The sequence below is a fragment of the Manis pentadactyla genome, chromosome Y (assembly GCF_030020395.1).
Source record: "Manis pentadactyla isolate mManPen7 chromosome Y, mManPen7.hap1, whole genome shotgun sequence".
In the NCBI taxonomy this organism is placed as follows: domain Eukaryota; kingdom Metazoa; phylum Chordata; class Mammalia; order Pholidota; family Manidae; genus Manis; species Manis pentadactyla.
The window spans coordinates 30085202-30157290 of NC_080039.1; the positions used below are offsets into that span (position 1 = coordinate 30085202).

The window sequence follows — 72089 nt, forward strand, 5'->3', positions numbered from 1 at the left end:
ATAGAATTCGTGCCTCATATCAAATTTACCGAGTATCATAATTCTTCCAAGTGGTAAAGATACCTCAAGACAAATGCTGGGCATGGAAGCTACAGGGCATAAATATGCAAAGAAGTAAAAAGCTAACCTTTTCTAACAATAAGGCTTCTCTCTCACTTACCAACTTTACATTTCCCTGTATGGCCCCGGAACATGACTGGTTAGCCAGAGACGGGTAAGATTCCTCAAGGGAGGAACAACCTAAGACAGGCACAGTCGCAGGGGGGCCATCAGGTGAGAAATTGGGGATCAACAGAGGTGAGGCTTAGAACCTCACCCCCCCGTTCTGAGAGAAATCTTCTGCATACGTGGATGTTTTATTGCCCTGGTCTAGCTTGGATTAACACATAGTCTACAGGCACACACCTGATCATCTACATGTGCTCTCTTACAACACTAAACTATGTTTTCTACCTTTATCTTGTATCTACCTACCACTTCAGCATTTTATTAAAAATAATAATAATAAAGAGAGAAATGTGGTATCCACATATAAATCAAGTATAAAAACCAAATGAGTATTCATATTTGAACTGACTGTTTAGAGTTCATAATGCATGAGCAAAACCAAAAGTTTCTGTGATGACTGCCCTTGTACTGTTCACTATGTAACTTATTCATTATGTAAGAATTTGTTCTACATGTAAAAACTTGTTTGTTATGCCTCAGAAGATTGGAGACTGACGAAAATTAGGCTTGGGGTGGAATAATGATTGTGCATTGAGCATTGACTCCCCTATACAGAATCTTATTGTCGTTAACAACCATTTGATCAATAAATATGAGAGATGCCCTCACAAAAAAAAAAAAAAAAAAAAAAAAAGAAGGACAGACTTCCAATGGTAAAATAAATTAGTAACCGGGATGTAATGTATAGCATAAGGAATATAGTCAAGATATTGTAACAGCCTGGTAGGGTGATAGCTGGAACCTAGAATTATGTATATAAATGTTCTACCACTGTGTTGTACACTTGAAACTCATGTAATGTAATACTGTGTGTCAACTACCCTTCAATAAAAAATAATTATTAAAAAAAATAAATAAATAAATAAAAGATGATCACTAAAAAAAAAAAGAAGAATCTGATACCAAAAAAAAAAAAAAAACTGACTAGGCTCTGCCACCCCTCCCCCACTCCTCTCAGACACCCCGTCCCCCACCTCCTTGCTTTCTCTACTGCAGCCACTTTGGCCTCCTTGCTGTTCCTTGACATGCCAGGCATGCCCTTGCTCTACGACCTGTGCCCTGGTGAACGTCCTTCCTCTGCGGGCCAGCTGGCTCACTCCTCCCCTCCTTCAAAGCCTGCCCAAATCTCCCCTTCTAGGAAGCAATCTCAGCCATCTATCCCACCCTCTCTCTCCAATCTGCTTCCCACCTCCACATTCTAGATCTTTCTTATGCATATCTACCTTTTTCCCCATAGCCCTGGCACACTCTTCCACCAGATACCCGCTGGCTCACTCCCTCACCTGATGTATGGCATGGGAGGCAATAAATATTTGATGAGTGAATGAATTTCTGTTACCCAAAATGAAGTATACCAGTGAAACTTTCAAGAGCTTGAAAATATTTATTAGCTTTCCTTTGGGTTTTTACAAAAAAACACAGGGCCAGTTCTTCACAAATTTATGAAATTGAGAAGATTTACCTTCCTTGCCTTCCCAACTTGTGTTTCAACATTGTGCACCTTCTCTTTTACACATGATCCTGTGTTTACTGAACACTGGTGTAAGCCAATTAGAATGAAGACAGTAGAACAGTAAATGGAAATGTTCTGTTCCTTCACTGTCCAGTGTATCAGCCACTAGCCACATGTGGTCACTGAGCACTTGAAATGTGGCTAGTACAATTGAGGAACTGAATTTTTAATTTGAATTAATTTAAACAGCCATGGGTGGTGAGTGGCTACCATATTTTAAAGTGCACCTTCATACTTAACACTTAGAGTCTCTTTAAGGAAAAGTACGTCTTTTTACAATGTGCCTTTACAAATATCTCATTTGTCATTATACGAATGAATAAGAAAACCAGTCAGTAGTCTCTCTTTATTTAGAATTCAGAAAAGTATTGGAGAAAGAAGTGACTTACTGAGAGTCAAATTTTGGGTCAAATGCAATGTTTTAAGTTAACTCCAGCATGGCCCTGTCTGGGATCAAGGGAGTCTGGACACAGGTTTCCTCTTGTCTTTTTTCCATATTTCACTGCCAAGATCAGAGCTGACAATAATAATAAGATCCCTTCCCTAAGCACTGAGGCCAACACTGAACATGCACTGTTGTTATCCATAATCCCTTAATGTCCTCACAATAACCCTGTGAGGCTGGAGAAATTATTATTGCCCGTGTGACATGGCAGAGAAACAGGCCCAAGAGAGGGCTTCCTGCCCAAGATGCTCAGTGTGGTATGGAGCCTGTAGGGTGCAGCCTCTCCCAGGGCTCAGATCCCAAATATCTCTAAGATAAATTGAAATAAATCACAAAAGCCTGAATGCTTTAAGACTGAGTAAAGCTGAGTTAGAAGCTCCTTACTAAATTCCTCAGCATGCTAACAACAGGCAGGGCTCTGTTCACAGGCTAGCAGACTGCAGACCATTAGGCCCTCAGCCTGCAATACGACAGCTAAGAACTTGGAAAACTGTCCCACTCTCAAGTGCTGCACCCTACTATGCACTCTCCTTCTCCCCTGGCAGGGAGGCCTCAGCATTTCATACTCATCCACTAATGAAGAACAGAATCCTTCCCCATTTTATTTTGCATTTCATTTCCAGAGTAATTTGATGTGTGTGTGGAGAAGGGCGGTTGTGAGGAAATGTGAGCAGTGCTCATTTATTACAGTGTTAATTTAGAGCAGATCTCTCCCAATCCAATTCTGAACATCAGTTTATACCAGTGAGCCCTAAACCTAATGAAGATTGAGAAGGCGGGGCCAAAAGAGCCTCTGGGGGTGCCTGCTAAGGAAAGAGACAAACAAAAACTCTAATACAGTCACAGTTTGCCACATAATTTTGACCTATATATAGAAGCCATGATGAAATCTGGGTTTTAACTATCTAGTTTGATGAGGTGTGCTTTTCCAACAATCTGGTGACTACCTTAGCAAGACTCCACCTATGGTCCTGCCCTTGACCTTGTCACAACTGAACCTATAAACCCTCCAAAATCTCAGGTTCACCATCAGAATTTCTGTTCTTCCCTCTAGTATCCTGTATTATTGTCCTATTGCTGCTGTAGCAAGTCACCACAAACTAAGTGGCTTAAGCAACACAGATTTACTATTTCACAGCTCTGTGGGCCAGATATCAGACATGAATAAAATCAAGATGTTAGCAGGACAAAGTTCCCTTCCATTCTGCTGGCTCTGGGTGAGATCCATTCCCTTTTCCAGCTTCTAGAGACCACCTGCTGCACACCTTGGCCCATGTCCCCCTTCTGCCACCTCCAAAGCCAGCAAAAATAAGTTCTGTCCTTAAATTAGGTTGCCCTGACCTTCTGTAGTCACATCTGTGCTTACTCTTCTTCTGCTACCCTCTTCCATTTGTAAGGACCCTACAACTGTGTTGGGTCCACCCAGATAATCTTCCTCTTTTTAAGTTTATCTAATTAGCAACCTTAAGTCCTCTTTGCCATGTAACCTGACATATTCACTAGTTCCAGGGATTAGGATGCAGACATCTTGGGGTGAGAGGACTCTTCTAGCCTACCACACATCCCAAGCCCACTAATCTTTCTACCTGCCAGGACCTCAAATCCTACAACTTAGAACTTCGTCACCCAGCTTCACAGCTTCGCTTTGCTCCTGCCCCAGCCAGACTTCCAAAATCAGTTATTATAATCAAGCCTTTCATACACCTCATGTACCTTGTGTCCCTCTCACTTCACTGTTCTCACTTGGCAAAATTTCAAGGAGCTGGGATAAATCCCACTCCCTGCCTGCTGAGCACCTCATCCACACTGCTGAAAAACAAATAGCCGGAGCAGACACACCTCCAGCTAGGGCCACAGTGGTACCCACTGACATTCCCCTGGCCTTCACCCTCCCACACTCGTACACTACTACTTCACACCTTGTCCTTCAACTTCTGCCCCTACTTTACCCCATTCACACTTTCAGCCAGTGACCCACTGGGAAAACAGAAGTAACCAGGCAGGACCTTCTGCACGTTCCCTCCATCATGTCTACCAACCCACAAGCTCCTGGCCCCACATCCTCTGCCCACCCCCAGTACTCTGTGAGCTCATCGAAGGCCAGGCCCTCCTCTGGTGTCTCTATTCTATTAGCACAAGAGTATGTGTTACTCTCTTATCCCAAAGACAAAGGACAATCAAACCCTCTCTTGAACCCCACTGACCTTTCCGGCTACACCCCTTTTCCCTGTCACCTGTTAGAGCAGAATTCAGAAGAGTTACCTGTGTCTGCTGTCTCCTCATCCTCGTTCGGTTCTCTCCTAGCCTTCTGCAGTCAGGCTTCTGACCCCACCCTACAGCCCAAACTGTCCTTGTCAAGGTCACCATGCTGCTTCCCTGCTGGTGAATCCAGCCATCATTTTTCAGTCTTAATCTCACTGCTCACACTGATCGCTGGCTGCATCAGCCTTGAAACACCTGCCCCGCTTGACTTCCAGGACTTTCCCCCTTTGCCATTGTCCACTGTTCGGTCTCCTTTGCTAGTTCACCCTGGACTATGGTACCTGGTCACTCCCTGGTCCTCCTGTGGTCTCATGACTTTAAAATCTATATGATCATGATATGCAAATATACGTATGGAAAGCTACCATTTACTTGGACCCAGACTCATATCCAGAGACTTACCTGACGTGCGCACTTAAATTCTGATAGGCATCTCGAAAGTCAACATGTTCAAATCCTGCTAATGATCTTCTCCAAGCCTCATCTACCCAAATCTTCCACATTGTAGTTTATGGCAGGTCCCTCTTCTTGTTGCCTATACTGAAAACCTTAGAGGCATTCTTGACTCCCCTCTTTTTCTTACTGGTATCCAATCTACCTCCAGTCCTTGACTTGGCTTTCAGAAGGTCTCCAGACTGTGTGCACTTCTCAGCAGCTCTTCTGCCAGCGCAGCCCAGAACGCCATGGTCCGATCTCAGTTACAGTAACTTCCAGCTGCTCTTCCTGCCCCCGCCCTTGCCCCTCCCCTACAGTCTATTATAACACAGCAGCCACAGGAGCCCTCGGAAGAAGTCCCTCGTGGATCTTGTTCACTCAGTGGGTCCCCATTGTACTCAGAATGGAAGCCGAAGTCCTTAATGGCAAACATGGCCCGAGAAGCTCTGGCTCCCACTTACTTCCCACTGTCCTCCCCTTGCTCTCTCTGCTCCAGCTGCACTGGCCCCACTGGACTTGATTAACCTAGCCAGCAGGCACCCACCCCGGGGCCTCTGGCTGGCTTTTCTCTCTGCCAGAACTACCCTTCCCACTTGCTCCGCCTCGTATGACATGCGATTTGTTGACTTGTTAAAGTCATTTCCCCAGAAATCTTCCTGGTCATTCATTTCAAAGTCATGTGCCTCATCACTTCCTGTCCTACTTCCCTGCCTAATTTTTCTTCATAGGACATTCTTCTAAAGAATAAAACATATTTATTTAATTTTTTGCTATTTTCATTCACTGGAATAGAAACACCGTGAGGACAGGGATTTTGTCTGTTTTGCTCACTGCTGTATGACCAGTGCCTGGTGCATAATAGGTGCTCAAAAATATCCACTGGATGTGAATGAATTAGTGCTTCTTTTTTAAAAGACTATTCTCTGTCAGAAACTGTGCTGTTAAACAATTTTGGGGGAATTTTAACCTATTTCACACCACCTACACATACATTCCTCTTTTTAAAAAAATTTTAAGTAATTACCACATTTAAGTAATTAAGTAAATATTTCTCATTGTCTACAAAACTCATTCTCCTCTCTCCCCTACCCATTTATTTCTGCTAACAAAACCCTGGTTTGGTTTGTGGTGACAGCTCCAATGTTGAATCACAGTGGGTCCAAGCCAGTCATGGTAATTCTGGAAACTCATTTTTTTCCGGCATTTTACACCTGCAGGTGGCCATGTGCTCTTGCTAAATGTGAGGATGTCATTTGGGGTACATCTGGGAGATACTCTCCTGTCTCACAAAGTGAGGGCTCTTTTCTTCCCTATATTTCCTTCTTTGAATTCCCAGACGTTTGGGGGAATAATGTCAGCACTGCAGCAGCAATGCATGACCATGAGTGGGCAAACTAAAGAAAGAAAGCCTTCACTTCAAGGATGGCAGAGCAGGAAGAGACCAAGAGTCTGAGTCTTTGATGGTATTGAGCCTCTGGACCAAATCCTGGAACTTTCAGACTTCCTGTTATGTGAAAAACTTAAATATCCTTTTTATCTAAGCCTCTGTTTGTCCAGATGCTCTGTTATTTCAGCCAAAAGCACTTCTAAAGGATATAGGCCTGAGTGAGTGCTTGGGTGAACTGCAACAGCCACAGAGGAGAATCACTGAGACCCCCTCCATGAAAGAGCTTGCCTTTCAGCTCTGAAGAGCATGGTCATCTGACAGCCTCTGCTTGTTAGTACCCACAGGCTCTCCCTTAGTTTTTGAGCCAGAGTCACTCTTGTGCCCCCCAGCCAGAGAGGAAGTATGGTGAGGGACCAGGGTGTGGCCACTTCTGCCCAGCGGGGGCTCCGGGGTTGGGGGGACTCTGCTCTGAAACTCCCCATGGGTTGGCTGAGACTTTCTCTGGTGTGTCCCACTGTCTGGGTGCTCCCACCCACCTGTGCTCTCCCTCTGTCCTTCCTTTCACAGGTGCTCTGAGGAGTGCTGTGGTGAAGCCTTCTGTGCCTGATAGTAATACTGGTCCCTCTTTCACAGGTGTTGCTACTAAAGAACATCTTGTACTCTTCTTGGGTGATATTGATGCTGGTGTTCTTGTTTGCAGAGTCAAAGAATGAACTTAGCAAATGCTCAAGGTAGAAGAGCCAGGGAGAAGCTTTTATTTAGAGATTAAAGTGAGAAGACAGAGCTCCCGGCTCACACAAGGAGGGGACAAGAGAGCCTGTAGTTGTGCGTTGTCTTGGGGCTTTATAGGTAGTTGAGGATTTTTGGAAAGGTGATAAAGGGCTTAAAGTTGTGGATTTGTTAAGTGGTCCCTGAATATTTAAAATTAACTTAACACAATAGATTTACTGCTCTGATTTCTCCCTGGGATACCAGCATTTTGGTCTGGGAGCATATCAAACAAGACCACCTTCCCAGCCCCCAAGGTGAGCTGAGCTATTGTCTGCTAAAGAGTAAGTTAAGATCTTACTTCTTAACTTCCTGGGTATTAAAATGCAATCATAATTTTAAGATGGAATCCTTCCTGTCTTTTACTATGTTGTTTATGGCTGGGCTTGCCATAATTTGCCCAGATTGCAGATCACCTCATCAGGTCTAAAGGAAGAAAGACAGCACATAGGTCTGGGCCTATTAGCATGCTAAAGTGAATCTTACTCATGATTACAAACAACTGGTATAATAAAAACATAGGCTACTTTCCTTCATCTGGGGAATATTAACTGATCTCACTGAAGAATGACTCTAAAGTTCAATGTTTAACATGGAGTTTTGGTAGAGGATTTCTTGGCATGTTGTTGCACTGCTCTGACTGTAATTATCCTGCCTTGCTTTTTCTGGGAGGCTCTCACCCTACTCTGACTACACCCATGGTCCCTGTCTCATTATGTCACCTTTTTCCTACCAGCACATCTTGCAGAATCATTTGGTAAATGGCTCCAGCCATATTATGTGTGTGGTACAGCTATTTACTGTTGAATCACTGCACAGAAATGGTACAAACAGCACAAATTTTGATGTGTGCAAGCTCACCTTGTTGGGGTGCAGTGGCACCTGCATGGAGCACATAGCAATGCCTTGGTTCTCACTTCTGCAGCCAGAAGGCCCATTGGGGCTTTGATCCACTCAGTTGTTATTTTCTTCTGAATGTTCTTCTTTCAATCTCTTGGATAATGGGGACTGGATAGTGGGGGAGTCATACCCAGTAGGAGCAAGCATGTGGCAAAGGCCCAGCACAAAGAGAAGCCCCAAGTGGGGCAATGTTGCTTTACCATAGTGCCTGGAGCCAGCCTTATCTGAAGCTACATTTCAGGTATCTACCTTTGAAAACTGAGTTCTACCAAAGTCCACCTTTGGATTAGTACTGAAAACTGCAACTCATGATACAGCCTAAAGTAGATTTTTTTTAATGTTTACTTGAATAGAACTAACCAAAAAAAAAAAAGAAAGAAAAACCCAAGTGTCCCCACTGATATTCTCAATATTTGTGTTGTAGAATGCCATTTTGTAAAGTGATTCAGTGCTTGGTTTGTATGAATGAGTGTTAATTCTTCCAGTTCTCATGGTGTAAATGCCATGCAAAACAGCACTGATATCTGAGGCACACGTTCCCTTCTGCCTGCACCGTACACTGAGTTGCTAAAGCCAGACTTCCTGACAGCTCCCTTTGATGCATTGACACCTTGAAGTCAAGGCTAACTTGTATCCACTGTACTTCCTAATGGTGTCTCTAGTCGGTCCACTCTGCACCCCCTCTACTGCGGAGATTCCTGGGGGGGCCTCTGTCATCTCTCCTCTGGACTCCCACCTCCTCACTTGCTTCCTTCTAATCTGTTGCCCACATGCAGCCAGAGGATCTCTGAAAATTATCAATCAGATTGCGCACTTCTTGACTTTAAGCCTTTCAGTGGCTGTGCCCTGAGTGTGAATGACAAGTTCCTTCCCTGAGCTCCAAGCCCTGAGCAGTCTGATCCCCTCCCCTCTCTGCAGCCTCCCCTTCCTCCTCTCCTCTCTGTGTTCACCTTACTCCAGTCACTCTGGCATTGCTGCATCTCTTTGAATGGGCCGTGTTCTTTCCTGTCTCTGCTTGGGACTCTCTCCATTTACTTCTCACTGAGCCACCCCTTCCCCAGGGAAGCCACACCACCCTGTCTCTCTTCAGCCTCTCCTAGGACTCCCATTCTGCTCCATCACCTTTGTAGAACTTGACCATGTGATTATTTGTGCAGTGTTTCCCCTAGTCCACTATAAACTCCACAAGAGCAGAGATCTTGTCTGTCCACCAGATCCCTAACACCAGATGACACAATGCCATAACACCTAGTAAAAATAAATAGACTTGATGTTATCATAGCTCAACCTTACTCTTACCGATTTTTCAAGGGGAATTTCTTACCCCTCTACCAGATACAAAGGCTTGGGTCTTAGATGCTGACCATTTCTATTTAGCTATACAAAACCCTGCACTCTACTAGACTTCCTGGAACTAGAGACAAGGTAAATGACAAATTACCTTCGCTGGTTCAAAGACACAAAACACCTCCATTTATATCACTTTGAAAAATATGTATAATAAGAATATGTTAGGAGGTCTTAAAAACATAGCTTGTAACTATTCCCACTAGGCTTAGATTCTCAACAAAACAATAAAATTACCCCCCAAGACTCTCACAGCTTTGCTCAGTCAGCTCCTTGGAGGCCCCAGCAGTGCACAGGTCAGAGTTTACATTACCACATGGCAGGATTATGTGCAGATTCTACACCAAGCACACTTGTTAGGTCATGATTGTCCCTCATCCAAGGCAACATTATGTCACTGCGGGGTTGGTAATGGGGTGTGGTTGGTGCAGGTTGCTGATAATCAAGGAATGAGGAAAAAGAGTAAATCCTCCAGGAGACTGGGGAGGACTCAACCAACTCTAAGGGGCTGTCATTCAGGATTTGTTCAGAGAAGCAGAACCAATAGGAGAGAGATACACAATAAGGAATATATTTGGGGATTTGACTTTTCACAATTACGGGATTTAATTATACAGGCTCTGTAAGGCTCTGTCTGGTGTCAGAGCCTAAGCCTTCAGCTGGTAGCTGTGAAGGAATCATGGATATAAAGCAGCAGGTTTCAATTAAGGCTGATTTTGCCTAACACCCTTGTCCCAGGGACATTTGACAATGTCTGGAGACATTTTGGGTTGTGACACCTAGAGGACAGGGTACTGTCATCCAGTGGGTAGAGACCACGGATGCTGCTAAAATCCTGCAGTGCATGGGACAGTTCCCCACAATAAAGAATTCTCTGACCCAAATGTCAGTAGTGCTAAGGTTTAGAAAGTCTGAGGTAACTTGCGGGATAAACCGTAACCTGCATGTATGATCTGGATCCCATGAAGATGGAGTGGGATGAGCTCGTCTTGCCATTTTCAGCTTCAGTGATACAGTGTCCTGCCATAAGTAGTAGCTGCCGCCTTTTGTCACAGAGCCAGTCATGCACTTGGCTCATGTGTTGGGGGAGTCAAAGAAGGATGCAGGGAAGGTGGAGAACTGCAGGCCCAGCTGCAGCTCCACACCAGCAAATTGGGCCAGCAGAGAGCACCAAGGTGTGCGAGCTGCAGCAGTGCACATGGGCCCCCATGCCCACAGCCCCTCCCATCCCCCAAGCCAGCCTCTGCACATAAAAGCAACATGACTGCTGCCACCAAATCTTGGTCAAATTGTGTCCTATAGCCACCTTAAATATACCAGGAGGAAAATTCTGGAAAATGCAGTTGGGCCTTATCAGGTTGTCACGTTATAAAGCCACCACAGGATATACATAGAATTGTTTATTAGTTAAGGTTCTTCAGAGAAACAGCCAGTAGGAGGTGTGGATAGGAGGATAGATGGATAGATAGATGGATTGCTATCTTACAAGGAATTGGTTCATGCAATTATAGAGGGTGACGAGTCCCAAGATCTGCAGTCAGTAAGTGAGAGACCCAGAAAAGATGGTGTAAGTTTCATTCTGAAAGCCATCAGACTCGAGAGCTAAGAAGAACTGATGTTTAAGTCAAGGCTAAAGACAGGAATAGGCCAATTTTTCAGCTAAAAGGAAGTCAGGTTTCTGATTCAGGCAGTAAATTCTCTCTTACTCAACCTTTTTATTCTATTTAGGCCTTTAACTGATTAGATGAAGCCTACCCACATTAGGGCAGGCAATCCTGCTATACTCAATCCTGCTTTACTCAATTCAATATTAATCTCATCCAGAAACAACCTCACAGACATACCCAGAATAATATTTGACCAAATATCTCTGTACCCTGTGGTCCAGTCAAGCTGACATATAAAATTAACCGTCTCAAATTGCTTAAAGCATTTGCTAAATCAGTAAATAAAGGGAGCTGGAATAGTGGGTCTCTCTCTTCAGACCTCTGTAGAAATTTTGGGTTTGTTCTACTATTAGTTGTGTTGTTCACCAGATTCCTAAAGAAGATTCTGGTTCTCCTATGACAACATCTTAAACCTTCCCAGGTAATTCCAGAAATGACCTGCTAGAATGTTGTGTTAAAGTGAAAAACAAATTGGCGTTTCCTCTCTTTAGGAATATAGTAAGATAGAAAGAAAAAATTTAAGAGCTAGTATTTTAAGGATAATGAATTTTTCAAGATCATTTGTTACCTTCAAAATGTAATAATTAAGCACCAAAATAATAAATCTGAAAATGTGAAGACATAAGAATATTAGGTGGAAAAAAAACACAGGGCAACCACTGTTTTTACTCCAAACCACACAAGACATCAGTATATTCAACTGTTGGTTAAAAAAGCGTGTGGGGGTAAGAATCCCCAGGAAAACAAAATCATTGCTTTACTGCTTTTATGAAGGAGGAAAATGAAATTCTTCTGAACTTAACTGGCCACCAAGAAAACCATAGCAAATCAAAGAGGTTTTTAAAAATCACACTGCATTAAATAGGTTAAATAAAGGACCAAAAGTTCAATTTCTGTAAATGATACATTTTACCATGGTATTGATAATTTTGAAGTTAATGCACATATTAAAATCAGAGGTCCTTTGGCAATTCTGAGCTTCCAACTGGGCTCAGCCCAGAATCTTTTAGCTAGTACCTTTTATAAAGGAGTTACTACCAGGGGAGAATTGTTCTGAAATTCAGCTTCCCCAGGAGCCAGGTAAATGGGTAGGAAAACTTTATAATCTGCATTTAAAGGGTGTCTGTTGCAAGTAGCACCCAATTGAGCAGGTGAAAGTCATGACAGAATTAGTTTCAGAGAGTTACTCTGCTTTGAGAGAAAGAGTTCAAAAAGTGGAGGTGGGAAACCTGGATTAATTTCTGGCTGGGCCACACAGGAGCTCCAACTCCTAGAGAGCGGAAGGAGGGGTGCCAGAGCTGAATTGCCTCCCACGGCCCCTGAGGGGCTCGTGAAGCATGGACCCCAGTGTGATGGTGTTTGGGATGGGGTCTTTGGAGGATGATTCAATTTAGACAAGGTCCTGAAGGAGTGGTCTTCAGGATGGCACCAGTGTCCTGATGAGGGAAGACCACGGTTTGCTCTATCTCATTCCCTCTGTCCCTTGCTTTGCCGTTCCCTCCTTTCTCCCTCTGCCACATGAGAACACAGCAAGAAAGCAGCTGTCTGCAAGTTTGGAAGAAAATCCCTACCACACTGGTGCCCTGATCTCAGGTGCGCAGCCTCCAGATCCATGAGAAAATAAGTTTCTATTGTTTAAGCCACCTAACCGAGGTATTAGATAATTACAGCTCAAGTTGACTTAAGAGGGAGACATTAAACTTTTCTGAACTTCAGTTCTTCATTTATAAAATGGAGATGTTTATACCTAAGCCAACAGTTACTGAGGGATTTAATAAAATACTCTGAGAGTTTATCATAAACTGCAAAGAATAGTACAAATACATGGTCTTGTTCTATGATTACTTACATAATAATGACTAACATCTGTAGAGTACAATATAGACTATACTTTAAAACAACTTAATTTGATGGTTAAAACCACTGTATTAGGTATACAAAACAGCACGCTTATCTTGCTGATGAGAAATTGGAAACCACAGCTAGAAACCAGGTTTCCTGATAAATCCAGCAGTATTCCAACTTTGCTCTTAAAAAGAGTTGTGTTCAGCCTCAACAAGACACCGAAAAGGGATGATGTGGATCCAGTCAGCAGCACTGTTCCACAGGTCCGGGTACTACACCATCTCTTTCCATTCAGCATTCCCGTGGTGGGGTGGTATTGATTCTTTTCTGGCACAAGGAACAAGTACGGGAATTTAGAATAAGGAAGTGTAAGAGTAGACCCGTGAATGGCCACCGCAGTTACAGGGAGTCTGGAAATTTGGAAGGTGAAACAGAATGATCAAAGGTAAATACAGAGGGCAATTAATGAACCAGTTCTTGAAGCTAATCTCAGGTTTGTAATTTATGAGCTATGCGCCTCTGGGCAAGTTAACTTAAGCTGAGCCCATCTGTAAAATGGAGGTAATAACAGTACCAATGTTGCAGAGCTGTTACAAGAACTTGCTGACTTTGTCCATGTCAAAGCAAGTCAGTTCCTGGCATACAGTACTTGTTCCCTTTATGTGGCCTCATGAAGAAGATGACACTGCCAAATAAAGATGGATGACAAGGACAGAAATGGGGATTCACAACCCATTCTTGCCTTAGGGAGACAGAAGCCTGTGTCCCTTAGTGTGTCAGGGGACATACGGGAAGGGATCCCATAATTCATAGCTTCTGAGTACAAAAGGGGCGCTACAAGGAATTCATCATAGCTAACTTTGTGAATATTTTAAAGTGACAATTTGATCTGATTTGATTAATGGACCTCAAAAACAGTTTCAATAAACACTATCTACAAAAAGATGATTCTTTCCAAAATATAAACATACGATTTACTATATATATTAAACCAAAATTCAAAACTTTTTTATATTGATTGTATAACTCCAGTTGAATAGTAATTCTTGATAAATATTTGTGTACTGCATACAGTTTCTTAGGCATTTGTCTCTAATACCATTACTGTAATATCTCATCTTATTGTTTTCATAAAATTACCTGAAATCTTCAAAAGTACATGGTATGGTTATGGATTTTGAAACTGTTGACACCTTCAGTGACTCTTCTCTGTATATCACACTACTTTTAATTTGGGGAAATATTCTCTCTATAGGTGCCGAAGTGCCTGGTCAACTCAGTAAATTCTGCTACATACAAAATGGCCTCAATTCTGAATTTTAGTTTAAAATTTAATATTTTAGCCCAAATATTTTTACATGTGTTTTCTTCTTGTCTCCATTCAGAATACCTTTGTTCAATAAAAGATATTATAAAACTGTCAAACAATCTGTTATTGATCACTATAGATACTGCAAAATACTGCCATCCCAATTTCACTGCTTTTATTAAAAATGAATATGAATTTATCCAATTAAAACTGGGAGCGCAAAAGAAAAGGAAGGGACTCCATCCAAAGAGTCCATCCCCCTCCTCCTAGAAAATCCTTACCACCACTCAGGTCTCACTTACTCATCCTGCCCTGACCTGCTATCTTCTATGAGCCGTCCACTGCACTACTTCCTCCTCCCATACTCCTCACAGCCACTTGCTGTGTGCTTCCACTCCAGCCTGGTGACATTCTGTTTAATGCCTCTTCCCACCAGGTCTCACAAGGTCAGGCACCGTGTCCCTTCTGTGCATGGTTGTATCCAGCACAGTGCGTGGCTCATAGCCAGTCCTCAGTAAATAATAATTGAATGAATGAATGAACAAATGAACGAACAGCTCATTCTAAACGGGAACGCATAACGAGACTCAGTTTGGGAAGAACCCAATAAGATCCCACAAGATCTGATTTAAGCAGTTGTATTTTCCTGATGGTAATTTTATGGTGGAGAAACTTGGTATACCTGCCTTGGCGTGTGATCAAAGTTAACATCACCAGAATAAGACACATCGGCATTGATTCCAGCTGGTAGGATGCCCTGAGAAAGCACATCACTTCACATCAGTGGCATCCTTGCCAAAGAGCTGTCACCTCAATCTAATCGTGAGGAAACGTCAGACAAGCCAGGACTGAGGGCCTTTCTCCCACATACTGGCCTGGACTCCTTCAAAGTATCAAGGGCATGAATTCAGAGGAGGACCAAGCAACTGTCACAGATTAGAGGAGGCCATGGAGGCATAACCACTCTGCAATGTGGGGCGGTGGACTGCATTCTGGAACATAAGCAGGGACACTAGTAGGAAAACTGATGAAATCTGAATAATGTCTGTATGTTATTTTAAAATAGTTTACCAGTGCTAATGGCCTGCCATTGGTAATAGCACTGTGATTATAAACATGTTAACTTTAGGGGAAGCTGGGTGAAGGGTAAGTGGAAACTATTTTGCGACTTCGTTCGAAACTTATTTCAGAGTAAAAAGGTAAAAGAAACATTTTCTCCAGTTGTTAAAAGACTAAAAACAAATATTCTGCAAACAGCTACCTTAAACACCACATTTACAGTATTTTCTCTTGCTGAGCACCTTGAGCTGACCCTTCAGTGCTGGGTGATTAAGCCCACCATCTTCAGACTGTTTGTCAAGGCCCCTTCCTGCCTGACTGCCTGTGGCAACAGCCCCTTCCCACCCCGGGAGCAGGCTCCAGGGTCATCAGCATAGATCTCAACATCCCTCTCCTTATCTTAGCATCCACCGGTGGCCAATGTCTTCCCTCTAATGTTTCTGCCAAAGGCATGGTCCCTGTCAATCTTGAACGTGGCTCAAAAGTCACCTGAAGACCTTCAGAATTTGCCCTTCTGGGACTGATGATTCCTTCCTCTCTTAAGGCCTGGCGTTGGATGAACAGTCCTCCTTGGCATGCCTTTATCACAGTCACTTGCTTGCATGTTGTGACCCCAGATAACCTGTCAGGGAGCCTCTGATGCTCATGACCATCCACGGTCTCTTCAGGCCTAAACATCATAAGGCACCTTCTAGTTTGTAGTGAGGAGTTTATGAATGAGGAATGTGAAGGCCTAGAGAGGCTACGTGACTCACCCAAGAGAGCATGTGAGTTGTGGGTAATCCTGAGTAGCTTGCGTCGTGAATGTCCCAGGACGCTCTGGGTGGGATGAGATGGGGGCATGCTGGGTCCACATTATGTGGGCTGTTGCAAGTCCAGACAAGAAGTTTGGTCCTTAGCCTTGGAACAGGCACTGAAAGGATAAAAAGGCTGGGTCAGCACCATTCAGGTCATTCTCTTACTCAAAAACCTTCCATGGCCCCTACATGATATACTACACAATAAACACTAAAATCCTTAGTGGAGCATTCAAACATCCCCTCCCCAATCTTTTTATTTACCTTTCCAACTTTATCTCACTTCCCTTTCACATTATCTAAATTCAAGCCAAACATTATACTCACCCACATACAGTGGTGTTCCAGCACCTCGCATAGTGTCTGGACACTGAATGAAAGAAACCCAGTTTTCCTTCCAAGTCTTGGGCAATGATATTCCCTCAACTGGAAACGTTAATGAAGCCTTTCCCACATCTCCTCCCATAAACTTCCACCTCAGTTAGAAGGCCTAGCTCAAATTCTGCCTTCTCCGCAAAGTCTGTTTTAATAAAATCTCTCTGGCTGGAAGAATGGCAGAATGTCCGCCTCCTCTAATGATTCACACATCTCCTCTCCCCCATACACCAACCACTGCAGGACAGGGGCACGTCTGTTTTGCCTGTGTTGTACGAGATGCCGTGGTACCCACTTCAAGGCCCTTTTCTGGTTCATGTACCCAGATGCCAGCTTCTCTGACGGTGGCCTGCAAATGGCTCACAGCAGGCTCTCTTGTCCTGAGAGTAGGCGTCAGCTGGCAGGATCCCCCTTGACTCTGGAAGTGACACCCCCAGTCCCTCAAGGGCCGCCCATGGCCAATGACCCACTGATAGGAGGTGCACCTCAGTGGGGAGTAACTGTGGAACTTCGGATGCACCAGATTCCCTGTGGGTCAGCCCAAGACTAGACTTGCCCTGAGTCCACATCATGGCTCGGCTCCTTGCCCACCTTATCTTGCTGTATGCCCTCCCTGAAGATCATTCCCTCATTAAACCACTTCCACAGAAATTCCCACTTCAGGCTCTCCTGGGGAACCTGACCTAAAACATCTGTGGACCCACCAACATCTGGACAAAAATGGACACTTAAACAGTTTTGTGTCTGATGCATGTCAGGGATAACAGAGGTATTTTACATGCATTATGTCAATCTTCTCAACAGCCTGTGCAACAGGAACTATTATTATCCCTGTTTTGCAGGAAGGGTAACTGAGGCTGAGTTAAGTAGCAGAGTCATGATTTGAACCCACATCTGTTCTCTCTACCACACCCAGCTGCCTCACTGGGATAACCTCAACAATTGGAAGAAATCAACACCTGTTTCTCTGAGCAAATGAATGAGCCACAGTGATGCTTTCTCAGCCCTCTCTATAGAGCTTAAAGTTGGTTGTTCCTTTGTAAGATTTATGAAAAGGAATGAGAGCCAGTATTGTGGTTCCTGGAAATGATTACTCTCTCACTGGCAAACACACTGCGTTAAGTGGACCAAAGCAACATGATAAATTGAAGTCAGAAAGAAATTGCATTAGCCCACACTAAGCCATTATCATCTCTTGTAAGTGATCCCATCCACTTTTGAACATTTTTTAAAAAAATCTTCAGCCTCTAACAACATTTTATAGTTTGTTGATTTCTTGGACATCTACCTTTTCAAAATGCCAGATGGTTTTCACCACAGCAGGAGGAAAAGATCAAAAGGAGACAGGCAAGCCCAAACACCATCTAGTTTCCCAAACAGACAGACCTTGCAGTGTGGAGAAAACACAACTTTCTCTCATAAGAGGCATGAAAATTACAAAATACAAAATAGCCCATACATGCCAGTCCTTCTTATGAAGGATTGCTTCTTCTAATTATAACTCTTATTAATAATAAAGTAAACTATATAGCAATGACATAAAGAACAGTTGTTTTCACTCTCTTTAAAAAAAGAGGAAGGGATTCTAAAACTGGATTCTATTTGCATGTCTCTATAAATTAGTAAAAGTCATTAAATTGTATATTTACATAGTATGGATTTTTTGGGTATCATTAATATAAAAATCATATGGGCAACATTGTGGTTACTAGACTCCCTCCATTATCAAGTTCCCCCCACATATCCCATTACAGTCACTGTCCATAAGCATAGTAAGATGCTGTAGAATCACTACTTGAACTCTCCATGCTGTACAGCCTTCCAGGGGCCCCCAACCCCCATATTATGTGTGCTAATCATAATGCCTCCATCTTTTTCTCACCTATTATCCCTCCCTTTCCACCCATCCTCCCTGGTTCCTTTCCTTTGGTAACTGTTAGTCCATTCTTGGGTTCTGTTATTCTGCTGCTGTTTTGCTTCTTCAGTTTTTTGTTCTTATGCATCACAGATGAGTGAAATCATTTGGTACTTGTTTTCCTCCACCTGGCTTATTTCACTGAGCATAATACCCTCTAGCTCCATCCATGCTGTTGCAAATGGTAGGATCTGTTTCCTTCTTATGGCTGAATAATATTCCATTGTTTATATGTACCACATCTTCTTTATCCATCCATCTACTGATGGACACTTAGGTTGCTTCCATTTTCTTGTGTACGAGGGTTCCCCTTTCTCCACAACCTTGCCAACATGTATTGTTGTTTGTCTTTTCGATGGTGGCAATCCTTACTGGTATGAGATGATATCTCATTGTGGTTTTAAATTGCATTCCCCTGATGACTAGAGATGTGTAGCATCTTTTCATGTGTCTGGTGGCCATATGAATTTCTTCTTTGGAGAACTGTCTGTTCAGCTCCTGTGACCATTTTTTAATTGGATTATTTGCTTTTTTGTGTTGAGGTGCATGAGCTCTTTATGTGTTTTGGATGTCAATCCTTTATCGGATCTGTCATTTATGAATATATTCCCCCATACTGTAGGATACCTTTTTGTTCTATTGATAGTGTCCTTTGCTGTACAAAAGCTCTTCAGCTTTATATAGTCCCACTTGTTCATTTTTGCTTTTGTTTCCATTGTCCAAGGAGATATGTTCATGAAGAAGTCGCTCATGTTTATGTCCAAGAGATTTTTGCCTATGTTTTTTTCCAAGAGTTTTATGGTTTCGTGACTTCCATTCAGGTCTTTGATCCATTTTGAATTTACTTTCGTGTATGAGGTGAGACAGTGATCCAGTTTCATTCTCTTACATGTAGCTGTCCCTTCCTAAGAACTTTTTAAATGAATAGTGTAGAGCAACAACAGACTGCAGCTTTGGTTCTCCCCATTAAACCTTGCTATTCGAGTGGTATTTAAACCCTATTCCACATTGTTTCATGTTGTGAATAATGATGGGGATAATTACAATAGTAGCGGTAGCTGCCTCTGAATTTGTACTGCGTACCAGGCCATGTAACAAGGGCTTTGCAACTTTCATACCTTTACAAGAGCCCTAGGTGATGCTGAGGGGGTCTCTGTAACAAAAGATATGTTTCCTCATATACCATGAGGAAAGCATACAGATTTATGTAAGCCATATGTAACCCAGGACCCTTCATAAGGAAATGAGGACTGGAATAAGCTGCTTTCATGCTAGGTTTGATGGACAGTGGAAAGTTGTGGGATAGGACAGTGTATGAGGTAGGCTTGGTAATCTGGGGGAGACACAGCAAGACCTGTTTGTTCACTTCTCTGGGAGACCCTCAGTCCTGGAGATAAAGGTGCTCCTTTCTTCCAGGTATAGGGATGGCACCACTCACAAGAGGGTCTTAGGATCTGTTTCAGGGGAAGGTCAAAGAGTTTTTGCACTTACCATTTCTCTATTCCTTCAGCTCAAGGATTCGATATGCCAAGGTACCACATTTTGAGGTAGTATATCCCAAACTCTGTCAAAACCTCTTGTAAGTGCTCTGTTTGAGAAAGAAATAATCAGTGTGCTTTGAGATCCCAGGGGAGGTAGCAGTCACTTTTGATGAGGGTGTAGGGGTGGGAGCAGGGTGTTTTAGGACTTCACACAGGGAGAGAAATTCAGGCTGGGTCTTGAGGAATGCGTAAAGGTTCACAGAAATTGAGTAGAAGATGATTTCAGTCTGATAGAACATTGAGAGTGGTGTGGGTGTGGATAGTGCTGTGGGCAGCCACAGATGTGAGAGGTTGGGAGCAGCTAAAACCATACAGGACCAGTGGGTGGGAGTCAGGAACCATGATGGTCTCTAAACAAGATGGCCGAGGCCTGGCGGCCTGGGTCTGAGGCCTGTAGAAGGAGATCCAAAGTAACTCTCAATAGTTTCAGCCTGTCTTCTGTCCAAGAAGGTCCTGGCATGTCCCCCACGTAAGGTCATCCAAGATGATGGAGCGAGAACGAGAACTAGTCAGCATGTCTCAAATGCTCACCCAGCACCAGCCACTCTGAGTGCCGTTTGGCACAGAAAGCCAGAGATAAATACCAGCTGTAACAGACAAAACATAGGTATTTTTTCCAATAAACAGCTTCACTTCACCTCTCCTGAACTCACATTACCTATATCATTCTGTCTTGCTCACCAGAAATTGATTTAGAAATACAGGAATTTAGTGATAAGATGTCTCAGTTGGAAGGAAAGCTGAAATGCACACTCTTTTGTCTTATTCTTTAAAAACACCAGGGCCATATCCTAAGGGGAAATGCAACCTAGGTGTGAATTCATGCCCAAAGGGGTACGAAAAATATTCAGGGTTAGAGTTACTGCAAAAAGCTTTAAAAATGAATGTCCTAGCATGGATTCTGGGGCATAAATATTATTTCAGCAGGAAGTTCTCAGCTCCTAATTTCTCACTTCCTTGAGCAAGTGGGAACCCAACAGTTTAAATCAGAGGTCCTCATAGACTCCCAATCAGTGTGTATTTTTAACACGGGTTTGAAAAAAAGATTAGAAAATACTGCACGTATTCAATCTATGTAGAAGATAAAGAGCCATTATTAGTATTTCCAGCTAATGCATTTTGCCCTGCACACTCATAATGAATTACACTCACCTAGTGACCTGGTTCTAAATTCTTTATTCCCACGCACACAAGCGACAGTAAATGAACTCTGCTAATTAGTCCTGGCATCTTGTCTGAGAAGATATTTAAAATAATTAGAGGAACTGAAGTTTGCCTTGTGAGTGAATTCCCAGCAGACCCCAGGAAGACACTTCTGTTTCCACTGCTGCGGCTCTAAGCCCACAGCAGGGAAGGCAAGCGGTTGAGGCATCCTCGTTTGGAAAGCACCTCAGGCAGCAACCCGGGAATGTGCCATGCCTGTGCCCCAGGCCTTCCAGGTGTTTTTCCTGTGCTGAAATCCATCCAAAGCTTAAGCAGGACCACCAGTCAGCAAGCCCTTAGCGGTGCCGGGAGAGCCCCACCCTCGGGCATCTCCACTGTCACTCATGGTCCTGGGGAGAAGGAAGGAAGTTCCCATCCTTCTCCCCCTTTACTGTTCAAATAGTGACTCTGGCCTCCACAATGACACGTGCATCACTAACTGAGTGCAGAGGTCTTTTATGGACTTTCTCCACTTCGAGGTGAAACGCCCGGCGGGATCCCACCAGCAATGCCAGCAGCGGAAGTTTCATCACACTGCCCTTTACAGGCACCCGCTGCCAGACGGTGCTTCAAATCCCTAAACCTAAGGAGAATCTTTCCAAGTTCCCAGGAGCCACCTGTGCCACTCAACGTGGGAGACTGGGGGACCCCCAGATGCCAACAGATCTCAGGATTGATGGAGTTAAGATGGATAGCCACTGGGGGTGGGGCACTGCCACTGTCCTCCTTGGGAAAAGTGCCCCCAAACAAGTTATCCACAGGCTACTATACAAAAGGCCAGGTTTTCTTGAAAAAAAAAATCCAGTCCTTGGTATGATAGTCCAGATCATCCTAATTAGAATCTTAAAGTTTAAGATATTACAAGGCACTTTCAAGATTATCTCATCTAAGCAAGCCATTTTACAGATGAGAAAAGTGGGGCTCAGGGGGCCACATGACTAACTAAAGGCCCTGCAGCTAACTAGCATCCCCTGGGACTGGGACATAAATCTCCAGGTCCTGGTCCATTCCTGGAGGTCAAGGTAATATTCTAGCAAGAAGCATAGCTCTGAGGTTAGCACAGCCCATTTCCCCAGAGCCAGCATGACACAGTAACAGTCTATAAGACATTATTTTTATACTAAAATACACATGTGAGTTTTTAAAAGATTTTAAAAAGGCTCCTCAAGGATATGTCCTGCTTGAGGTAGAATTTGGCACTATGTTCCCGAGCCATAAACACTACAGCTGTGCTATCAATATGGTGGCCACTAACCACATGTGTCTACTGAGTACGTAAATATGGGTACTGCAAGATGAGATGCACTGTAAGCATAAATACACACCTGAATTCAAAGATTTAGTTCAAAAAGTAATAAAATTCCTCAATAATTTCTTATGGTTACATGTGGAAATGACAGTATTTTACATAAAATGGTTTAAGTAAAATATACTATTAAAATTAATATTGTCTGCTTCTATTTTATGTTTAATGTTGCTTCTAGTAAACTGTAAATCACATTTGGGGCTTGTATTATGCTTCTATCAGACAATGGACTAGAGGGTGAGGGCTCTTCAGTAGTTAAGTTTTCTTCCTTCCAGGCATGAGGTCCAATTGCAGGTTCTGCCCCTTTGAAATGAGGTGTGGTCATGTACTTTGCTTTGACCAGTGAAATATGAGTGGAGGAGACACGTGCTCTGGGAAGGGCATTTAACTGCCCGTGCAGGACACTGCAGTGCCCTCCAGGAAACTGTGGAAGTGAAAGTGGAGACTAAACCGTGTCACTGACTGAGCTGGAGGCTCCGGCTGACTTAGCTTAGATATGGAATGTGAGCTCAAAATCAACTTTAATAGGTAAGCAATTGAAATTTTAGGATTTTTCATTCCTGTAGCATAGCCTAACATATTCTGTCTGGTGAAAGGTGTGCAGAGAACTATGCCACTGCAGCATTGCCCAAACTTGTTTATCCACAGAACACTTTTGAATGTGTAATTTATTGATAGGATATTAATTAGAGCTCATGAGATACAATGCATATTTAGATCATATTAGTGAAGACATCAAAAATAGGTCTCAGATTTATTAACTGAGCCAATGATCGAATTGATTTGCATGTCATTATTCTTAGAATAAAATAAAAAATAAATCATTTTTAAGTTAACAATGAAATCAAGATCATTTATTTTTCATTTTACAACAAATTATCTTTCAACAAAAATCTATGAGAGTAATTTTTATGACTTTTTAAAAATCACGAGCCCATTTAATATCAGAAACAATGTAGCTGATCAAAGACAGCATATAGTCTGTTCCTAAATTTCATCTTTGCTACATTATAATCAGAAAAAAATCAAATTTGCTCTGGTTGGGGCCTACTGATGCACACTTCTACAAAATTATATTGTTTCATCTCAAATAACTCACTCCTTATTTTAGAAAACAAAGTCTGTGATTTTTCATTTTCACTTTGAAGCATTCACTTTTTACTTGTTTAAAATTGACAGTTTGAGAGCTAAACAAGTTTTTTGTTTAAAACTTTCTTCTTTCAATCTCAAATCCACAGAGAACAAATTATGTAGTATGAATATTTTTACATGTGATCAAACTAAACATTACAAATTAATTTTTATTGAGATATATCACAACTTTCAAGCTGTTTTTTTTTTAGTGGTTTTTAGTATTATAAAAATAAAGCCGCAGGCCAAGAGGGAGTGACTTGTCCTGGGCTAGCTTAATGCTTAGCCTAATGCAGTTTCAAACTCCCCCAGAAATAGTCAGACCTGTCAATCAGGAATTTTCTGCTCAGCACCAATAGGTACTTTGTCACATGAGTCCTCTCTGTCCTCTAAAAAGGATATGAGGTAATCTGCATGATAAGACTCCCATATTTCCCCTTAAAGGAAGTTGGCCTTGCCAGAGACAATCCTTCCTTATCTTTTGCAATTAATTTCCTTGCTCCACCCTCTTTCCTATAAAATCTTTTCATTTTGTACAATTCCTCAGAGTAACTGTCTACTCGCTAGAAGAGATGCTGCCCAATTCTTGTATTGCTTGCTAATGCCAATTAGATATTTAAATTTACTTAGTTGAATTTTGTTTTTTAACAATAGATACACAAGTCTAGCAATCATTACCACTAATTTCAGGATGTTTTTATCACCCCAAAAAGAACCCTCATTCTCACTAGCAATCATTCCCTACTTTTTTCCCCCCCTATCAAATACTAATCTACTTTTTGTCTCCATGGGTTTGCCTTTCCTGGACAGCTCCTATAAATAGAATATATACAATATGTCGTCCTTTGTGTCTGGCTCCTTCCCTTAGCATAATACTTCCAAGGTTCATCCATATTACAGCACTAATCAGTACTTCATTCCTTTCCATGACTGAATAATACTCTTTCTCATGGAGGATATACCAGTTTCTTTACCCACTCATTAGTTAATGGACATTTTGGTTAGTTATTTCCACTTTTTGCTACTGTGAATGGTAGTGCTATGAGCATCCATGCACAACTTTTCTTGACAATATGTTTTCAGTTTAATTAGGTCAAATTAAAATTTAGCCATAAAATAATTTTTAGGACAAAATGCATGGCACAGATTTAGATAAATTCTGTCTTTCTAGCAAAATGTGAATTAAATACCCTGCATCTGTGCATCAGGCATGTGGTGACTTCCTGGGGAGCAAGGGCATACTGGGAGATTTCCTGCTGGCATTTGTTGGTGGTCCACCATGGTCCAGGCAGGCCATTTCTCCTGAGGTCCCCCTCACTACCATCACCCTATACTAGGTATCCACATCCCACCTTATATTCCAGAGGGTCCCTGAGCCTCCTGGCTCTTAGCCACTTATGGTGAGTGAGAGAGGGATCTGTACAAAATCTCAGAACACAGATGCCATCGCTCATGCTGGATGATTGATGGGCACTGTGCTGGCAGCCATCTGTCAGTGGTCCTCTCTGGACTGCAACAGGAGGCACGTCCTCATCCTCAGCTTTTAGAGGGCCTCCAAGAGCTGGAAACACATAGTGCCAACTGTAGGGGGACTTGTGGTCTCTCCTTTGTAGGCTACACCCCTTTCAAAAGAGTCCTCCAGTCCTTCCAGTACCTCTCTCCCCAACCCATGGGTTCTTTATGTCTATCCTGCTTTTCACACCTCTGCAACCATCTTCCTTTTCACCAGTGTATTCAAAATCCAAGACTCAAATATGCCACCCTAGTTTTCTTATTTTCAGTGCCTCTGTCCACCTAGAGGAGAGGGTGACTCAATGTCTGGCTGCCTGGGTTAGGGGAAGGAAGAAGTGAAATGCTCAAGTAAAGGAATTTGATTTTAATATATAGCTTTGGAGTGAAAAGAGGGAGCTAAGGAGAATACCAATTAATCATTCTAATAGTATCCAGCAATAGCAGTATTCTCAGTAATGACATGCCATTTCTTTCTCTTTTTTAAAATTAAAGTATCATTGATATACAATCTTATGATGGTTTCACATAAACAACCCTGTGGTTTCAACATTTACGCATATTATGAAGTCCTCACTCCCCATTGCAGTTACCATCCATCAGTGTAGTAAGATGCTATAGTCATTACTTGTCTTCTCTGTGCTACACTGCCTTCTCCATGACTTATCTATATCATGATTATGAATTATAATGCCCCTTAATCCCCTTTTCCCTCTTTCCCCACCCACCCTCTCCACCCCCTCCCCTTTGGTAACCACTAGTTCCTTCTTGGAGTCTGTGAGTCTGCTGCTGTTTTGTTCCTCCAGTTTTGCTTTGTTTTATACTCTATAAATGAGTGAAGTAATTTGGTACTTGTCTTTCTCCTCCTGATTTATTTCACTGAGCATAATACCCTCTAGCTTCATCAGTGTTGTTGCAAATGGTAGGATTTCTTTTCTTTTCGTGGCTGAATAATATTCCATTGTCTATGTGTACCATATTTATTTATCCATTCATCTATTGATGGACAATTGGGTTGCTTCCATTTCTTGCCTTTTATAAATAATGCTGTGATAGGGGTGTATATGTCTTGTTGAATCAGGGATCTTATTTTCTTTGGGTAAATTCCTAGAAGTGGAATTACAGGGTCAAATTGTGCCAAACCATTTTTTTAAGGATATATTGTTACACAAGACTAACTATAGGTTAGATAGATTTCTTAGATATTTAAGAAGAAATTCACTAGTACCAATTTCGTTCCCCAACTGAAATATATTGGTACCTGGCACAACCTTGACCTTCTGTGGGACCCAACTTTAGAAATGAGGCACCCCAGAGCACATATGAAGTATCTACTTTAAGCTGAATGTCATTAAATGTCCTTGAGTCATCCCACTGAGGAGTCAGGATATCTAGGCTATCTTAAGGTGAAGGAACAAATAACCCTAAACTTTAATTGACTTTTAATAACAATGCATTATTTCTCACATAGCTATGTGCCCACATCTGTCTGTGGTGGCTCTGCATGTGTCACCTCTGCTCCAGGGTCCCAGCAGGCAGAGTGGCCACTATGTGGAGTGCTGCCGGCCAGGGGAAAGACAGAGCAGGCTGAGTCACTGGCAGTGTGCCTTGCCCAGAGGTACTTCCTCCTCCGTTTCATTAGCCAAAGTGATCTACACAGCCATTCCCAAGTTCACGGTGAGATGCATAATCCTCTCATGGGGAGGGCACTACAGTGAGAGAACAATAAAGAAGTCTACTGTAGGACAAGAAACAGCAAGGGCCACAAATCTTCGGACCCTTGCGTGGGACCTGCGCCACCAACCCATACTTTCTCTTCCCCTCAGTGTGCTCTTCTCTGAGATCATTTGAGTCCTTTTGTACTGGCACTAATCGGTCACAGCCATCTCGTTCTACTCCACCAACTTTCTCTAACTTTAAATCTCAGAAAGTAGGAAGTGGGCTCTCAGACTCCAACTGGCCTCCTGCCTCCTCAGCAGTGGGTACAGCACTGCGTTCTGCTTCCGGCTCTACTCCCTGCTCAGAGGCAATGTCCAGGAGGCAGAGTCCGCTCGGCAACACGCTACACGTCTAGCTCCATCCTAGACCAAGTCACGGGGGCCTCCAGAAGGTCAAGCTACTATTCTTTTCCCTGTGCATGGTTTTCTTCCCTACAGCAATATAGACTAGTTCAGAATAAATGCCACTGCTTAGATATAAAAATCATATGATCAATTAATTAGTGTCAACAGAAGTAGTAAGTGGTAAGAGCACTCAAGAAGTTCTCTCAAACATAAAAGCCTGGGTATCTGTGTTAGTTCTGAATCTAAAACCCTTCCTTCCTTTGCTGAGTCAAGGTGGCACTCACCTGTAAATAACAGAACCCTCCAAATTCTGACTTAAATAAGCAGCTATTTATGGGAATGTGTTTTCATGAAACATGCAGCCCCAAGTAAAGCAAAGCTGGTACTGTAGCTCAGTGATGCTGTTACTTTCTCTTTCTTTTAATTCCTCCATCCTTAATGTGATGACTTTCATGTCCATGGTTCTGCAAGGAGTGCTCGACCCTGCAAGACTCATGATCCTGCCCAAAAAAGGAAAAGAGCAAGGGACGATGGGTAAGGCGCTTCCTCCTCAGGAGGCTTTGCTTTTTTATATTCATGCAGGAGGTGACACACTAAGGGCTGCCCCTGAGGGCTTCTGCCTGTACCTCATTGAACTGAAGTGTGCCATTTGGTCCCTAGCTGTAACAGATGATGTAAAAGAAAAATTTCAACTTTTAAAGCCTCTGTAGTTGAATCAGGCAAGGGAGAGGCTGGAGGTTGAGTTTGGGTCAGTCAGCCTACATCTGCCATGGTCCTTCTTTTATGACATTTTCAGCCAGTATCCTTTTGTCTGGTCTATACAATCCAAACAATGCCACCTACTTCTGTGCCCGAGTTAAGCATTTACATTCACCTCCTGTGAAACCACAGTTTTGCTCTTGGGAGTGGTTGGTGCCCATGCTTCCTTGTCCAATACCCCTGCAGTCCTTCCATGGTGAGCACCCTAATGCCAACTGGTTTTCACTCAAGTGTGCATAAGCCACATTAGTCTTGGGTGATCAAAATTATGAAAAGAACTAGTTGTTTCCTTCCTGTTATACCTTGGTGACACCAGTTGGTATTAATCCAACCTGATTTTTCACCATCCTTGTATTTTTAATTGTGTTCTTGGTTCAAGCCCATTTTTCCTCACACTGAAACAAGTAATTTCTAAAACAAATTCAATTATTTTACCTTCAGTTTTACTCCTCACTATTTGGCCTCTAACATGTACCCACCTAGCCCATGTGAAAGAACTGATATTAACAGGCATAAAAAATTTCCATTGCATCCTTTCTCCAGAGAAGTGAGTGTCTTAGTTAGGCAAGGAATACTCTTTTTTTTGGTATCCTTAATCTACAATTACAAGGAAGACTATTTTATGTGATTCTTCCCTAAACAAAAAATTGCTTTCAAAATAATCTGCTGTGTCTTCATGGAGTCTTCCACTAACAAGTATATAACAATTTGGTTGTAAAAACACTACTATTCTTGCAAAAGGGGTAGACAAATGAGAACCTGTAAATTCAAAGAGTCTGTGTGCTGAAACCAATAATAAAGAAAAGATAAATATAATTACTGTCCAAGCACATATGATCAGTATTATCATTCTTTGTATTTAGTGAAATGTGTGAAAATATGGAGAAAGAAGTGGATTCACAGTGCAGTCTGAAACAAAAATCTTCATATTCAAGTGTGTATGTTCCATCTGTTCCATGTAACAGTTACTTGCAGGGTCTTTCCTCTCCTGGTTCTTGCAGTGCCATCAAACCCCTTCCAACTTCTGGGTGGCTGACACATACATTCGTGGTATGTGGAGGACTCCAAAGAGGGAGCATCTCAAGATGCCTCTCTCTCCCATCTGTTGGTCTTCACAGAAGGGTATGGTTTAGTAGTGGTTGGCCTTAAACCCTCTATCTAATGCTCAAAGGAGAAAAGAAATCCCAGAAATAGGAGACAGAAGCAGCCACTTAATTCTGAGTTGAGAAACTCCAGAAGATGATCAACATTGATAACTAAACATGATTGCTAGGGGAGGTTGCAAACATAAACAGAGGTTTTATTCCTGTTATCTTCTCTGCCACTGGTCCCTCCCCATCAAAAATAAACAGAAGAGAAAAATAGATTTTGAAATTTATATCCTCAGAGATACTACCTAAGTAGACCATGCCCAAGGTTTGTTTGTAGGCCTAATCCATAAGAACGTTAAAAATGGCATTAAGGACTAAATCAGTGGTTTAACTACACAATTATTTTCTCCCTGATGACACAGAGACTTTTTTCTGGGGGTCTCTATAGTTACGCTACATGACCACAGTCTCAGAGACTATGAATATGCAACTAGTATCTCCATCTTTTCTTTATTTATCAATTTATTATAAACTTAACACCCATAATATACATTATTTATTGTGAGTATAAAATAATATTATATATTATGGAATAAGAATAAAAATATTATACACAATTATAAAATATAAACATAATTCTATCATATGTAACATATTCTACCTATTATGTAACATGTACTACCTATTATGAAAGTTTTATTCGTAATAATTTCATACATATTCTTTGAGCCAATACCAATTGTTAATATGTTCTGCAGTTATCAGTATACATATCCATCTTGTTATGACCACTTAAGTTAATATGTTTTGTATCTGCCTACAGATCAGTAAGATTTTGAAAAGCAGGTCAAAGACAATTACAGTCAAGTGATTAGGGTAAGAGCTATAGGCAATAATGGACAATTTCATTACATTAACAGTTTTACAATGTGATAAGATTGAAGAATTTATGTTCCCATCTTTGCCTTTTCATGGTATATTCTTGTATTTACACCAAGTCAAAGTAAGGATAATAGAACATAGATTTTAAAATTATGGTCAGGTTTGTGGTTACCAGTACAATCAGAGCCTCAGGGAGCCTTCTGAACTGCCTAGCACATTTTCTTATTTTACAGAAAAGGAAACCAGTATCAGAGAGGTACTGAGTGCCTCTAAGTCACACAATCAGCTAGTGGAAAAGCTGGATGGAGCTAGAATGTAAGGGTTTATTTGCTTGTTTGTTTTTACTTTTAGTCAAACACCCTTTCTACACCAGCATAAATTTAGAAACTCAAGAATGTATTACTGAAACTTGTTAAGGATGGAATAATGGAAGTTTTTCAAGCCAGAGACTGAGACTTCTAGCTGTTCCCCCGAAACAATGTCCCCTTCCTTAAGTAGTTAAGGAATCCTCATCTTGGGAGGCACTTCATCCTCATTTCTCAACATTCCTTGCAGCCATATGGCCACATTCTGGACATGTAACCAAGTGAGATAAAACAAAAAGTGTTCTGTGGTAGCTTCTGGGCATTCCCTTATTGCTCTTCTCTTCCTCCTTTTTCTGGCCAGAATGTAGACATGACAGATGGCACTGGAGCCTCCATCTTGGACCAGAAAGTGCCCTTGGGACTACAGGCCACTCGGGGTGGACTACCCAACCCAAGAAGCCCTGAGTGGTGATGGACTTCCCTGAGCCTGGACAGCCCACCTCTGTATGGGACAAAATCACGTTCAGTCTTATTTACGTCACTACCATATTGCAGTTGTGCTCCAGACAAACCTAACCTTCATACATTCACAGAACAGTTGAAATATTTGAACAATTCCTCCATACTGTTATGTTCCTTTTGTGGGTGATCTGGCTTTTCCCTACTCCCATTACAGTCCCCCAAAAGGGGGAAGAGCCTCTGGAAGTAGGAGGAGGAAGGTGGCAAGCCAAAGAAAGAAGAAGGTGCCCCTTTTGCACAGTTGCATTGTGGAAGAAAGGGGCACACAGACTGAGACCAGTGGGTCTTGACATCCCCAGTTCAGGTCAAAGCGTCAGATAGCCAGGATGTGTCAGAGAAGGGAGGAAAAGCCAAAGCTGAGGGCTCCACAAAGGAGTGGCCTCACAGGTAGACAGTCCAGTGAGCAAGTCGAGTAACGATGGTGGAAGCAGTCCAGGCAGGGGCAGGACTGGGCTGGGTGGAGCAAGAACTGGGCCCTCTCTGGCCCATCCAACCTTTGCCTGTTTTGTAGTGTGAACTGTGCAGGGCCCTTGGAGGGGTGTTGGAGTGGGTACCATTCACACACCACTATGTGAATCTTGGCAGGAGCAGCCCAGCCAGGGCTCCTGTGGGGCCAGGCCAGTGGGGAATTACCTTTCCCCAGAGACACAGCCAGGCAGACACCCCAGACCACACAGCTGAGAGCCCCAGCAGGTGTGGGTCATCTTGCAGCCACGACCAGGGAGGACCAGCAAGGATCAGAGGCCCTTCTCATCCCTCCAGCACAAGGTCTTCTAAAAATCTCCATCTACTGGCCACCACTAAATGGGAAGGAAGCTACAATCTAATCTTGAGAACAATCAAATGAATTCACACCAGAAGGAGTCCTGACACCAGAAGATATTGAAACAGTACTGACGGGCCAGATCAGAACTTGTTTCCCTGTCATCATACCCTTCTCTGCCTCCCACAGCCTGAGTCCCCATGGTGGCTTGTTGAAGAATGTTCAGCTTAAGAAAGCTACATTTTCTGTGCACATCTGAATGTAGGGTGGGTGACTATTGGACTCTGGTGGTTCTTACAGTGTCAACAGTGGGTTTTCAAGGACGAGAAATCTGTATTGCTCCCAAGCCTGGGATGAGAAGTTGTGGGACTTATATGACATCATGTCTTACAGCACTTCACTAAAACAATAGTGTTTATTCACTAGGTACAAGAGTACAATTTTTGTGGACTTAATGTGAGTTCATAAGTGGCAATTGTTTCTGCTTGGAGTCAAAACAAAAAATGTACTTCCGCTTATTGTTATTTTGGGTACATCTATGCTCAACTTGCAACAGCTGGAACCTCTTGAATCTAGCTGTTTATACAAACAAAAAGAATTCTAATATTAGGTTTCTTTTTTAAAGAGATGGATATTTACTTAAATTGGGACAGTTTGATAGAAAATGTTCAGAATGTTAGGAAAAAAACAGATTTGTCTAATTCGTGGCTTGAAAGAAAAGCTTTGGTGATAGTGGATTCAGGGGACATTTTCCTTTTACTTGTCAGACTTTGCACAAATGCACATTAAAGATTTGAATGAGCTATTAACAGAGCATTCCTTTTCTATTTTGGTATAATTAATCTACAATTACATGAAGATCATTATATTTACTAGGCTCACCCCTTCACCAAGTCCCCCCATATATCCCGTCACTGTCACTGTCCATCAGCGTAGTAAGATGCTGTAAAATCACTACGTGTCTTCTCTGTGTTGTAGAGCCCGCCCTGCACCCCCTCCACATTACACATGTTAATTGTATTGCCCCCTTTCTTTTTCCCATCCTTATCCCTCCCTGCCCACCCATCCTCCCCAGTCCCTTTCCCTTTAGTAACTGTTAGTCCATTCGTGGGTTCTGTGATTCTGCTGCTGTTTTGTTCCTTCAGTTTTTCTTTGCGCTTATATTCCACAGATGAGTGAAATCATTTGGTACTTGTCTTTCTCCGCCTGGCTTATTTCACTGAGCATAATACCCTCTAGCTCCATCCATGTTGTTGCAAAGGGTAGGGTTTCTTTTCTTCTTAAGGCTGAATAACATTCCCTTGTGTATATGTACCACATCTTCTTTATCCATCCATTTACCGATGGACATTTAGGACATTACTGATGGACTATTTTAAATAGTGCTGCAATAAACATAGGGGTGCATATGTCTATTTCAAACTGGGCTGCTTCATTCTTAGGGTAAATTCCTAGAATTGGAATTCTTGGGTCAAATGGTATTTCCATTTTAAGCATTTTGAAGAACCTCCATACTACTTTCCACAATGGTTGAACTAATTTACATTCCCACCAACAGTGTAGGAGGGTTCCCCTTTCTCCACAACCTTGACAACATTTTCTGTTTGTCTTTTTGATGGTAGCCATCCTTACTGGTGTGAGATGATGTCTCATTTTGGTATTTTGGTTTTAATTTGCATTTCTCTGATGACAAGCGATGTGGAGCATCTTTTCATGTGTCTGTTGGCCATCTGAATTTCTTCCTTAGAGAACTGTCTTTTCAGCTCCTCTGTCCATTTTTTAATTGGATTATTTGCTTTTTGTTTGTTGAGGTGTGTGAGCTCTTTATATATTTTGGATGTCAACCCTTTATCGGATCTGTCATTTATGAATATATTCTCCCATACTGTAGGGTACCTTTTTGTTCTATTGATGGTGTCCTTTGCTGTACAGAAGCTTTTTGGCTTGATATAATCTCACTTGTTCATTTTTTATTTTGTTTCCCTTGCCCAGGGAGATATGTTCATGAAGAAGTCAATCATTTTTATGTCCAAGAGATTTTTGCCTATGTTTTTTCTAAGAGTTTTATGGTTTTGTGACTTACATGCAAGTCTTTGATCCATTTTGAATTTACTTTTGTGTATGGGTTTAGACAGTGATTCAGTTTCATTCTCTTACATGTAGCTGTCCAGTTTTGCCAGCACCATCTGTTGAAGAGACTCATTTCCCCATTGTATGTCCATGGCACACTTATCATATATTAATTGACCATATATGTATGGGTTAATGTCTGGAGTCTCTAATCTGTTCCACTGGTCTCTGGCTCTGTTATTGTGCCAGTACCAAATTGTCTTGATTACTGTAGCTTTGTAGTAGAGCTTGAAGTTGGGTAGTGAGATTCCCCCCACTTTATTCTTCTTCCTCAGGATTGCTCTGGCTATTCGGGGACTTTGGTGGTTCCATATGAATTTTAGAACGATTTGTTTCAGTTCACTGGAGACTGCTGTTGGTAATTTTATAGGGATGGCATCAAATCTGTATATTGGTTTGGGCAGCATAGATATTAATTCTTCCTAGCCAGGTGCATGGAATGAGTTTCCATTCATTTGTGTCCTCTTTAATTCTCTTAAGAGTGTCTTCTAGTTTTCAGAGTATAGCTCTTTCACTTCCTTGGTGAGGTTTATGCCTAGGTATTTTATTGTTTCTGATGCTATTGTGAATGGAATTGTTTTCCTGATTTCTCTTTCTATTAGTTCATTGTTAGTCTATAGGAAAGCCACAGATTTCTGTGTATTAGTTTTGTATCCTGCAACTTTGCTGAATTTCGACATTAGTTCTAGTAGTTTTGCAGTGGAGTCTTTAGAGTTTTTAATGTATAATATCATGTCATCTGCAAATAGTGACAATTTGACTTCTTTTTTACCAATCTGGATTCCTTGTATTTCTTTTTTTTGTCTAATTGCCATAGCTAGGACCTCCAGTACTATGTTGAATAACAGTGGGGAGAGTGGGCATCCCTGTCTTGTTCCCGATCTCAGAGGAAAAGCTTTCAGCCTCTCGCTGTGCAGCATGATGTTAGCTGTGGGTTTATCATATATGGCCTTTATTATGTTGAGGTACTTGCCCTCGATCCCCATTTTGTTGAGAGTTTTTATCATGAATAGATGTTGAATTTTGTTGAATGCTTTTTCTGCATCTATGGAGATGATCATGTGGTTTTTGTCCTTTTTGTTGATGTGGTGGATGATGTTGATGGATTTTCGAATGTTGTACCATCCTTATGTCCCTTGAATGAATCCCACTTGGTCATGGTGTATGAAGTTTTGATGTCTTTTTGAATTCGGTTTGCTAATATTTTGTTGAGTATTTTTGCATCTACGTTCATCAGTGATATTGGTCTGTAGTTTTCTTTTTTGGTGGGGTCTTTGCCTGGTTTTGGTATTAGGGTGATGTTGGCTTCATAGAATGAGTTTGGGAGTATTTCCACCTCTTCTATTTTCTGGAAAACTTTATGGAGCATGGGTATTATGTCTTCTCTGTATGTCTGATAAAATTCCAAGGTAAATCCATCTGGCCTGGGAGTTTGTACTTGGGTATGTTTTTGATTACTGCTTCAATTTTGTTGAGGGTAATTAATCTGTTAAGATTTTCTCTTTCTTTCTGGGTCAGTCTTGGAAGGTTGTATTTTTCTAGGAAGTTGTCCATTTCTCCTAGTTTTTCCAGCTTGTTAGCATAGAGGTTTTCATAGTATTCTCTAATAATTCTTTGTATTTCTGTGGGGTCCATCATGATTTTTCCTTTCTTGTTTCTGATTCTGTTGATGTGTTTTGACTCTCTTTTTCTCTTAATAAGTCTGGCTAGAGGCTTATCTATTTTATTAATTTTGTCGAAGTACCACCTCTTGGTTTCATTGATATTTTTCTATTGTTTTCTTCTTCTCAATTTTATTGATTTCTTCTCTCATTGTTATTATGTCCCTCCTTCTGCTGTACTTAGGTCTCATTTGTTCTTCTTTTTCAAATTTCAATAATTGTGACATTAGACTATTCATTTTGGATAGTTCTTCCTTCTTTAAAAATGCATGGATTGCCATATACTTTCCTCTTTACACTGCCTTCGCTGGGTCCCACAGAAGTTCGTGCTTTGTGTTGTTATTGTCATTTGTTTCCATATATTGCTGGATCTCCATTTTAATTTTGTCATTGATCCATTGATTATTTAGGAGCATGTTGTTAAACCTCCATGTGTTTCTGAGCCTTTTTGCTTTCTTTGTACAATTTATTTCTAGTTTTACACCTTTGTGGTCTGAAAAGTTTGCTGTTAAGATTTTAATCCTTTGGAATTTACTGAGGCTCTTTTTGTGGCCTAGTATGTGGTCTAATCTTAGAATGCTCCATGTGCACTTGAGAAGAATGTGTATCCTGTTGCTTTTGGATGTAGAGTTCTGTAGATGTCTATTAGGTCCATCTGTTCTAGCACGTTGCTCAGTGCCTCTGTGTCCTTACTTATTTTCTGTCTGGTGAATCTGTCCTTTGAAGTGTGTGGTGTGTTGAAGTCTCCCAAAATGAATGCATTGCATTTTATTTCCTCCTTTAATTCTGTTAGTATTTGTTTCACATATATTGGTGTTCCTGTTTTGGGTGCATATATGTTTATAATGGTTATATTTTCTTGTTGGACTGAGCCCTTTATCATTATGTAATGTCCTTCTTTATCTCTTGTTACTTTCTTTGTTTTGAAGTCTATTTTGTCTGATACTAGTATTGCAACAACTGCTTTTTTCTCCCTGTTGTTTGCATGAAATATCTTTTTCCATCCCTTGACTTTTAATCTGTGCATGTCTTTGGGTTTGAGGTGAGTCTCTTGTAAGCAGCATATAGATGGGTCTTGCTTTTTTATCCATTCTATTACTCTGTGTCTTTTGATTGGTGCATTCAGTCCATTTACATTTAGGGAGATTACTGAAAGATATGTACTTATTGCCATTGCAGGCTTTAAATTTGTGATTACCAAAGGTTCAAGGTTAGCTTCTTTACTACCACACAGTTTAACTTAACTCACTTATTGAGCTTTTATAAACACAGCCTGATGATTCTTTATTTCTCTCCCTTCTTATTCCTCCTCCTACATTCTTCATATGTTGGGTGCTTCTTTCTGTGCTCTTTTTAGGAGTGCTCCCATCTAGAGCAGTCCCTCTAAACTACCCTGTAGAGGTGATTTGTGGGAGGCAAATTCCCTCAATATTTGCTTGTCTGGGAATTGTTTAATCCCTCCTTCATATTTAAATGATAATTGTGCTGGATACAGTATCTTTGGTTCAAGGCCCTTCTGTTTCATTGCATTAAGTATATCATGCCATTCTCTTCTGGCCTGTAAGGTTTCTGTCGAGAAGTCTGATGATAGCCTGATGGGTTTTCCTTTGTAGGTGACCTTTATTCTCTCTCTGGCTGCCTTTAATACTCTCTCCTTGTCCTTGATCTTTGCCATTTTAATTATTATGTGTCTTGGTGTTGTCCTCTTTGCGTCCCTTCTCTCAGGAGTTCTGTGTGCCTCTGCGGTCTGATCAACTATTTCCTCCCCCAGTTTGGGGAAGGTCACATCAATTATTTCTTCAAAGACATGTTCTGTCCCTTTTTCTCTATCTTCTTCTTCTGGTACCCCTATAATACGGAGATTGTTCCTTTTGGATTGGTCACACAGTTCTCTTAATATTGTTTCATTCCTGGAGATCCTTTTATCTCTCTCTGCATCAGCTTCTATGCATTCCTGTCTCTGGTTTCTACTCCATCAATGGCCTCTTGCATCTTATCCATTCTGCTTATAAATCCTTCCAGAGATTGTTTCATTTCTGTAATCTACCTCTGAATGTCATACCTTAGCTCTTGTATATTTCTCTGCTGCTCTGTCAGTGTGTTTATGATTTTTATTTTGAATTCTTTTTCAGGGAGACTGGTTAGGTCTGTCTCTGCAGATCCTTTCTCAGGGTTGTCTGATCTATTTTCGATTGGACTATATTTTCTGCCTTTTCATGGTGATAGCAGTGGCTGTAGGCAGGTTGCAGGTGTGTTAGCTGGGAGAAGAAAGCCCTTTACTGCTTGCTGGATGCCTTGCCCTCTTCCGCTGCCTGTGTCAGTTACTGGCTCTCCTGGAGCAGCAACTGTGTTAATCCCCTAAGCTTCTGTAGGCAGGGTCTTTGTCAGAGCAGTGCAGAGCCCTGCTGGGAGTTTCAGGCACACCAGGTGAGCTCCTCCACTACAGCGGTGCCCCTGCTGGGCAGCTGTGTGCCAGCAGCGGCCTTTGGGTCTGGCTTGGGTGGCTTAGCCTCGGGCTGGGATTCTGATCGACTGCTAGGAGCGGGGCTGCTCCCCCTGGAACCACTGCAGGTGCTCGCATGCCTCTTCTGTGCCCCTCTGGCACTGCCGCCACTGGCACGCTAGGGCCACTCATGGGCCGCTTGTTCGCTGCTGCTGTGGGCTCACACGGACCTCTCCTGGGCTCCTCTGTCACCGCTGCCACCAGCGCATGGGGGCATCTCCCAGGCTGCTCGATCGCCACCACAGTGGGCTTGCACAAGCCACTCCCAGTCCCCTCTGGTGCCTCCAGCACATGTGGTCCACTCCCGGTCCCCTCTGACACTACCACCACCCGTGCACACTGCTACTCTCCAACTACTGGGCCAGTGTGTCAGGGTCTGTGCCAGTTGGGGGAACAATTGGCAGGCTGCTTAGTGCTGTGAGGGGCTTCAGAGCTGCGCTGCCACCCGTGGGGTTAGGGCAAAGTTCCCCAGGATTCCCAGCTGCTGGCTATGTGTGCCGGGACGACTTCATCCAGCTGTGGGGTCCCTGTCTCTTTAAGACTTACAGAAAGCACTCGCTTTTCTTTTGTGTCAGGGGTGCCAGTTGCAGGGACCTGCCCACAGGTTTTGCTTTTCCATTTCCTAATATCCAGCACTCCATGCGCCTTGTGTCTGTGCTCCGGGTGAGGATTTCTAGAGCTGGTTGTCTAGCAGTCCTGGGCTTTCACTCTCTCCCTGTTCCGAGTCCTTTCTTCCCACTGTGTTCTAGTGTGGGGGGCATTCTGTTCCTGCCTGGCCGCGGCTTGTTTCTTACCACCTTTGTGTGATGTTGAATTCTTGCAGATGTAGATGTATCCTGGCTGTTGTACTGTATCCACTGGTGTCTCTTTTAGGAATAGTTGTATTATTGTATTTTCTTAACTATATATGTTTTTGGGAGGAGATTTCCTCTGAACAACTCACACAGTCATCTTCTCGTGATGCGGTAGCATTCCTTTTAAACAATGAACAGAAATGTCAAGAAAACTCAAATGATTTTATGCTTAATACATAGCCAAGTAGTCTTCTGTTCACTTTTAAGTCATGTTTTGAATTAAATAGGAATTTTTAAAATTCTTTAAGGAAAAAGTTATAATTTAGTATCACATGTGCTTAAAAGTGTGTTAAAGTTTCCTGTGAGATTAATATTCTTCTTAAGTTAAAAGGAAATCAAAACCCAAGTTTTACCTATACAATTAAGGCCAAAGTTGGTGAGTCTAATATTAAAGTTTATTTATAACATACCCTTAGACAAATGAAGGAAATTAAGAAATATTTGTTAAATGCCCAAATATATTTTTGCCTCATTGCCACTTTTGAAATTATTTCTTTTCAGTTTCTGAAAGTGAGTCATGTCCTGTGTGGAAAATTGGAAGATTTAGGTTAGTGTGATGGTGACAGACCCATAGCACTACCTCTCAGAGATAACACAACGATTGTTTTTTATATTGGAGTATCTCTCTCTATTCCTTTCTCAACGGGCAAAACTTTTAAAGATTTTAAGTTCATCAAACCAGCAATCTGGAATTGCATTTTCTAATCTGATGGATAATAGATCACTATATTTCTCTTTTTATCTACTTCTGGAACACTGAAAAATATTAAGAGTAAAACCATTCAACAAGTATTAATGGAGGTTGCCATACCTTCAGGTTTAATACCAGTTTAAGAACTTTGGGAAATAAAGTACACAGTTCACTTCTGCCTTAAGTCATTAATGAATTTATAGCATGTGTAAGGCGAGACTAACATGCATGAAGCTATTAAAAAACAAAATAGGACAGTAAATATCATAATAGTTATTATTTTAGCGATTATTGAGAACACTGAAATGAGTCTGTGGCTTAATCATGGCTCATCTGTTTCAGAAAACAGAAAAACCTGCTAAAAGAAGACTTTATTGGGAAGACGTTGCATAGCAGCAAGGCACTGGAATTAGGAATCACTGTGGACAAAACATTGCTTCAGGGAAGGTAAGCAGCTTGCCCAAGGTCATTCAATGCCAGAGGAAGAGCAAACCCAATGCAAATTCAAAGACTCCCTATACTTCCTCTCCAGATTCTCAGGTGTCCCATCCCAAATTGTACCTTTGGGGACTGAAATGGCTAGCAGAGAGGAAGATAAAGGTGGAACAGACAGAGAATTTCACTGAGAAGGGAAAATTTGACTAGGTAGATCTTCAGGCCAAGGAAAAAAGTCTAGAAGGAACATCTGAGATATGCAAAGAAATGGTAAGCAAGTCAATTTTTACACATATGGGTGGGTCTAAAAAACACCGTGTATAATTTGTAGGAGGAAAACAGGATAAAATTATAGTAGTGAATAATAGCTTATGAATTGGGAGAGGGTGTGCAGTTAAAGCATGCTAATGCCTTAAAATTATGCAAGAGGAGAGTACAGATATTAGTTTTAGATTAAGTTTACAATTTTAAGTAGAATAATCACCTTAAAATAGACATGAAGTGGATTACTCCAAATAAATTGAGAGAAAAAGAAAAGACACACAATCTCCCAAAGAAGCTTCTTCTGTAAGTTTTGACATTTTGAGCTTTGTTGTCTGCCACTCTCACTCATGATAAATAGTACAAGCATTTTATAGTTTTTCACTGTGAGCTTATCTTTAAAGGGTCCTTTTCTTAAGACAGTCCCTTCCAGCCTTTTATGGAAGCATCCCCCAGGTGGGTTTTATACTTGTTTCTGCGAGCATTCAGAGATCTTTTGGGAAGAAGTGGGGAATCAATTTCTTGTTCGTGATATTCCAGCAACACTTGTGTGTGCTATAAATTTATACTCCAAACTCTTGTGAAATGAAGGTCTAGGGTTTCAAAACGTCATCATTGTTCATTTTTCTTTTCCTTTTCATCCAGAAATGGGACCAACTTCATTGCTTGCCCATTATTGGGTGTTTTATAGTTTCCTAGTCCACCCTTTTCCTGAGGATCATGTCTTTAAGACAATGGCTTTTCATAGTGTACTCCGTTCCAGCTTCCACCTTGAGCTGCTCCAAACCCTTGACCTCCTGCCCTTACACTTCCAGTTCTCAAGTTACAGAGACTAAGGACATCTTGCCCACACCTAGGATAACCAACTACAGTGGTTTTCCGGGGACTTCATTTCTTGGAATTTGCGGAGGGGGAGGGGTTCAGTCTTAAAATCAGTTAAGTCCGAGGCCAACTAGTTGACCTGTCACCCCCAGCGTGTATACCCATAGCCAGAGATGAATCGTTCAGCAAGACTTTGCTCTGGTTTTCGATTTACTTTTCTTTTTCTGGATTTGGGGATTTCTCTTCATTTCCTGTAAGTTTAGTCAAATACTTAAAATAAGGTTAGTTACTGTTTTATCTGTATGCTAGATGTTGGTAGTGAGACAGTTTCCAAGTTACAGAAGTCCACCACTTTGCCAGATCACAAAAGTACGATTTCATCAGTACAAAAGAGAAGTTTGAGAATAAAAGTCATAGCTAGTTATCCCTGTGGGTACAGGGTACTGGAGTGATTCTCGAAGTTGACTGATTTGCTCCACCACTGCCTAGGCCTTGCTTACCTTGCTCTAGGCCTTGTTTCTCTGACCTTGAGATTTTTCTAGAATTCTCCAGGCAGGCTTAGCTTATTCCTGTAAGGATTACAAACCAAACTTACTCACTTTCCAATTCAAACTCCCGGGAGGGAGAAATTTGCCTGTTTGTTCACTCCTGCATCCGCACTACCTGGCACTGAATGAATCTTTCTTGAAATAATGCCCTGAACACCAAGCAGGCCTGCCTTGTCTGCTTCTTCCAATCCAAGTCCATCTACCGCAAACGTGACAGAAAGGCTCCAAGCCTCTGTATTCTCTATGCCGCCTGCCCTATTCGGCACACACCTGCTATTCTGTACTGCTACAGGCATTTGCCCGATTCAGGGGAAGGCGACACGGATGATGACCGTGATCCGGGTAACCCTGTACATTCAGCACGCCATTTTTAAGATAGAACCTAGGCACATTAAATGTTTTCTTTAATTTTAATGCATGTTTAAGGGTGCATACTTATTTCAAGTGTTTTCCAAAGGCACTTTCGGGGTGCTGTGTGTGTCCGTGAGCCTGTCAGTCGGCCTCAGGGCGTCGTTGCCCCAGGGGCATGCCGCCGGCCCACGCGCAGCCCCTGAGTTCCCCCTGCGTGCCCTCAGGCCGGGCGTAGACTTCCCGCCAGCACACACCCGCCCCGCAGGGGGAGGGGACGCTGCCACCCATTGGCTGCGGCTGCCGTGTCGAGTCCCCACCAGCGCGGCGCCACCTCCGGGAGCCTGTCGCCCGCCTCAGTGTGCCCGCGCCCCTCGGCCTCGCCATCTTGCTCTCGGGGCTCCTCAGCTCACCGGCACCGTCGGGCCTCCTCTCACTTGATCGCTTGCCTTTCCTCCCCGGGCGGCGGGTACAACCAGACCTAACCAACAGCCGCCCCAAGGGTGCTGCCAGAAGCGCGGTCTCTGCTCCTCCAGGCCCGACGGCCAGAACTGCTTGCAGCCGCCATCATGGTGAGTTGAGAAGGCGGCCTGAGGGGTGCAAGCCCGGCGGGGACCTCCAGGATGGCCGAAGCTCGGTTTTGGGGGTGCGGGAGGACGCCATAAGTGGGGTCACCTGGCTTTCGGCCCTGGGTTCCGGCCCGGTGCTCCACTGCCAGAGCCTCACAGGGGCCAGGAGCAGGCCCACAAGGCACGACGGCCGGCCTGGAGGGCCAGGGTGTGGCGGAGGCGCGGCCCTGGAGACCCTTCCTGCAGGCCACTATGTGCAAGGCCGCAGCCTTCGCGCCCACCTGCTGCCGCGGTTCGGCCTCGGCTGTGGAGGGGCGTTTGGTGACCGGGCGCCGTCGGGCCTGAGGGGCCCGAGGGGAAGGGCGCGCCGCCCCCCTCCCGCCCCTCCCTTCGCGCCTCCTCTCCCGCGCTCACCTGTAGGAGCGCGGCGGGCCTCCGCGAGATGGCGGCGGCCTCCGGCGGGCGAACGCACCCTGGCGCCATCTGCGGGGGGCCCCGTCCTAATGACGGGAGGGGTTGCCGCTGTCCGGGACCGGGCTGAGGCGCCGGGCGGCGGGGCGTTCGGAGCGTGTCCGCGAGCGGCGGGGCGGGGCGCCACGAAACGAGGCGGCCTGAGGGCGCGGCGGCGGGACGGCCCCCTCGTGTGGCGATCGCAGGCATAGGTCTCACCGGCGCCATCGTTTCTGCTCGAGGTGGGGGCGCGCAGACCTGAGACGGTGGACATTTTTCCTGTGGGAGCGCTTTTTTTTCACTCTAGATAAACGCGGGACTTGAAGCAAAAATGTACGCACGCTACTACGTACTCTTTCGGTGTCTGTTTATGTGACTTTTGGTAACTGCGAGGTTGATTCAAGATACAGCCCTGAACACTTTAGTCACAATTATATACAGTGTGTTTACTGATAGTATAATAATTATTCTCTCCAGTTTAAGAAGGGATCAAATTTACGTGCAATTTAGTACCTACAAATATTAAAACAAAAATTAATAATAATTTGTAGTAATTTGTGTCTTATCTGTATTAAAATTATCTAATGATCAATATAGTTGCAATAAATTATTTACAATCTTTTTCTCCCCTATTTTGGAGGCAAGGGGAGGAAGTGCATATAGCTTGTTTTTTCTTCTGATTATAAAGGAGCATATTAACTCATTTGAAAGTTATGTAAGAAAAGGTCCATCTTAGTGCTAACACCTATAACCAGTGTTCAAATTTTGATACATATATTCCCTTCCAGATTGTTTTTATGCGTGTATTGTGTATAGATAAATTTTATTTTACAGAAGTTGTGCCAAGCTGTGTAACACTGTTTTTTACAACCGGCATCTTTCACTTAATATAGTGGATAACATTCCAAAGATAAATATATGATATTAGAGTATAAGATTGTACCATTACTTATTTTACTAAACTTCCTTATAATGAGTGATTTCTCTATTAAATAAATCCTATAATGAGTGTCTTTTTGCAGATATTTTGGCATGCTTATTCAATTAATTCCATGAAATAAATTGCCAGGAGTAGAATCACTGGGTGAAAAGCTTTGCCCATTTTATAATAATTTTAAATCATGATACATCTTTCCAACTTACTCTTGATAAAGCTTGTACCAGTATATATTCCATTACCACTGACGATGTGTATGTAATCTTTTTTTCCACACTCTTTCCAATGAGAGTTTACTATGCTTCTTAAAGTTACTAATCTAGTAGCTGGAAAATATTTTGCTCTGTTGATGTGTTTTTTTTTTAATCATTAGTGAAATTGAAGTTTTTTTTAGCTTTTTATATTTTCTTTTTATGAATTCTTCATCCACCTGTTGCATATTTTTCTTAATAGCTTATAAAAACTTTATATTAATGTTAATGCTTTGTCATATATAAAGGAAAAACTTCATAGTGGTTATAAGGTGATGCCCTTATTCCTAATTTCAATGGAAATGACTATAACGTTTCTCTTTAAACCTGATGATAGTTTAGAACTAGATCGGTATAAAATAAGATCCTTCTAGTTCTATTTTAAAAGTTAGAATAAATTTTGTGTGTATAGATACTGGGTGGAGGGTGTGGGGTGCACCAAGACAGAAAAACTTTTTAATTAAAAAGATTTTAATTTAAAAGTTAAAGAATGAATGGTGTATTTTATATCAACTACTTTTTCAGTGGTGAATTACAGTAACATTTCCTAAGAGTGAACCATCCTTGCAATTCCAATGTAAACTATACCTTTACTCTATGTTTTTATATACTGATGGAATTTTGCATCTCTGCAGCGGGGCAGGAGTAGACCATCTTAATCAGGTTTTACTACTTATGTGGTGCCAGTTTTGTAAAATACATTGAGAATTATTTTTTTCTCTTTGAAAACATTGTAAGAAAAGCATTTGAATTTTATTTCTCCTTTATTCCCTCTTCTACCTACTGTTGTTTCTGTCTTGGTGCACCCCACCCTCCACTGAATATCTACACACACAAAAATTATCTGTTTCTTTACAGTTTGAAAAACTTCCAGTGGAATTGAGCCCCAGTGGAGCTGAGACAGAAATCCAGTGTTCTGTCTTAAGATTTTTTTTAAATTTATGTTTCTTTTTTAATTGAAATTGCTTTAAGGTGGCGTTTTCATCAAGATTTCCAAGTTTATTACCATGAAGTTTATCCATAGCATTCTCTTATAATCTGTGGTCATATAATTTTTTCATGGCCAATGTATATTTTTGCCTCCTGGCTTGTTTTTCATCTTTGCCTGTATTGTTTTTTTTATTGTTTATATTTTTTCTCCCAGGAGTCTACTCTTGGTTTTACCTAAAAGGTTTTCTGATTTTCATTTCCTAGTTCTTTAATTCAGCTTTTCTATTTATTAGTGCCTTCCTTTGGTGAATATAAGTGATGACTACAAATTATAGACCTCTGTGCTGATCCTTATACATAGATACTTGTTTGCAAGTAGACATAGTAGTTGAATGAAGTCACATGGAAGAGCTGACAACCGATGAGCTTGAGTAACAGTTTTTTTCAGCTTTTAGTTATCTTTGTTATTTGGTTATCCAAATATAATGGAATATATATTACTGAAAATAATGTGTTAGTGGCCTACAAGTTCACCTCTCCCTAATATTCCAGCAGTACCCATTTCAAAACCCACCAACTTATTTGAAGATATAATTAAGAAAAGTATTTCCTTCTTACATTTAATTTACTTGCAGTTTTTTTGTCTTTTATACCTTTGATAGTTAAGATTAATACTTAAACACAAACATTTTGCTTTAGCCTAAGCATTCATTTGTAGAGGATTTTTAGCAATAGTTTAAAAGTAACCTAAAGTTGCCTATTGGTTGTGGATTTTTTAGTATATTAATTGAAGATAATATACACAGAGAAGGAATTTAGTGTCTGCTGCTCAGACCTCTTAAAATGCAGTACTTTGCTTTGTTAGCTTTGAGTGCTACCTGCTGGCTGAGGATGGGGCCATGATGATGCCTTCTTGAGGCTATGAGGACACTGGTAAAATGATTTGGCGAATTATATACTTAACATCCCAATTAAACAGGCAGCCATCCAATTTGTGCAAACCAACCCAAAACCAAACTACATATAATATAAAATGGCTTTTTTTTTCTGTTTCCCAAATTACTCTTTAGTTGCCTCAAGTATCCATTTCACTTCTGTAGGTATCATATGGACTGTGGACTCCCCTGTGTAATTCTGGTGGTGCTATCCCAGGGTTTCTCAACCATGACCCTTTTCAGATTTGGGGCCAGATGATTATTTGTTGTGGGGAGCTGTCATTTGCATTATAGGATTTTTTTTGTATACCTGGCCTCTACCCATTAGATACTAGGAACACTCCTCAGTTGTGACAACCAAAAATGCCCCTGGGCCACAACATCTCCCCTGGTTGCGAATCAATATATTATCATAAGTCCTTATAATCTGGCAGTTTATGACCTGATGTTAACAGCCCTAAATTAAAATGCCATCCATTCTGGTCACAGACAGATAATACTATAAACAGTTTATCAAATAAAAAGGTACCCAAAGTTCATCTACAAATTAAGGGAATATTGGGGAGAAAATAAGGTACAAAAATTTCAGAACTACTGTGCTGTTTTATTTGTGTTTTGTTTTCCTCAATAAGCAGAGGTGTTATAGCTTTATCTCTTGCAGGCTTTTGTAATTAACCTCTTACAGTCAATAAGGTATAACATAATGAATTTCAGATGAGAGGATCACCATAGTTTATTGAAGTTCCAACTCTGGTTGTTCATTAATAAGGTTTCTACAAAATAAGTAACTAGTAAAAAGCAGGAAAGAAACTTTTTTAACCTATTGAAAATAAATTTAAGTGACAGCACACTAACTTATATTGACATACCACTTTATACTTTACAAGATGTAATTACACTTCGATGTAGTTTTCCAAGATAAAAGGCTGCCAAGTAAGTTGCTTATATATAACCTAGTTATGGACATGAAGCTAGACCTCCTGACTAAACTAATTTTTTTTTCACTGTGCTATAGTGCCTTTACAACATACATGTTGTCAGTAAATTCTGCTTCAGAAAAATTTACATTAACCTTAGTGTGGGAAGACTAAAGACGATTCTGAACAGAATCCAGAAAAATAATGAGTTTCATGTGTGGGCCTCTTTATCTGAAAAAAAAGATTGTATCATTTATATCTATTGGCCTAGTGTGAAAATTAAACTTATCAGTAGGATTGATTTGGTGTTAATCAAGAAAAAAAATGTTACTTTTAGCAGGAGCTATGATATGTGAGCAAATGAGGTTTTCATCATCCATTTCCAAAGTAAAATGGGCATACTAACAGAATATTATGATTATAAAATCCATGTTAATTTTGGTGAATAAAAAATGAGGCAAGGTAAACTGGTTTAAAATATTGATGTTTGTTTTCTTTTTAATGTAGCTTTAAATTTTCTTTTTATCTTTTTAAAAGATATACCATGTTTTTTTAATAAGGTTTTTTAAAAAGTAAAATAAAAATTTGCTTACTGGTATAGAACAGGATGACTTTAATAACTTGATATTTTATAAATCTGAACTTCCCAGTCATTTTTTACCAGTTCCCATTAATTTTCACAGTTAATATAAAGTGAGTATTCTACCATGGAATTTTACAAGAGATGGTGATGGACAACATTGGGCTTAAGAAAGTATGATACACTTTTGTTAAAATTTCATCATGGTTACTCTAATTAATTTAAATCCTGAATTTGAACTAAGTTGTTTGATTATTAATTTATAATGAAGGTGATTTATATGAAAATGTTTTATACTTTAAATACAAAATTGATAGCACATCATGTATAGCTTTAGCCTGTATATCTAGTGATGATATCTGCTTTCAAAATTGCAGTTGGCTGAAAATTCTGAAACTATGAACTCAACCATCTCCAAAGAGGCCAGCACCCAATTCTCATCATCTACAGCCAGCCAAGGCTATGTTTTACCAGAAGGCAAAATCATGCCAAACACCATTTTTGTTGGTGGAATTGATGTTAGGGTATTGTATCCGTATTTCATTTGTTTTAAAAAATACTTTGTGAATAATGGGATTTTGGACCTGTTGGAAACATAGGTTTTTTTGTACTCATGCAAGTTTGGAATTGGTTTTATGTTAACCAATAGGGACTAAAACTGTCTTTGACAAAGAACTACAGGTAGTTAGGGGATACTTGAGGGAGATACTTCCACAACATTAAGTCTTCTTTATAGTATAATAAAAGTTTTTGAATGCTAAGTTTTTACTCTTGAAGTCAAATTCTTCTCTATAGATGGATGAAACCAAAATTAGAAGTTTCTTTGCTAGATATGGTTCAATAAAAGAAGTGAAGATAATCACGGATCGAACTGGTGTGCCCAAAGGGTAAGTAAAACATGCTGAGTATAAATTATAAAAAGTGTGCTATGGCATCTATAGAGTATCAGAGTAGAGTTCAAAACTGATATTCTTACATTTGTATAAATGAAGTCTGGTGCTTTGTCAGGTTCCTTTATGTAGAGGATAAAATTTGTTGCCAGCTCTTCTATTTAATAATTTCTCTGATGTTTGTATTTAAATGTTCCCTGTCTTCATTTATTGCACATAAGTGGGTTAGTCAGTTTTATCAATTGTTTTCTTCACACATTTCACAGTATTTTAAATTTTAACCATCTTGATGTAGATAATAAATTCAGGGTCTTAGATACGAATTTTCTGTTAATGAATGAGGTTTCCATGCTACCTTACTTCTGACATAGATCAGGGTAAGTAAACAAAAAAAATGTGGTAAGATTTATGCAGGATCCATTATGTACATTTTAAAAATACTTATCTCAGTATATTCTTCATCCTTTATCATGATTCTGTCATTTATCTCATTGACTACTAGAAGTTTTAGGTCATACTTACAGCAGTGATTTTATACTTATCTGCCCTTTAGCTATGGATTTGTTTCATTTTATAATGACGTGGATGTCCAGAAGATAGTAGAAGTAAGTAATCTTATGGGAAAATCTCTTAATTACCTTATGTTTAATTAAGTTTAGGTTAGTTTTGTTTAGTATTGTTTCAGTCCTGAATTCTTGTATGGAATATTATAAATATATATACTTCATGTTTGAAATCCCAAACTTAATCTTACATAGCTTGTCAGAAATGATTTTTTATTGGGCTGGGTGGATAGCATGTAGAAGTTTTTCATCACATTCATGACAACTCTAAACACTTTGACTAGAGTAGTGAGGGTAGATAAGATAGCTTCATGCCGATAGATTTTTATTCGGTGTGGTTGCAGCCTGATCTCTGACTGTGGGGATCTTAGAGGACTAGGTTACCAAAGTTTTAGAATTAAAGGCTTCAAAACTGATCTGGTTTTGCTGCTGTTTTTATTTTCAGTCACAGATAAGTTTCTATGGTAAAAAGCTGAAACTGGGCCCTGCAATCAGGAAACAAAATTTCTGTGAGTAAAGAAAGGAATTGATGTTGACAGATGCATAGCTTTTCAGAGAACTGAAAATAGGTTTTGTTTTCTTTTTATTCTTTGAAAAGGTGCTTATCATGTGCATCCACATCCTTTGGCTTTTAATACACCACCACCACCACAGTTTCAGTGTGTCTGGAGCAGTCACAACTCTGTAGGTTACATGCAGCCTCCAACCATGATGCATCCTATAAGTCTGTATGTGCAGGTGAGAATTCTCTACAGTCCTGGCTTTTTATTATAGTTTTGGGGATCTTATAGATGGGGCCTTTTAAAAGTAAGCCTGTCTTATTTCTGACTTCTGTGAGACTATATCCATGATTTCCATAATAATTGATATATATATGTCCCTGTTTGAATACTTGGAGTGATGGAAACTTACTGCATTTTTCAGCAACCTGTCATTCTTAGTGTTACTCCTTACACTAAGCTAAAATCTGCTTCCATATACTTGGTAAACTTTTATCTTAGAACTGACCCCTATGGCCACATAGCAAATATTTCTTCTTTTTTGCCTGTTGTGACAACTCCTTAAATATTTGAAGGCAGCTTTCCTTATGCGTGGTTTATTCTTTGTTAAGGTTAGCAGTTCTTCTCATTATTATTTATATTTGCAATGATTTTTAGATGCCTCCTCGTACTGAGTGCTGGCATCCAGATGTATTCTGGTTCTAGAATGGATAGGTTCCTGATGACTTAACTGTATCTGTAAGTCCTATGAGTTTCTGGCATATTATTTATCTGGTCCTGTTTAGTTTAATATTTGAAGTGGGATTTGGAGTATTTAATGTCTCCTACTGATGATAACACTTGGTTCATTTTACTTTCTTCAGTTTAAAAGATGTTTGGAAGAAAAGAAAGACAAGATAATGTGAAATAGGTCTACACTGCCTTTCATTTGTTTACATTTTCCATCAACCAGAAGTATAGGATGGTATATATTTTATTTTTCCTGTTCTAAGCATGACTAGAAGAAAACTCCTATTTGCTCCTAATACTTACTGTGAGCTATTACCTCTTCTGGCTGTACTCATGTATGCTACTATGGTAGATGTTTTGATTAAGTAAATATTTATTGAAAGATACAATACATAGTGCAGTCTCATTTCCAATTTTGGGTTATACACTACCCTTAACAGTTAGAAGTAAAATACAGAAGGAGCCATAAAATCTATAGAAGGACTACAGATGGATTACACCTGACCCCAATAATATTGTCAAAAGAATAACAAACTGCCTAAAAGTGATTATACAAAGAAGTAGCAGGTGTGTCAATACACATTTAACAAGGAAATTTGTACTAATAGAGCCTTATTACCAGTGTAAGAAAGAACTTTTAATTGGAGGTAAACAAGATAAACTTTGGTTGGCAAAATCAGTCACTTCCCTCATTTATCTCTTTCTCCTCCCTACCCAAAAAGCTAACATTCAACAGAGAATGCTTTTTTTCTTCATGAAGCCAGTCACTCAAATAGAATCCTGCATGGTATATAGAAAAATAATGAAGATTTATTTTCATATTTTTGTTATATTAGGAATAATATTTCTTCTTCCTTGTTTTTAAAAATTTACCTTGATATTACATTCTTTATGTAAATTTTATTTTCAGGCATATCCTTATCCAAGTTCACCAGTTCAGGTCATCACTGGTTATCAGCTGCCTGTATATAATTATCAGGTAATTTAAGAAGGAACAAAATGATTTACTTTGGAATATTAGTGAAGCCTTTATCTATGTAAATTTCCCCAGTAGATTGTTATTTAAACTAGTTGAGTAGGCTTACATAAAAGAAAAAATAAGAATTTGTCTAGAATTATGGGCTGTATTACTTAAGAATAAGGGAATGATATTTTGACAGGAATATACTTAGCAAGTTTTCTTCTGTACTGTCAAGATTTGGTGTCCTCTCCTATAGTTCCACATGTCTTCCTCCATCCTTGTTATCAAATAGCTGAAATAGTCCAAGCAGAATATAAATTTGTATCAAATACAACTGGAATTCAATGCTCTGAGATTGGATTGAGCATTGAATTCCAGTTGTATTTGATAATGTTTGTATTATCTGGCTACCAAGATAATAGTTCTCTGAATTTCTGCCCATGGAGAGGACCATATTTATGACCCAGGACCATATCTATGGTAATAGGTTCAAAGAACTGCTATCTCTGAGTTTTCCTGAAAGCCAGCTACGGAAAACTGAGGAAAAGGTGGGGTTTATATATGAAAATAACAATAAAACCCTCAGGTACTATAAACATAAAGTACATTTTACTTCCATTCTTTTTCTTTTATTGTAACAAGTTTAAGGAGCCAGCATGACAAATAAATACCTCAAAACTGTCTCCTCTCTGTGTGAAAATATATAAGAATATGTAAATAATAGTTACTTCCTTTTTTTTTAAAGATGCCCCACAGTGGTCTGATGGGGAACACAATAGTTATGTTATTCTGCCTCTGGTAAGGTGAATTAACCAAATATATACTTCCCTATTCATTATTTTAATATTTTCTTGTTTGACTTATATATCTTGACCTTTAGTCATATGTATGCCTAGAAATATTTTTAAATTACCTTTTATATTATGTGTTAGGTTTTCTTAATTTCTCGTCAATGCAAGTATATACTCCTGTGGTTGGAACTGTGCTGTTTCTCATTATTTTAGTGTGTGTAAATGATGGCTGCTCTCCATACAACATTACTCATGTGCTTGTTGATACATTGCATAATCCAAGAAACGTAGTATTAATACCTATGCTAATTCTAATCTTAGGAATCTAGAATTGGTATTGAATCTGCCTCTGGTTTCACACATAAAAAATCTGTTGAAGAGAAATTAAGAAAAACTTTGCTACTAATAGCTATTGTATAAGAACAGGATAAGAACAAAAGAGGGTGCTAACTCTTAAAACACTTGAGCCTTTGTTACCTTCTGTCTTTCATCAAGACTGGATTGTTGAAGGATGTAATACGGGTTAAAATTCTTAGGCACTGGGAAATTCCTATTGCCTTGCTACATGTTGGAGTTTACCTTTTCTTTGACTCCTTCTAATTCTAATCATGTTGAAGCTTAGAAGACATTTTAAAATAAAAGATTGTTTTACTGACTTTCAATTAAGTCCACACTGATACTTTCAGTATCAGCTCAACATTTTGAAGAATAGATTGCTTAGAAATGTATCTAATGAATATCTCTTTACTCACACTTTTATTTTAAATGTAGACTTATACAGCTTTTAACTACTACCACTATAATGAAGTTGATCTAGGAGCTGAAATTTTGACAAGTGAATGCTCCATTCGTGAAGCAACTGCATCCTCTGGAAATGGCCCGCAAAAGGCAAACATCTAATTTTACTTACCAATATTTATAGCCTCATATTTTTTTGAAGTTTTAATAATGGTTCTTTATGAAGCAAGCATGTTTGCCCAAATTTAAATATGGAAGCCATAAATTACAGAGCTTAACAGTTGATATTTCAGCAATTTATGTTAAAGTTGATGAAATCTCAGTACCTTGAAACTTTCATTGTATACATACAGTTTCTGATTCAGTAATCTTACCCTTTTCCATTGTCCTTCCATTCAGTAATATTTCCATTTTCATTTTTTAACCATACTTTCATAAATACTGCATTAACATGATTTGGTAAGATGCAATAGGCAGGTTTCCTTAGGAATCCTACTCCACAAAAGTATGAATTATATCTGCCTTGTCTTTTACCAATTCAAACAATTACAAGCTAAATTATAATACATAATTATGGTATTCTTATAACATTTGGTGGCTCTTAAGAGTGGTGGAGTCCTTAGTAATAACTGAAGTACTGAAATAGGCAGAGTTGTTTCTCTATTATCTTTAGATCAGATTCCTGTAATAATGCTGTCACTCTTGAATTCTATTTTGAATGAGTGGGAATGTAGAAGTAGTTGATATGATGGGGAAATCACAACATAATGTTGAAGATTCCCATTGCAGTGTGTGAACTTCATCCATTTGTTTCTCAGGGGGAAAAATGCTGAGAACTATGAACTATAGGATGTTCAGAACTACTGAACAATTCCCTGATTTGATACATGAATTAAAATTTGAAAAAATATTAAAATAGTGTACAGAGGTTTTATCCTGGATATTTTTTTCTTGAAATGCTGAAGTTCATTGTTACTTACCTAAAGAAAAATTAAAGAACAGAAGGGAATATTTTAGGGTTTTACTAAATTGAGCTTTTTCAACCAGTGCTCTATCACTAAGACTAAGATTGCACACTGTTTCTTAAATATCAAAGAGAAGTTACATATGAAGTGACATATGGTAAGAATATGAATTACATAAGAATTCTTTAGCAAGAAGTGTGTGCATTCAATAATCTATTTAAAAATGTTTAAGAGTAAAAGGAATAATCTTTAGATTACTGAAAACTTCTGTTTCAGAAATCTGTGGACCAAAGCATACAGACAGTGGTATCTTGTCTATTTAATCCATAGAACAGAGTGAGAAACTCACTTGTTACTCAAGATGACTACTTCAAGGTATGAAAGGAAAAGTATACATGATAAAATGCACATTTGTCAGCTATGAATCATCTTTTTTCCTCTAGTATATTTAGTTTGAGTTCATGTAGAGCTTTTAATTGAACTCTTGGCATTTGACTGTAACCCAGTAAACCATTGTGAGAGAGTTTTACCTGGAAGTGTATTTTATGTTGCTCAAACTTGGATACAGTAGAGTTTGTCCTTGGGAAAGAGACCTTTAGCAGAAGCTGACAATTGAAAAAGTTCCTGAAAGAGGAGAGTTGAAAGAGAATATTGGCTTGACCAAATACAAAAAAAATTTTAGATAACAGAAAGCAGAACTTAAGAGTACATGGATATTGGACTAAAGAGAATAAAAGAAATTGATCACTCAAATGACATACCTGAACAGTGCTAGGAGAGAAGAGATCATGTGAAACAGTAAAAAGAGCTGAGTAGAAAGAAATGGAAGTTGATTCAGAGTCGGTAAAGTGGAAGAGAATGTGGGTGTTTGAATTTAAGTTCTGCTTTCTGGTCCTGGTTCTATCACCTCAGACAAATCACTTAAATCTTACTAGGACTCCAGTTTTTACAAGTCTAAGATGAGGAAACATAGGACTAAAGATCTTTAAGATCCCTTAGTTCTGAGGCTGTAAATATGGAAAGGAACTGACTGGACTCTCCATGGGGAGAACAGAATTTAAAAATATTTTTATACCAGGTTTATTGATACAAGATTCACATACTATACAGTTCACCCATTTAGAATGTACAATTCAATACTTTTAGTATATTCACACAGAGTTGTACACCATGGGTCACAATCAATTTTAGAATATCTAATCATCCCCCAGAATAAATCCCCTACCCATTTTCAGTCACGCTACATTTTCCCCACAACTCATCTATCACACCTACTTTCTTTAGAGGAATTCCCTATTCTGGTTATTTCCTATAAATAGAATAATACAAAACGTGGCCTTTTATGACTGGGTTCTTTCACTGGTATAATGTTTTCAAGGTTCATCTATGTTAGAGCATGTTTCACTACTTCATTTCCTTTTCCTTATGGATTTACCACATTTTGTTTATCCATTCTTCACTTGATAGACTTTTGGGTTGTTTCTTTTTTGCCTCTGATGAGTAATGCTATTAACGTTTTGAGGAACTGACATAAGTTTTCCAAAATGACAGCACCATTTTCCATTCAAAGGTAAATTTTCAACCATTGCTGGGTGTCTTAAAGGAGAATAGCTTTTTTCTAGGATGAAGCTTACAGCCTTTTTAAAGGGCAGTGTAAGGATTTTATAAATGCAGAAGGGGAGAATTGTTAACAGGATCAAGTCCTCAACCATCTTCACAACAGAGAGCATAAACTTACTCACTTAAAGTTGACATTCGTTCTCTGGCTGTTTCATCCTGTAGACAGTACAATTTAAAATGAAAGAACTGGGGCTATATGACAGCTTACCTTGCCCAAAGTTTTCAAAGTTAAATATATAGTACTTAAATGATACAGTCTTTAAACTTGAGTTTTCACTTGGTATTAGACAAAAGTCTCCCTTTACACCTTCCAAAATTTTCTGCTTCTCTGGGCTATGAGTCAGAAGTTCGTAGTTTGCAGATGTCTGGCATCTAGACCTATTTTGATAAGCTAAATGTTGTTGTTTTCATTGAAATTGAATGCATTGAGGCAGGATATACGTAGTAAATTCTACTCCTTCTAATTGTCCTAATTCCAGCTCCTTCAAAATCTTTGATATCTTTACCTGACCTCCGAAGGTATTTGAGTTTGTGACCAATTTTCTGGGCTTTAACTCAAATAGGATATTACCCTGTTGCAGATGACATAATTTCCTGAAACCACCTTTCTTTATATGACAAACTGAATTAAATTCCTAGTAAAATGACTAAACACAGAGAGCTAAAAATGTAGCTGAGTAAGTAGAGAAGATAGTATTAGGTTATTACTAGTTTACTGAGCTCTATTCCTCTTTGTAATGCCTCACCTCCCTCCATCTGCCCATCTGCCAGCAGCGTAAAGTCCAGGCATATCCAGCGTAAATATCCAGGGTAAAACCTGTTAATTATGGATAGGACAGTTATGGATAGGTCGTTTGTTTTTCTCTTTAATTCCTAAAGAATGATCGATCTTCATCACAGGATAAGGATATGCCTTAAAGTATGCCCAAACTTCTATTTTTTAACCTAAAATCCTGGGATTTCAGTTTGAAGTGGAGTGCTATTCTCAAGCCATGGTTTCTACCTATGCACTTCTTTTAGTGAAAACAGTAATTTTTTTTTTTTTTTAGATAATTATTTTTTATTGAAGGGTAGTTGACACACAGTATTACATTACATTAGTTTCAGGTGTACAACACAGTGATTCAACATTTATATACATGATAATTCTAAGTACCAGCCATCACCATACCAAGCTGCTACAATATCCTGACTATATTCCCCATGCTATACACTACATCCCGGCTGCTTATTTATTCTACAATTGGAAGTGTGTACTTTTTCTTGGTTGTTGTTGTTAGGGCATCTCTCATATTTATTGATCAAATGGTTGTTAACAACAATAAAATTCTGTATAGGGGAGTCAATGCTCAATGCACAATCATTAATCCACCCCAAGCCTAATTTTCGTCAGTCTCCAATCTTCTGAAGCATAACGAACAAGTTCTTACATGGAGAACAAATTCTTACATAGTGAATAAGTTACATAGTGAACAGTACAAGGGCAGTCATCACAGAAACTTTTGGTTTTGCTCATGCATTATGAACTATAAACAGTCAGTTCAAATATGAATACTCATTTGATTTTTATACTTGATTTATATGTGGATACCACATTTCTCTCTTTATTATTTTTAATAAGATGCTGAAGTGGTAGGTAGATACAACATAAAGGCAGAAAACATAGTTTAGTGTTGTAAGAGAGCAAATGTAGATGATCAGGTGTATGCCTGTAGACTATGTGTTAATCCAAGCCAGACAAGGGCAATAAAACATCCACATATGCAGAAGATTTCTCTCAGAACAGGGGGGGCGAGGTTCCAAGCCTCACCTCTGTTGATCCCCAATTTCTCACCTGATGACCCCCCCGCGACTGTGCCTGTCTCAGGTTGTTCCTCCCTTGAGGAATCTTACCCATCTCTGGCTAACCAGTCATCTTCCGGAGCCATACAGGGAAATGTGAAGTTGGTAAGTGAGAGAGAAGCCTTATTGTTTGAAATGGTTAGCTTTTTATTTCTTGGCATATTTATGCCCTGTGGCTTCTATGCCCAGCATTTGTCTTGAGGTATCTTTACCACTTGGAGGAGTTATGATACTCGGTAAATTTGATATGAGGCATGAATTCTATTTAAGAATTCGTTGTAATTAGGAAGAAAGAAGAAAAGCTATAGAAGTAGCAGGCGGGAGAAAACATGGGAAGATTGATTATTTCTTTGACATATCTTCTTGTAGAGTAACTTCAGCATGTATAGATTTTAAGCTACTACTTAAATTGCGCACACACATTAACATAATAGGAGTATAGTTACATAACCAAAGCATACCTGCAATTACCAGCCATCTCCAGTGAAACCAAGAAAACCAGTTAGGCACCCTAGGCATTTGTGAAAACTTATCAATGATATGATGGTTATTATCTAACTGAATTTGAGTAGTTTGAGAAAAATCAGACAAATTAAAACAACCCATTCCTGGGCACTGTTCACATCCCATATGTTCTTTTAACAGTAAATAGTCTGTAGTTGTAAGATTTTGGAGGGCTACAATTTGCACTTCTCCTAATTCTTGGTTGACTTCCAACAGTGTAGATCCAGTCAAATTTGCTGCTTTACTGTATGCACAGGCCAGCTTAGGTATCTCCTTCATTCCCATGACAAGTCCAGGAGCTGGTGGGATGAGTGCATCTACAGCTGTAGCAGTGCGTGGATCTTTGTTGGGGTTTTTTGATGATCATCTTCTGGCATGAGTCTTCCCGAGAGTGCAGATGTTGGAAGTTCTCTTTCATATCGTTTCTTAGTTCATTTTCGGGGTAGCCAAATTAGGCTTTGATCCTCTGTATAAACACAAACAGACCCTTTGCCTACACTTTTATATGTCCTTTATATCATTGTGTAGAACTCATTAGAGGTCACCACATAGGAACTGCATTTTTTTTTTTAAATCATTAATCTACACTTACATGACGAATACTTTGTTTACTAGGCTCTCCCCTATACCAGGTCCCCCCTATATACTCCTTTACAGTCACTGTCCATCAGCATAGCAACCTGTTGTAGAATCACTACTTGTCTTCTCTGTGTTGTACAGCCCTCCCCTTTCTCCCACCCCGCTATGGATGCTAATCTTAATACCCCCCTACTTCTCCCCCCCTTATCCCTCCCTACCCACCCATCCTCCCCAGTCCCTTTCCCTTTGGTACCTGTTAGTCCATTGAGTTCTGTGATTCTGCTGCTGTTTTGTTCCTTCAGTTTTTCCTTTGTTCTTATATTCCACAGATGAGTGAAATCATTTGGTATTTCTCTTTCTCTGCTTGGCTTGTTTCACTGACCATAATACCCTCCAGCTCCATCCATGTTGCTGCAAATGGTTGGATTTGCCCTTTTCTTATGGCTGAGTAGTATTCCATTGTGTATATGTACCACATCTTCTTTATCCATTCATCTATCGATGGACATTTAGGTTGCTTCCAATTCTTGGCTATTGTAAATAGTGCTGCGATAAACATAGGGGTGCACTGATCTTTCTCATACTTGATTGCTGCATTCTTAGGGTAAATTCCTAGGAGTGCAATTCCTGGGTCAAATGGTAAGTCTGTTTTGAGCATTTTTATGTACCTCCATACTGCTTTCCACAATGGTTGAACAAGTTTACATTCCCACCAGCAGTGTAGGAGGGTTCCCCTTTCTCCACAGCCTCGCCAACATTTGTTGTTCTTTGTCTTTTGGATGGCAGCCATCCTTACTGGTGTGAGGTGATACCTCATTGTAGTTTTAATTTGCATTTCTCTGATAATTAGCGATGTGGAGCATCTTTTCATGTGTCTGTTGGCCATCTGTATTTCTTTTTTGGAGAACCGTCTGTTCAGTTCCTTTGCCCATTTTTTAATTGGGTTATTTGTTTTTTGTTTGTTGAGGCGTGTGAGGTCTGTATATATTCTGGACGTCAAGCCTTTATCGGATATGTCATTTTCAAAGATATTCTCCCATACTGTAGGGTTTCTTTTTGTTCTGTTGATGGTGTCTTTTGCTGTACAGAAGCTTTTCAGCTTAATATAGTCCCACTTGTTCATTTTTGCTGTTGTTTTCCTTTCCCGGGGAGATATGTTCAAGAAGAGTTCACTCATGTTTATGTCTAAGAGCTTTTTGCCTATGTTTTCTTCCAAGAGTTTAATGGTTTCATGACTTACATTCAGGTCTTTGATCCATTTTGAGTTTACTTTTGTATATGGGGTTAGACGATGGTCCAGTTTCATTCTCCTACATGTAGCTGTCCAGTTTTGCCAGCACCATCTGTTGAAGAGACTGTCATTTCGCCATTGTATGTCCATGGCTCCTTTATCAAATATTAATTGACCATATATGTCTGTGTTAATGTCTGGATTCTCTAGTCTGTTCCATTGGTCTGTGGCTCTGTTCTTGTGCCAGTACCAAATTGTCTTGATTACTATGGCTTTATAATAGAGCTTGAAGTTGGGGAGTGAGATCCCCCCTACTTTATTCTTATTTCTCAGGATTGCTTTGGCTATTCGGGGTCTTTGGTGGTTCCATATGAATTTTTGAATTATTTGATCCAGTTCATTGAAGAATGTTGCTGGTAGTTTCATAGGGATTGCATCAAATCTGTATATTGCTTTGGGCAGGATGGCCATTTTGACGATATTAATTCTTCCTAGCCATGAGCATGGGATGCGTTTCCATCTGTTAGTGTCCCCTTTAATTTCTTTTAAGAGTGACTTGTAGTTTTCAGAATATAAGTCTTTCAATTCTTTGGTTAGGTTTATTCCTAGGTATTTTATTTTTTTTGATGCAATTGTGAATGGAGTTGTTTTCCTGATTTCTCTTTCTGTTGGTTCATTGTTGGTATATAGGAAAGCCACAGATTTCTGTGTGTTGATTTTGTATCCTGCATCTTTGCTGTATTCCGATATCAGTTCTAGTAGTTCTGGGGTGGAGTCTTTAGGGTTTTTTATGTACAGTATCATGTCATCTGCAAATAGTGACAGTTTGACTTCTTCTTTCCCAGTCTGGATTCCTTGTATTTTTTTGTTTTGTCTGATTGCCATAGCTAGGACCTCTAGTACAATGTTAAATAACAGTGGGGAGAGTGGGCATCCCTGTCTAGTTCCCGATCTCAGCGGAAATGCTTTCAGCTTCTCGCTATTCAATATAATGTTGGCTGTGGGTTTTTCATAGATGGCCTTTATTATGTTGAGGTACTTGCCCTCTATTCCCATTTTGCTGAGAGTTTTTAACATGAATGGATGTTGAACTTTGTCAAATGCTTTCTCAGCATCTATGGAGATGATCATGTGGTTTTTGTCTTTCTTTTTGTTGATGTGGTGGATGATATTGATGGACTTTCGAATGTTGTGCCATCCTTGCATCCCTGGGATGAATCCCACTTGGTCATGGTGTACGATGGTTTTGATGTATTTTTGAATTCGGTTTGCTAAAATTTTGTTGAGTATTTTTGCGTCTACGTTCATCAGGGATATTGGTCTATAGTTTTCTTTTTTGGTGGTGTCTTTGCCTGGTTTTGGTATTAGGGTGATGTTAGCTTCATAGAATGAGTTTGGGAGTATTCCCTCCTCTTCTATTTCTTGGAAAACTTTAAGGAGAATGGGTATTATGTCTTCCCTGTATGTCTGATGAAATTCCGAGGTAAATCCATCTGGCCCGGGTGTTTTGTTCTTTGGTAGTTTTTTGATTACCGCTTCAATTTCGTTGCTGGGAATTGGTCTGTTTAGATTTTCTGTTTCTTTTTGGGTCAGTCTTGGAAGGTTGTATTTTTCTAGGAAGTTGTCCATTTCTCCTAGGTTTCCCAGCTTGTTAGCATATAGGTTTTCATAGTAGTCTCTAATAATTCTTTGTATTTCTGCGGGATCTGTTGTGATTTTTCCTTTCTCATTTCTGATACTGTTGATTTGTGTTGACTCTCTTTTCCTCTTAATAAGTCTGGCTAGAGGCTTATCTATTTTGTTTATTTTCTCGAAGAACCAGCTCTTGGTTTCATTGATTTTTGCTATTGTTTTATTCTTCTCAATTTTATTTATTTCTTCTCTGATCTTTATTATGTCCCTCCTTCTGCTGACCTTAGGCCTCATTTGTTCTTCTTTTTCCAATTTTGATAGTTGTGACATTAGACCGTTCATTTGGGATTGCTCTTCCTTTTTTAAATATGCTTGGAGTGCTATATACTTTCCTCTTAAGACTGCTTTTGCTGCGTCCCACAGAAGTTGGGGCTTAGTGTTGTTGTTGTCATTTGTTTCCATATATTGCTGGATCTCCATTTTGATTTGGTCATTGATCCATTGATTATTTAGGAGCGTGTTGTTTAGCCTCCATGTGTTTGTGAGCCTTTTTGCTTTCTTTGAACAGTTTATTTCTAGTTTAATACCTTTGTGGTCTGAAAAGTTGGTTGGTAGGATTTCAATCTTTTGGAATTTACTGAGGCTCTTTTTGTGTCCTAGTATGTGGTCTATTCTGGAGAATGTTCCATGTGCACTTGAGAAGAATGTGTATCCTGTTGCTTTTGGATGTAGAGTTCTGTAGATGTCTATTAGGTCCATCTGTTCTAGTGTGTTGTTCAGTGCCTCTGTGTCCTTACTTATTTTCTGTCTGGTGGATCTGTCCTTTGGAGTGAGTGGTGTGTTGAAGTCTCCTAGAATGAATGCATTGCATTCTATTTCCGCCTTTAGTTCTGTTAATATTTGTTTCAGGTATGTTGGTGCTCCTGTATTGGGTGCGTATATATTTATAATGGTTATATCCTGTTGTTAGACTGAGCCCTTTATCATTATGTAATGTCCTTCTTTGTCTGTTTTTACTTTCTTTATTTTGAAGTCTGTTTTGTCTGATACCAGAATTGCAACACCTGCTTTCTTCTCTCTGTTGTTTGCTTGAAATATCTTTTTCCATCCCTTGACTTTAAGTCTGTGCGCGTCTTTGGGTTTGAGGTGAGTCTCTTGTAAGCAGCATATGGATGGATCTTGCTTTTTTATCCATTCTATTACTCTGTGTCTTTTGATTGGTGCATTCAGTCCATTTACATTTAGGGTGATTATTGAAAGGTATGAATTTATTGCCATTGCAGGCTTTCAGTTTGTGGTTACCAAAGGTTTAGGGTTAGCTTCTTTACTGTCTTACTGTCTAACTTAACTCGCTTGTTGAGCTATTATAAACACAATCTGATTATTCTTTATTTCTCTCCCTTCTTATTCCTCCTCCTCCCTTCTTCATATGTTGGGTGTTTTGTTGTGTGCTCTTTTTAGGAGTGCTCCCATCTAGAGCAGTCCCTGTAGGATGCCCTGTAGAGGTGGTTTGTGGGAGGCAAATTCCCTCAACTTTTGCTTGTCTGGGAATTGTTTAATCCCTCCTTCATATTTAAATGATATTCGTGCTGGATACAGTAGTCTTGGTTCGAGGCCCTTCTGTTTCATTGCATTAAGTATATCATGCCATTCTCTTCTGGCCTGTAGGGTTTCTGTTGAGAAGTCTGATGATAGCCTGATGGGTTTTCCTTTGTAGGTAACCTTTTTTTTCTCTCTGGCTGCTTGTAATACTTTATCCTTGTCTTTGATCTTTGCCATTTTAATTATTATGTGTCTTGGTGTTGCCCTCCTTGGATCCCTTGTCATGGGAGTTCTGTGTACCTCTGTGGTCTGAGAGGCCATTTCTTCCCCTAGTTTGGGGAAATTTTCAGCAATTATTTCTTCAAAGACATTTTCTATCCCCTTTTCTCTCTCTACTTCTTCTGGAATGCCTATGATTCTTATATTATTCCTTTTAGATTGATCACTCAGCTCTCTTAAAATTCTTTCATTCGTGGAGATCCTTTTATCTCTCTCTGCATCAGCTTCTCTGCGTTCCTGTTCTCTGTTTTCTAGTCCATTAATGGTCTCTTGCATCTCGTCCATTCTGTTTTGAAGTCCTTCCAGAGCTTGTTTTATTTCTGAATTCTCCTTCCTTAGTTCTTGCATATTTCTCTGCAAGTCCATCAGCATGGTTATGACTTTTGTTTTGAATTATTTTTCAGGTAGACTGGCTAAATCTATCTCCCCAGATTCCTTCTCAGGGGAAGATGTAGCAGATGCCGAAGCTGTCTGGGTTAGTCTTGTCTGGATCATATTTTTTTGCCTTTTCATGTTGACAGGTGCTATTGACTGTCAGCTGGGAGGGCCAAAATTTTCACTTACTACTGGCCTTTCTTTACTGGGGCAACTGCGACCCCTAGTGGCTTGTGTTGGGTAATTGCGTGTAGGGTGGGTCTTTGTGTCTTGCCTGGCCGGGAGGGAGAAATTTCCCTTTCTGTGGGCGGAATTTGTCTCAGGCTGCTTCTCTGCTTTCGCAGCGCCCGGTGGGGTGATGGATGGGGGGGCTGCTTGACTGTTTGCCTCCGTGAGGGGTCTCAGAGCTGTTGCCCAGGGGGTTAGTGCACCCGGTTTTCCCTGTAATTTCCAGCTGCTGTACTGTGACCTGGGTTTTTTCCGTCAAGCTGTTAAGTCCCTGTCCCTTTAAGACTTTCAAAAAGCCCCCGCTTTTCTTTGTCACAGGGGCATCAGCTTCAGCACCCGCTCAGAGGTCTTACTCCCTGTTCTCCCAGTATCCAGGGCCCCCTGGGCATATACTGTGTCTGCGCTCTGGCCCGGATGGCTGGGGCTGAGTGTTCGGCAGTCCTGGGCTCCGTCTCCCTCCCGCTCTGCCTATTGTTCTCCCGCCGGGAGCTGGGGGGAGGGGCGCTCGGGTCCCGCAGGGCCGGGGCTTGTATCTCACCCCTTTCACCAGGCGCTGGGCTCTCGCTGGTGTAGCTGCAGTCTGGCCACTGTCCTGCGTCTTCTGGTCTCTCTTTTAGGGCTAGTTGTGTTTGTTGTATTTTCAAAAGTATATATGTTTTTGGGAGGAGATTCCCACTGTCCTACTCACGCCGCCATGTTGGCTCCGCCTCCTTAGTAATTTTTAAAATTAAGTTAAGGAATGCTTCCCAAAAAGGATCACTTTTCTCTCATTATTTATAGTTTTTAAAACTAAAATAAATGCTTTAAGTATTTTGCAACTCTTAGGTCATAGTGATATTAGGAAATTTTCAATGAAGTATAAAGGACTGTTTCTGTCTTTTCTAGGATAAAAGAGTGCATTACTTTAGAAGAAGTCGGGCAGTGCTTAAATCTGATCGATTCTCTCTGCTAACTTTCTAGTCTCATTGGAAGTTGTTGGTTTTGAATATTAAAAGACTGAAAGTTGTTCACTATTATATAAATTTCATGCTGAACTTGTATAAATGGCACTCAGACTTTCTACATAAGTTATATTAGATGGCCTAGTTTTACTTTACACTGAAACTGTTTTTCATTAGATGTTTATTTAGAAATGTTCTGTGTTGAGTATATAGTTGAAAGTAAAAAATAATAAAGACCGAAAGGAGTAACTTAAGATAAATTTGTAAGGAATTTTTTAAACAGCAATTAACATTTTAAGAGTTTGAAAGTAAATGCTGATTTTCAAAAAATTGTTTTAAAAAACCTACTATTTTGAAAGGTCAGAATTTTGATAGTTTGAACACAGGCATTTCATTTCTCCAACAAGTAAACAGTTAACATTACAATATTTACAGTGCTTAACAATTGTACTTTATTTTTGTCTAGAAATTTACCACAAAAGCAAAAGTTTTTAAAACTACATTTTTAATCAGTGGAACTCAAGGAAGACATCAATAAAGTTAACTATATGTTATCTAAACCCAGTAAGACAGATTCTAAACAAAACAGTCCAATCAGTGGGTCTTATGTTTATTCAAAATATTTATCTTTTATCTGGAATCCACACATAGATATGCTATTTGATTGGGATGGCAATTAGGATAACTAAAATTCTCGGCCTAATTTTTTTTAATCCATGACAAACTAAATTTTACTAGGAACATAAGCTTCTCAGTGAGTTACCATTCTCCTTTTTTTCTTTTTTCCTTGAAATGCTAAACTTGATGGCTGTATCTTAAATTGTACTAAATATTAGTATTAAAGAATGCTGAAATTTTTTTATGACACTTGGTGGTTAATCAGAGTATCTGAAAGGAATTTTTTTTAAAAAAACATGAAAATATTAGTTACTTGTTAAAGAGCAAATAGATTTTTATTTTATTAGCCTATTATATTCCCTTTATTAAAGTAAAATATGTCCAGGAGAGTCAAAAGTAATTTTGACATTTCTAAACAACAAAAGTTGTTTAGTAAGCATATACCAAGAATGTACTAGAGTCAACAATCCATTTCTAGATTAGCTAGTCTCCCTGTGGTTAGACATTGTATCTTGACAAGCAGCTAGAGAACCAGAGCCACGTTTGCTGGACCCACTGTCCAGCTTTTCCAGCCAGTACCCTGTTCTAGCAGAGGTGCCTAGAACAGGTGACGTGAAGAGGAGAAGTAGCAGTATGAGCAGTCTGAGGACTCAGCCCTGTAAAGGTGGCAGTAGGGTGGGTAATCCTTTCTAAGGGAAACCCTTGTATCACATCATATGACTTGCCGCAGACATGAGTTTAAAGTGGCTGCCTAGCCTTCTTTACAGTGGCCCCTTTGCTACTACATGGAGACACTATTTACCTTACTTAGCCTATTGCAGTTACTATAGGCCTTCTCATCAGGGCCTCTTGTGGTCTTAGTCTGAACAGTTTTCATTCTGAATCTGAAGAGGCTTTTAATTTAAGGATCCCCAGGAGGGCTTACTTAGGCCTCAGAATTTGAAAGTGCCCTGAAATTTGTCCTTTTAAGAATTCTCTGTTCTTTTTGTGTGTGTCTATCATTCTGTGATTAAATCTCTAGATTACTACAGATGATACCAAGATCTAAAGAGCCAATTCAAATTATCCCAGTACGCCCTTAAGGAAAGTGGGGGAATAAACTTTCTATTTGTCTGCTGTTTTGTTGGACTGAAGTATTTAAAAGAGTAAGGTAGAAGGACAACACAAAGTCCTGAACCTTTCAAAATGGAAAATTAATTTTAAAGTCAGAAGTAAGTTCATATTACCTATTACTGAAACTGTCTTTGCAAAAATGAATAAAAAGAAATAAACCTCTTTTTCCCAAAAGTGTTTGGACTTACTTATTCACCCATATCATATTACCTTAAGAAATGACGAGTTGGGTGGGTAGTATGTGAACCAGGGGTTTAGACACTTGAAATTCAAAAGTGTAAATATTGTTCAGTTTTTTTATCCTGGTAGATTTCGCTTATAAACACAAATTTTGGGATGTTGTATTACTTATGAAGAGAGATTTTCATACAAAACCAACCCTTTTTTTGTTGAGTTGGAAATGATTATCTGTGACTTCCAGTGCTTTGCATCAACAGAGCAGTACCTACTAGGTATGCTGCAGCATCATATATGACTGTGGTCTCATGGCCGAGGCCCTCTCGTTTTGGACTCCATAAACTCTATTTTGTTTACTGCACACTTTGGGCCTAATCTCTGTGACCTTTTTACTTGAGGATATTGAAGTTGTCAATAATAGAGCAAAGATTTTTTTGTTTGTTTGCTTCAAATGAGGATGCATCCGGAAGATCATTACACACCACCTCTTCCTGTCCTAGTTGAAATAGTTCCAGAAGCCGAAGCCATAGGAAATGCCCCCTTTGGATGCTCTTATACTCTATTTCATGACTGACTCATTACCAACAAATTTTGATTTTTAGGTTCTGCAAGATAAAAAAGAGTGCCTTCTGAATCATTAGAGATACATTTTGATGTTTATAATTGCTGAATATTAGTAATCCTTGAATTTTGCATGAGTGCGTGTGTATATGCTCATACATATCTACTAATCCAGAAATTTTAAACCCTGACCACGCTAAGTAAGGTTCTACTTGACACGCTGAAACAGCTACATATACCTTAAAACAGTTGCTTTAAACCTATTCATATTTCAGGTATATTTTCTGTTGAGAATTACCACAAAATTCTCAACACAAAACCAGGTCTTCAGGATTGAAAAAATTTCAGCACTTTTTTTGTAAAAAGTTGCACATTCGGTCAAAATCAAGCAACTCCATAAAAGCTGGTAACCCTTGTAGGAAGTGTACCCTTCATGCCTTTTTTTTTTGCCTAAGAACATGTTACCTTTGTCATGGTTAAATAATTATTCAATGTTGTTTAGCACCCTTAAACTGAAAGGAAATAATTTCAAAAATAAAATACTCCACAGCAGTTCCCTATAGTTGTAAAGCCTGCTACCCTCATTTCTAAAATTCTCTTCATTGTTTTTAAAGGTAAACTCATAAAAATGGGCTGCCGCATTGCTTAATTGTCCTCCCTGCTTTTGTTGCTGCCGTTTGAGGGTAATAAAGAGCAGCGGCGATACAGCAGCATGCCACTCTGCTTCCACAAAGATGACAATAGAGAGGGTGGGGAACTCTAATGGGGAGAAAAGTGGCAGTGTTTTCCATTTGCAAGTCTTACAAATAGGCCCCGCTGTTGAGTATGATCGTTTGGAATCCTTGAAACACTTCTAGATGAGGATTGCTTCTGTACATATGTTGATAAGTGTGTAATCTAGCCTTTCCAACGTGATATGTGATATGTGTCTCTGTGTGTGACTGAATCTTTTTGAGCAGTTCTTCACCACCCATCATCAAAGACTGAGTTTCCCATCTGTAGATAGTACATTTGGTGGTAGAAGACAATAAACATAAGGAGTTCAAACTATTAACATGTAAGTTTGAATACTCATGCAAAATATTCAGTTGCATAGCAAATAAATGATAGGTAATTCCAAATCATATTTAGAGTTGAAAGCATCTCTCCAATATAGCTGTAGCTGTGGGCCAATCCAAAGAAAATGAAAAAAAATGTCTTAATGCAGAAGTTGAAACCCACTGTACAATTAAGCTCTACAGAAGCTATGTTTTATTATTTTAATTGGTCTGAAATAGAAAGTTTTCCAGTTGAGTCCGTAGTTTTCCCAATGCACGTGAAGACTTTGTATATTATGTGCATCTACACTGAGGCTGTACCAGGAATATACCTCTTACTGCATTTAAAATTCTTGATGCCAATCAGTTCACTAGGTCGTTAACATTAGAACAAATGAGTGACTAGGATATTCGGGTCATGAAAGCTCTCTACAAATTTGAAGCAATAGCAGTATTTCAAGCAGTTCAAGTTGGAGGTTTTATAATCCTTATTTGTTTTACTATTTTAACAGAAAAATCTAGCAAAATACATTATGGTTCTATCTACATCTATTGTCTTTTCCCAAAATAAAATGAATAGAGACATATTCTTACCCAATCGTGGATAAAACTGTTTACCAAAGAAGAAGGTAGGGCTGACAGTCAACTGATCTGCACTGGTACAGCCAGATTAGTGGTTCACAGAGGACTGTTCCCCTCTGCTCTTGCACACTAGGTAAAAATACTTAATACTATTAATACTGCCAACTCTTCTGAGTGCCTTCCCCGATGTTCACACCACCCCTGCCCACACCCACTGAATAAAAATTAGTGGACCAGTGGAAATGGAGAGCCGAAATTGAAACACAGAGGCCATTTTATCTTTGCTTTTATCTAAGCTGATCCCCTACTTAGTGCTGGACCTGCTCACAGTGTGAGTAAATCTGAAACAGTATTTAACAGTACAATTGCTAAATGTGAAAAATTTATAACGCTGTACATTTTTTTTCTGAACTTGACTTGGTTGCCTCTCAATTCTGGTTAGTGGTGTGTCCCTTTTTTTTTTTTTTTTTTTAAATAATTATTTTTTATTGAAGGGTAGTTGACACACAGTATTACATTACATGAGTTTCAAGTGTACAACACAGTGGTAGAACATTTGTATACATAATTCTAGGTTCCAGCTATCACCCTACCAGGCTGTTACAATATCTTGACTATATTCCTTATGCTATACATTACATCCCGGTTACTAATTTATTTTACCATTGGAAGTCTGTCCTTTTTTTTTTTTTTTTTTGTGAGGGCATCTCTCATGTTTATTGATCAAATGGTTGTTAACGACAATAAAATTCTGTATAGGGGAGTCAATGCTCAATGCACAATCATTAATCCACCCCAAGCCTAATTTTTGTCAGTCTCCAATCTTCTGAGGCATAACAAACAAGTTTTTACATGTAGAACAAATTCTTACATAATGAATAAGTTACATAGTGAACAGTACAAGGGCAGTCATCACAGAAACTTTTGGTTTTGCTCATGCATTATGAACTCTAAACTGTCAGTTCAAATATGAATACTCATTTGGTTTTTATATTTGATTTATATGTGGATACCACATTTCTCTATTATTATTATTTTTAATATAATGCTGAAGTGGTAGGTAGATACAAGATAAAGGTAGAAAACATAGTTTAGTGTTGTAAGAGGGCAAATGTAGATGATCAGGTGTGTGCCTGTAGACTATGTGTTAATCCAAGCTAGACATGGGCAATAAAACATCCACGGATGCGGATTTCTCTCAAAACGGGGGTGAGGTTCTAAGCATCACCTCTGTTGATCCTCAATTTCTCACCTGATGGCCCCCCCTGCGACTGTGCCTGTCTTAGGTTGTTCCTCCCTTGAGGAATCTTACCCGTCTCTGGCTAACCAGTCATCTTCCGGGGCCATACAGGGAAATGTGAAGTTGGTAAGTGAGAGAGAAGCCTTATTGTTTGAAAAAGTTAGCTTTTTATTTCTTTGCATATTTATGCCCTGTGGCTTCTATGCCCAGCATTTGTCTTGAGGTATCTTTACCACTTGGAGGAGTTATGATACTCGGTAAATTTGATATGAGGCATGAATTCTTTTAAGGGTTGTAATTAGGAAGGAAGAAGAAAAGCTATAGAAGTAGCAGGCGGAAGAAAACATGGGAAGATTGATTATTTCTTTGATATATCTTCTTGTAGAGTAACTTCAGCATGTATAGGTTTTAAGCTACTACTTAAATTGGACACACAGATTAACATAATAGGAGTATAGTTACATAACCAAAGCATATCTGTAATTACCAGCCATCTCCAGTGAAACCAAGAAAACCAGTTAGGCACCTTAGGCATTTGTGAAAACTTATCTAGGATATGGTGGATATTGTCCAACTGAACTTGAACAGTCTGAGAGAAATCAGACAAATTAAAACAACCCATTCCTGGGGACTGTTCACATGCCATATGTTCTTTTAACAGTAAATAGTCTGTAGTTGTAAGATTTTGGAGCGCTACAATTTGCACTTCTCCAAATTCTTGGTTGAGTTCCAACAGTATAGATCCAGTCCAATTTTATTGTTTTACTGTATGCACAGGCCAGCTTAGGTATCTCCTTCATCTTTCACATGGCAAGTCCAGGAACTGGTGGGATGAGTGCATCTACAGCTGTAGCAGTGCGTGGATCTTTGTTGGGGATTTTTGATGATCATCTTCTGGCATGAGTCTTCCCGAGAGTGCAGATGTTGGAAGTTCTTTTTCATATCGTATCTTAGTTCATTTTCGGGGTAGCCCAATTAGGCTTTGATCCTCTGTATAAACACAAACAGGCCCTTTGCCTACACTTTTATATGCCCTTTATACCCGGGTGTAGAACTCATTGGAGGTTACCACACAGGAACTGCCCTTTTTTTTTTTTTGCTATCACTAATCTACACTTACATGACGAATATTATGTTTACTAGGCTCTCCCCTGTACCAGGTCTCCCCTATAAACCCCTTTACAGTCACTGTCTATCAGCATAGCAAAATGTTGTAGAATCACTACTTGCCTTCTCTGTGTTGTACAGCCCTCCCCTTTCTCCGACCCCGCTATGGATGCTAATCTTAATACCCCCCTACTTCTCCCCCCCTTATCCCTCCCTACCCACCCATCCTCCCCAGTCCCTTTCCCTTTGGTACCTGTTAGTCCATTCTTGAGTTCTGTGATTCTGCTGCTGTTTTGTTCCTTCAGTTTTTCCTTTGTTCTTATATTCCACAGATAAGTGAAATCATTTGGTATTTCTCTTTCTCTGCTTGGCTTGTTTCACTGACCATAATACCCTCCAGCTCCATCCATGTTGCTGCAAATGATTGGATTTGCCCTTTTCTTATGGCTGAGTAGTATTCCATTGTGTATATGTACCACATCTTCTTTATCCATTCATCTATTGATGGACATTTAGGTTGCTTCCAATTCTTGGCTATTGTAAATAGTGCTGCAATAAACATAGGAGTGCATCTGTCTTTCTCAAACTTGATTGCTGCGTTCTTAGGGTAAATTCCTAGGAGTGGAAATCCTGGGTCAAATGGTAAGTCTGTTTTGAGCATTTTGATGTACCTCCATACTGCTTTCCAAAATGGTTGAACTAACTTACATTCCCACCAGCAGTGTAGGAGGGTTCCCCTTTCTCCACAGCCTCACCAACATTTGTTGTTGTTTGTCTTTTGGATGGCAGCCATCGTTACTGGTGTGAGGTGATACTTCATTGTAGTTTTAATTTGCATTTCTCTGATAATTAGCGATGTGGAGCATCTTTTCATGTGTCTGTTGGCCATCTGTATTTCTTTATTGGAGAACTGTCTGTTCAGTTCCTCTGCCCATTTTTTAATTGGGTTATTTGTTTTTTGTTTGTTGAGGCGTGTGAGCTCCTTATATATTCTGGACGTCAAGCCTTTATCGGATGTGTCATTTTCAAATATATTCTCCCATACTGTAGGGATCCTTCTTGTTCTATTGATGGTGTCTTTTGCTGTACAGAAGCTTTTCAGCTTAACATAGTCCCACTTACTCATTTTTGCTGTTGTTTTCCTTGCCCAGGGAGATATGTTCAAGAAGAGGTCACTCATATTTATGTCTAAGAGGTTTGTGCCTATGTTTTCTTCCAAGAGTTTAATGGTTTCATGGCTTACATTCAGGTCTTTGATCCATTTTGAGTTTACTTTTGTATATGGGGTTAGGCAATGGTCCAGTTTCATTCTCCTACATGTAGCTGTCCAGTTTTGCCAGCACCACCTGTTGAAGAGACTGTCATTTCGCCATTGTATGTCCATGGCTCCTTTATCATATATTAATTGACCATATATGACTGGGTTAATGTCTGGATTCTCTAGTCTGTTCCATTGGTCTGTGGCTCTGCTCTTGTGCTAGTACCAAATTGTCTTGATTACTATGGCTTTATAGTAGAGCTTGAAGTTGGGGAGTGGGATCCCCCCTACTTTATTCTTCTTTCTCAGGATTGCTTTGGCTATTCGGGGTCTTTGGTGT

General features: G+C 40.0%; 1 protein-coding gene across 1 annotated transcript; it reads left to right on the top strand.

Annotated features, from left to right (window-relative positions):
* Positions 1-47544: 47544 nt before the first annotated feature.
* Positions 47545-53613, top strand: LOC130682103 (deleted in azoospermia-like). Its single transcript, XM_057496233.1, has 9 exons — positions 47545-47670; positions 47942-48033; positions 48590-48641; positions 49045-49108; positions 49198-49337; positions 50739-50809; positions 51536-51587; positions 52352-52468; positions 53560-53613. The coding sequence occupies exons 1-9, from the start codon at positions 47545-47547 to the stop codon at positions 53611-53613; spliced, it is 768 nt and encodes a 255-aa protein (XP_057352216.1).
* The last annotated feature ends 18476 nt before the right edge of the window (positions 53614-72089 follow it).

Bases quoted from the DNA above. Each gene is read 5' to 3' on its own strand.
- LOC130682103 (XM_057496233.1), top strand. From the start codon at position 47,545: ATGAACTCAACCATCTCCAAAGAGGCCAGCACCCAATTCTCATCATCT. The intron at 47,671-47,941 runs GTATTGTATCCG...TCTTCTCTATAG, and splicing joins TTGGTGGAATTGATGTTAGG to ATGGATGAAACCAAAATTAG. The intron at 49,109-49,197 runs GTGAGTAAAGAA...TTCTTTGAAAAG, and splicing joins AATCAGGAAACAAAATTTCT to GTGCTTATCATGTGCATCCA.